The 72,089-nt window shown below is 41.0% G+C and overlaps 1 protein-coding gene across 5 annotated transcripts; it reads right to left on the bottom strand.

Moving 5' to 3' along the window:
* Positions 1-20,468: 20,468 nt before the first annotated feature.
* GRXCR1 (glutaredoxin and cysteine rich domain containing 1) lies at positions 20,469-71,135 on the bottom strand. 5 transcript variants are annotated; one of them, XM_045532465.1, is made up of 4 exons: positions 70,573-71,135; positions 48,855-49,097; positions 27,779-27,844; positions 20,469-20,717 (listed from the first exon to the last, which is right to left on the bottom strand). In XM_045532465.1, the coding sequence occupies exons 1-4, from the start codon at positions 71,119-71,121 to the stop codon at positions 20,538-20,540; spliced, it is 1,038 nt and encodes a 345-aa protein (XP_045388421.1). In that variant the 5' UTR covers positions 71,122-71,135; the 3' UTR covers positions 20,469-20,537. The 5 variants fall into 5 exon arrangements, with proteins under 5 accessions (XP_045388421.1, XP_045388422.1, XP_045388423.1 ...); XM_045532467.1 differs by lacking the exons at positions 20,469-20,717; positions 27,779-27,844 and adding exons at positions 40,219-40,645; positions 46,400-46,504; XM_045532468.1 differs by lacking the exons at positions 20,469-20,717; positions 27,779-27,844 and adding exons at positions 40,562-40,645; positions 46,380-46,504.
* Positions 71,136-72,089: the final 954 nt, after the last annotated feature.

Raw genomic sequence — 72,089 nt, 5'->3', positions numbered from 1 at the left:
GAAATAATGAATGAGGCAAACATAACATGAAAAGTAAAAGGATTTGGAAAATATATACAACATGCTAACAACAATCAAACAAAATCTAGAATTGCTGTATTAGTATCAGAAATAGTAGATTTTAGAGCAAAGAATATTACCAGGAATAAAATATATTATTTCATAATGATTGCATGATCAATTAATCAAATAGACATAACAATCCTACATGTTTATTTGCCTAATAACAGTGTTTCAACATACATGAAAAAAAAATCAATAGAACAGAAAAAAAGAAAAAGAAAAATTCATGATTAGAGTTCAAAATTTTAGCACCCCTTCAATACATGATAAAAATTTTCAAAATTCAGGAATGAAAGAGAAAACATGAACAACACCAGCAAAAAATCTAACCCAAGTTACCTTTGTGGAATACTCCACCAAATAACAGCAGAATGTGTGTTCTTTTCAAATAAACTTGGAAAATTTGCCAAAATAGACCATATTCTTGGCCATAAAACAAAAATCAATAAATTTACAAATAATTCAAGTAACGTAAAATATATTCCCTGATAATATTACCCTCAGCTAATACATTGAATTAAAAAAAAAATCCATGAGTCCATACTGATAGTGGAGTAGGGAGGTGTTTTATTTACAGAAGAATGCCAGAAAATAAAAGTAAAAGGAATAATAAAGTTAGAAAATGACTATTTTGCAATCTCAAATAAGGTACAATGATCATCCATGCTAAAACTACTCAGGGAAAATGTGTTGGAGAACACAATATTCTTATAGTCCCAAAATGTCTTCTCATAGATTACTTATCAAAGGAAAAAGCGTAGCTTCAAAATGAAATAAAAATGTGGGCAGACACGATGTTAGCCAGGGAACAAAATATACTGAGACCCCCAATGTGATGTACACAACAGCTCCTGTGCAGTTTTCTTACTAAGAATGTTTAACCTGAATCTAATCATGAAAACACAATCAGATTCAGAGATATTCTATTAACATATGACAAGCCTGAACTCTTCAAGAATGGCAAGTTCATCAAAGGCAAAACACACGTGGGAAACTGCTTGGAACTAAAGTCTAAAATGATAGCACCATTGCATGCAAGGTGCATGATCCAAAATGCATATTTACAGGATATAGGGTCAACATACAAAAATTAATTGCACTTCCATAGAAGAGGAGCAAACAAAGAGAAATTGAAATTTTAAAAAATCCCATTAACACCACCAGAATATTTCTAGCGCTTAGGGATGACCTAACAGAAGAGGTGAAGGACCTGTACACAAATAACTACAAAGTATCGCTGAGAGAAATTAAAGATCTATTAAATAGAAAGACATACTGTGTTTATGGAATAGAAAACACAATATAGTAAAGATTTCAATTATCCTCACATTTATTTAAAGATGCAATGCAATCCCAACCAAAATCCTATAAGATCTTTTGCAGAATTTGCAAACTGACTCAAATTCACCAAAAAATATAAGGGCCAAAAAATAGCCAAAAATGTCTTTGAATATCTGTGCTGAACACTTTTGTTCCCAGAACCTCATTTTTCTTTTCTGTACAATGGCAATACAATACCTGTCCCTTGGGGGCTGTTGGCTGAGGATTCAGGGAGAGATGTCTGCAGAATCGATTTTTTATCAACAGCCGCGTGCGTCTACAATTATGGCTACAATATTAATAAGCTGCAATCATCTAAAGAGGCTGCTGGTGCCCGTATTGCAGCATAACCTTTCAGTGTCACAGGGGACAGTCCTGAGACGTAGGTGTTCACATCATTTTCATGCTAGCAAAACAATGGAATACTTTAAAAAATAAAAGGTGTAATATGTAAACTTCAGAGTCATTTTCAGTTCAAAGAGTAGAATAGACAAAAGGAGGAAATGAAGTTGCTACACTGTAGGGGAAAAAAATGTTACAGGGCAAAATGTCTGTTGCTGCCGCAGGAATGCGGATCCCACTAATTAGAATGAATTAGTGCTGGGGGAGCTCCCACAGACTGGAGTGACGACTGGCTGACAAGTAATCAACAAAGAGTAATGACAAATGACCGTGTGCCGAGTTGGGAGTGTGATTAATAGAATCTGTAGACGTCCAAGCTGCCTTTGATTAGGCTTAATATTTTCCTGAATAAATTCAAAAAGCAGGTTTTTTTTAAGGCACATCAATTTAAATGAGTAAGAAATGGAGGAGGTGACAGATGATTTAAACCAAGGAAAGTCAAGCAAAAGATAATACTGCTTCCTCACTCCCTTACAGAGCTGTTTACAAAGGGCTCCACAGTCTATCACTTAACCCTCTTGACATACCGAGTTAGACAGAATAGATGTTAACCCCCGTTCTACAGTTGAAGAACTTAAATCCAGAAATATTGGGTCACTAGTCCAAGCTCATATAGCTAGTAAATTTCAGAGCTGGGTCTATAGTGAGAATCTGCAGTATTTTTGTCTGTTTGGGATTTATTATCTATTTGGAAAACAATACCCTGATTTTGTTGGAGGAACCACCAGTAAAAGAGAGGGATCTCTTCTATTACATAAGGTTTAAATGTGATGAATACCATTCATAGTTCCCAGGGTAAGTTTCAGAACTCCTACCAGGTTTATTAGAGAAAAAGAGATCTCTTTTTCTATTGGAGGTGTATAAATTGATTAGATGAAAACGCAGATCAGCATAAGGTCGCAACATGCATATGAAAAATGTTTGCCCAAAAATAAATCCAGATTGAAGGAGAGCAATGCCAGAGAGAGGGGGGGGGAGAGAGAGAGAGAGAGAATATGAATAAATCAATCTGGGTCATTATTTTGCCCCTGAATATAGTACCTAGCTGTGCCCTAAACCAGACCTTCTCTTAAAACTTAAAAGTTATATAAGCCAATAAATTCCTTCTTTATTTCGTTTAATCTAGCCTAACTTTTATTTCTGTCACTTTCATATGATTAATATAGAAAAATTCAGGTCTTTGGACTAGTTTCAAGTGTTGCTCACTGCACCAGAATTCATCCATTGGTAATTACAAATGGCTGCAAAATTGTAACAGCTCATCTTCACTGAGCACTTTGTCTATGCCAGGCAGCCTTCCAAGTGGTCAACATATATTAACACTCTTAATTCTTACAACAGCCCTGCGAATTTGATTCCATTATTTATCCACATTTTCCCGATGAACAAACTGAGGCTCAGAGCAGCTAAATAACTTCACCCAGCACACACATCTAGTAGTGGAGGATATAGGATTTGAACCCACCAAGTCTGGCGACAGAGCCAGGGCCTTTTATTGTGAGGCTATACTTATTATTTTTTACAAACCTCAATTATTTTATGAGATAGATTGGACAAACGGTTGGATAAACATTAGTTTCTATCAGTAATACTTTCCTGAATCTGCAATAGTTTAATGTTACCCATAAACAAAAAAGTATGATTTTACAGTCTCCTTGTTTGTGATTCATAATTCCTCACTAAAACTTTTGATCAGTTAAATTAAATGAGATAATACATATAAGGTACATACAAAAGTATTCAGCATGTATACAGTAAGCATTGATTTTTTTTAATCATTGTCACTTTGCAGCACATTTGCCCTATGTTTCTTTCCAATCTACTTTACTTCCATCCACCTACAAGAACGTTTAGCAGGTTCTGATATGCAAATAACAAGCTTTTAACTGTCAGGCACAAACTAGGATTGACCCTGAAAGACAATGTCCCTGATCAAAAGTTTTAGTGACGGCCGGGCGCGGTGGCTCATGCCTGTAATCCTAGCACTCTGGGAGGCCAAGGCGAGTGGATCGCTCGAGGTCAGGAGTTCGAGACCAGTCTGAGCGAGACCCCGTCTCTACTAAAAATAGAAATAAAAATTATCTGGCCAAGTAAAAATATATATAGAAAAAATTAGCCGGGCATGGTGGCACATGCCTGTAGTCCCAGCTACTGGGGAGGCTGAGGCAGGAGGATCTCTTAAGACCAGGAGTTTGAGGTTGCTTTGAGCTAGGCTGACGCCATGGCACTCACTCTAGCCCAGGCAACAAAGTGAGATTCTGTCTCAAAAAAAAAAAAAAAAAAAAAAATTTTAGCGAGAAGTTATGAATCAGAAACAAGGAGACTATAAAATCATACTTTTTTGTTTATGGGTAACAATAAACTATTGCTACTATACCAACTTTATTGTTTTGTACATATTTACATGGTAAGTTGATAAGTATTTCAATAATACCCCACATCAATGATATTATTATGAAATTTATTGCATTTATCTAGCTCTTAAAACCTGAATCTCATTAGATTTTATTTTCATATTTAGAAATATTAAATAACATGGACAGAAGCTTTTATATGTAATGCTCAAGATCTAAAAGTATAAGACCTATTTTTTTTTTCCTTTTATTCTGGTACAAAGTATTTAAATACAATACCCCTTTCTTTTCTGGTTAATTACTCTCAGTGACATTTTGAGATCAAAATCAGCATATAATTATTCTTTCTCTAAAACCCCTAATATTAAAGTTGAGCTCACAAAAGAATATTTAAAATTAAGAACTTTTGAATAATTACCTCTAAATGAGTCAGCTAGAAATAACTTTATTTTATTAAGATTTTAATATATTTTTTAAATTTTTGATTTTTCAAGGTGAATAAGAGGTCTGGATGTTGGGGGGAAACCGTGGATGGTACTGAGAAAACCTGTTGCTTAAACGATGGAATTTTCTAGAACGTTTGGAACAAAAGGCTACTACAAATCAGCTCCTTTCCAGTTCCTTAAAAGCACAAAAGTTTTTGCCACCCCAGAGGTTTTCCATAAGCCACTCCTCTCTTTGGAATGCTGACTCCGGGCCAGCCCACCCCCAGTTCTTTAACTGCCTGACTTCCACTTAAGCTTCAAGTTTCCGCTCAAGAGACACTTGATCAGCAAACCTTCCAGATCTCTCCCTGGTAGACGCTCTGATATAACTGTACACTTTCACAGTTTACAATTATACCTTTAGTTATATACATTTTCATTTGTCTCCCTTCACAAAATTGTAAGCTCTACTCAATGAAGTTAAGAACTGTGTTTCTCTGTTTCCTTGCTATATTTCCAACAACCAAAATGCCTGAGATATAACATGGGGACCATAAATATTTGATGAAAAAAATGAGGAAGATAACAGGAATCTTGTAAGGAAAAAAACCAATCACAAGGTTATCATTAATAAAGAAGTCATGCACAGCATATTTTTATTTCCCATATTCATTTATTATTTAATGTCAAATTTTCATTCAACAAATACATATTGGACACTTGCTATATGCTAGCCAACGTGTTAATGACGGTGAACAAGACGTGATCTCTGCACTTAAGGTATTTGCAAGTCCGTGGGAGAAACACACAATAAGAAAAGACGACAAGATACTACAACAGGACAGATTACTATGGAAGCGTATAGGAGGGGTACAATTCTAGATATCTATTGCTGTGTTTATAAATTACCCCAAAGCATGATGACTGAAATAAGTTGCTAGTTTTGTATCTCATAATTCTATGGGTCACTGATTTAGGAGGAGCTGGTCACTGTCCCGTGATGCTCAGGGTCTTAGCAAGAATAATTACAATTGCTAAGAACTGGAATAGCTGGGAGCGGATGAAACATACTCATTCTCTCTCTCTCTCTCATCTTTCTGTCTTTCTCTCTTTCTCCACCCTCTCCAGGTTGCTAGCTTGAGCGTCCTCACAGCATGGCAACTATAGCAGCACTTTTTATATAGAAGTCCAGGGTGTCAGGAAGTAGTGTTCCAAGAGACAGGGAGTGGACATCAACTGTCTCTTATGGCCTGGGTGTAGTGACAGTGGCCAAGGGGATTGATAACATATTGGGGGAATGAATTCACTAAGTAATATATTGAAGATTATGGGATCTATGTTTCTTCAGAAAGAAAGAGTTTCAAATTTAGAAAGGGAAAAAATTAGAATACTTTGTTGCTGAACTGAAATTGAAAGTATCAAATGAATTCATGATAATATATGATATTATATATGAAATACATATATTGCATATAAGATATTTTTATTTTGTATGCAATATATTTAAATGTATATGCATCTATATTGATACATACATATACTCCCTAATTCTGTCCACTGAGAAGCGGTCTGAGGTAGTGACACTCCAAGACAAATAAATGCACCTAGTGACCAGATCTTGGTTTCTAAATACCTCTATCCACTAAAATGAATTAAGACTTATTGGTAAAATGGTTGATTTCTGATTTTAGAGCTGGGGCAGAGAAAATTAAAAAGTAACCTGCAAAATCTTTTATCAAAAAGAGGAAAGTACTCAAAGACTGATGTAGACATGTCAAAAGAATAAACAAGTTAGCTTAAAGGGCCTCTAACTGGGTACATTTAGGACAATCTACAGATTAAAAATCATTTAAAAATAACAGTCCATGAGTCCCTACTGTGATAGATAAATGAATAATTAGGCGCAGATAAGAGAAGGTATTTTCTTTTGGCATGATGTCAACTAATACACGTAGAAGGAATTACAGAATTAGAAAATCACATTTCAGCACAGTAATATTAATTTAGCCAAGACATAATAGGGGATGCTAAAATGAGTTGATTAAAATTTGATGAGCAATGGGAATTTACAGAATCTCAGAGTAACTCCCTACAAAATACTTATTAATCACAAAAGGGCACATGAGGAATTTTACAGTGGAAAAGCATAGCAGATGCTACCTTAATCAAGTGATCAAAATTAACATCACCAGCAATGAGACAAATTAAAATTGTATATTCTTAATAGGATACGATGAAAAGAACACAGTATCACTTCTCTGGTCTTCTTGCCAAAAATGCATAACTCGATTCTAATCATGGAAAAACATCAGGTCAATCCCAATTGAGGGACATTTTACAAGGTAAGATTGTGAAAGGCAAGGAATGACTGAGGAACTGTTTCTAACTGAAGAACATTAAAAATATTGCAACATACAGTCATGGTTTGAATCCTTGGGTTATCTGGTGAAATCTAAATGGAGTCTATGGATTTGATGGTGATAATGTATCATTGTTCATTTTGGTGGTTGTTATTCTGGGTTTTAGAGAAATGTCCTTATTTATAGAAGTTATATACCGAGTATTGGGGGCGATTAAATACCACATTGTGAACTAATACTTTAATGATTCAGGGAAAATTAGATTCTTGGTGTTATTCTTCTAACTTTTATCTGAGTTTGACATTATTTCAGAATTAAAATTATCTTTAAATAAAATAAAATATCACAAAAGCCAAAAGCTGGAAACAACTGAAATGTCCATCAGGAGGTTAGTGAACAAACAAATTGTGCTGTATTCCTATAACATAACACTACTTGCTAAATAAATGGAGCAAACTAGTGATGTGTGCAAAGACGTCAGTGAATCTCACAGGCATGATGCTTAATGACATAAGGCAGATACAAAAAATAATTACTGTGCGATTTTGTGTATATGAAATTCTGGAACAAGCAAAACTAGCCTATACTAAAAACCATCAGATCTGTAGTTGCTGTGGAGGGTGGGGGGGGTGTCACAGGGGAACTTTCTGGATGAAGAAATGTGCTGTCGCCATGGAGATTGCAGATGGTCATTAGGCAGGTGTCTACTGTTGTCAAAAGTCACCAATCTATACTTTTGAAACATGTCCATTTTATTGTATGTAAATTACAACTCATTAAAATTCATTTAAAAATAAAATATTGCTTGTAATAAAAAGTAGCAACAAAGAAAGTAAAACATCAATAAACACAATAAATTTTAAAAACCAGTTGCAACTGTTCTCTATGGAAGTATTTTTAATAAACAGTCATGAAATGGTAAATTACCTGTTTAATTACTGAAACTTAATCAGCTAGTAAATGTAATAGGCTTATAAGTATTTAATTTTCTTATCTCTCTTAATTTTACTGTTCTGCATTCAACAAAATCTTATTATAAAAGTAAAATTTCTAAACCAAGCCACTTCATTATGTAAATTTGTTTATTTAATGTGTTCTTTATCCTCAAAGCTTAAATTTATTTTAATTATGCTTTGTTAAAGGAGTGTTGTGTGTTTTAAAGCCAAACAATTCAATTAGCATAAATATGCAAGCAAATGCCTGCATCAGCTTGGTCAAGGAGAGTGTCTAAGTTCGTTTTGTGCTACTATAGCAGAATGCCACCAACTGACTAATTTACAATGAACAGAAATATATTTGGCTCATGATTCTGGAGGCTGGGAAGTTCAAGGTCAAGGGCCATCTTGCTACATCATAACATGGCGGAAGGCATCACAGGGCAACAGAGGCAAAGAGAGGGCTGAACTCACTTTTATAAGCAACCCATCCTTGCAATAGCAAACCGACCCCCACAATAATGACATTCATCCATTCGTCGTGGCAGAGCCCTCATGTACTAATCACCTCTTCTCAACACTGTTACATTGGAGATTAGATTTCTAACAGGTGAACTTGGGGGGACACATTCAGGCCATACATAGCATTCCATCCCTGGCCCCCACAATCCATGTCCTTCTCACATGCAAAATACAGTCATTCCATCTCAGTAGCCCCAAAAGTCTTAACTCATTCTGGCATCAACTCAAAAGTCCAAAGTCGAGTCTCATCTAAATCATTTATGGGTGAGACTCAAGGCACCATTTATCCTGATGCAAATTTTCCTCTAGTTGTGAATCTATGAAGTTAAACAAGTTAGCTGCTTCCAAAATGCAACAGAGGGATAGGTATAGGATAGGCATTTCCATTCCAAAAAAAAAAAAAAAAAAATATGCAAGAAAAAAGGGGTGACTGATCCCACGTAAGCCCAAAACCAAAGAGGAAAAACACTATTAAATCTTAAGACCCCAGAATAGTCTCCGTTGACTCAATGGCCCACCTTCTGGGCACACTGGGGCAGGGCTTGGGCCCCTAAGGCCTCAGGCAGCCCCACCCTGTGGCTTTGCTGGGCTCAGCCCACCCCGCAGCTCTCGTGGGCTGGAGTCTCACGGCTGCGGCTCTCCAGACTGGAGCTGCACGCCGGCAGCCTTGCAGTCCTGGGGTCTGAGGGGCTGCCCCACTCCCCAAAAGGCGGCTCTCTGTGGTGGCTCTGCTCCTGCGGCAGGTCTCTGCCAGGACCCCTCGCTGTTTGTGACATCCCTTGAAACCTGGGTGGAGGCGGCCGTGGCCCCGCAGCCCCCGGGGACTGCGCACCTGCAGAACTAGCACCACATGGGCACCACGCAGGTTTGGGACCTGTACCTGCCGGAGTGGCCGGTCAAGCTGCACCGGAGTCCCCTTGATGCATGGCTGGGACAGCCACGACGTGCCGTGCCGGAAACCTGGGGGCAGAGACCTGGGTCGGCACAGAGCAGATGCTGAGACCCTGCAGCACCTCTCCGGAAACCCTGACCCAAGGTCCCAGCCGGCCTCAAAAATCTCTGAAATACCTTTGGTGTCATTCTCTCCTCGTCTTGATGAAAAGAACCTGGATCCCTTCTCCCCGTTTTAATCTCTTTAGTAAACAGTCTTTTGGCCCCTCCTTAGTTTACTCTCTTAAACAAGTCTCTTTATTCTTGACATGACAGGCTGATGAATTTTAAAGTTTTGCTTTCCTTTTAACTATGCGTTCCATCTTTAAGTCATTTACTTTTCTTATTTTACTGTAAGAGGACAAAACAAGCCAGGTGGCACTTTTAGCACTTTGCCGCATGGTTATTGCGTCTTCCAGATCTCCCAGTTTATGGTTCCTAAATTCTGCCTTCCCCGAAGTCCTAGGAGACAAAACAATCTCACCAAGCCCTTTGCAACCGTAGGAGAACGACAACCTTCACTCTAGTCTCCAACTCCTGGTATCTCAGTTCCGTCTGAGACCTCATCTTAATACCCTTTGCTGTCCATATTCTACCAGCATTCTGACCACACCAACTTAAGTAATCTCTAAGAAGTGTCAGAATTTTCCTACAGTTATTTTCTTCTTCTGAGCCTGTAACTGGCCCCATGAACAAATTTCAATGACCCCTATTATGTCTTTAATAATCCTCTCCCTTAACCAACTACTTGGCCTTTTGAGTTGTTTCCCAGAAATGGTGTATTTTCTGCAAGAAAAGGAGCTGAGAGTCTGAAGGCTCCTGGGCAGACTTCCTGACCCCAAGACTCATCGTCCCCCACAACCTGCCCCCAGGGCAGCCCCTCATTAGCTACACTGTGACCTGCCTCAAGGCACGTACCCCTCCCTTAAAAGCCCATGACCTCTGTTAGTCTGGCAGATGAGTTCGAAGCAGCTTGCCCCATTCTCCCAACAAGATGTCTGTCATATTAAAAAATTCCTTTCTTCCTTGGCAGTCCTCCTTGCCTCAATAATTGGATCTTTGTGCAATAATTGGACCTAGGCTGAAATCCCTTTGCGGTTTTGACAACAAGCTCTCACCAGAATTGTCCTTAATGCTCCATTTATGGTGATGTGGCCCCATCATAAATTTAAAATGTCATAAATCAAAAATACATTTAAGCCAGGCATGGTGTCTCATGCCTATAATTCAGTGACTCAGGAGGCTGAGGCAGGAGGATAGCATGAGGCCAGGAGTTGGAGATCAGCCTGGGCAACAGAGCAAGACCCTGTCTCTAAAAAAAAATTTTTTTTTAATTATCCGGGTATGGTGGTACACTCCTGTAGACCCAGCTACGGGGGAGGCTGAGTGGGAGGATCACTTGAGCCCAGGATTTCGAGACTGCAGTGCACTATGATCATGCCACTGCACCCCAGCCTGGGCAATAGAGCAAGACCCTATATCTAAACTGTAAGTAAAAACGATGTAAAAATTGCATTTAATACACCTAACTTACTGATCATCATGGCTTAGCCTAGCCTGCCTTAAGTGTGCTCAGAACACTTACATTAGCCTAGAGCTGGGCAAAATCATCTATCACAAAGTCTATTTTATGATAAAAGTTGACTATCCCATATAATTTATTGAACACTATACTGAAAGTGAAAAACAGAATGGTTTTATTGGTACTCAACGCACAGTTTCTACTGAATGCATATCATTTTTCATCATCATAAAGCTGAAAAATTATAAATGTAACCATCATGAGTCGAGGGCCATCTATATTTGTTATAGTGACAGCCCCATGTCTCAAGCACCAATTTTCTGTCTTAGTCATCTCTGGGCTGCTATAACAGAATACCACAGACTGGGTAGTTTATAAGGAACAGAAATGTATTTGGCTCATGGTTCTTGAGGCTGGGAAGTCCAAGGCCGAGGGCCCGTGTCTGGTGAGGGCTTTCTTGCTACATCGTAACATGGAGGAAGGCATCACATGGCAAGAGAGAGGAAGAGAGGGCTGAATTAATTCCCTTTTCTTAAAAAAACTACTTTATCGCTAATGAAACCATTCCCCAGATAGTGACATAATCCATTCACGAGGGCTCTGCCTTCATGACCGAAGCACTTCTTCAAGGTCCCACCTCTCAACATTGTTGCATTTGGAATTAAGTTTCTAACACATCAACTTTGGGGAACACATTCCAGCTACAGCAGAGATAAACCATATGAATTCGTTATCCACATATCTGATAAGGTGTTTGAAATATTTAACACCAAAAGCTTTATCATGACTCTAGTTTACCTGTAGACAACTTAATCTAGTCTCCTAAAACTGAAAACACTTTTAATTGCCAAAGGACTAATTTCTTTTAATAGCCGTATACCAAACATGCAAGAGCACAGTGATGATTCTTTACAAACTAAATATACAGTGCCTAAAAAAAGAAAATGATTTATGTGATCTCAGCCTTGCGGGAAAAGTAAAATAAGGCTTCACTCCAGCTGGGCCTTATATTGGGCTATAATCTTTTAGCTCCTTGCAGAGCACTTATTCTAAGCAGCACTGATAAGCTGCTAGGAGCTGATTATTTTAAGAGTCTATGCATAACCCATTGCTTTTAAAACAATTCTTTTTCAGATTCCTTATTCTGGAATGAAACAGAAAAGATCTCTAAGACTTAAATATCAAAAATTATGCACCATAATTTTGTTCCTCAATTTATGGGTGGATTATTCAGTGCCCCGAAGTGCCGCTCCTAAATTATTTAAAGGAAACTAAGCAATCTAAATTCTTCTGCTGCTTGAATTATTTAGGTCATAAATGTTTCCTGTGGAATACTTCTGTGGTCACATTTTGTATGTAGCTAAGTGAGTAAAATTAGCTTTAATGCAATAATACAGAACCAATAGCTAGAAATAATATATAAAGTGACAGTCATTGTCTCTGATCTTATGAAATTAATGAGGCAAATATCAGCAATAATATGCATCCTAATTTTTTTAGTAAATCCTTGCACCAACAGGAAATTGTTCCAGTATGTGTATGTGTGCATGTGTGTGTGTGCCTATCTTTTTCCTTATATGAAAGCCTATTGCAATAAATGTTCCCCTGCCAAATTTTTAACTTACTTGCTAAATCCATCTGCTGTTGCTAGCTCAGGTTTCCGTACCTATTACAATATTTTATGTTGGCAGTAATACACTTACCAGTGCGGCCAATTACCTTGCTGAAGAAAAGTTGGCAATCTGTCGTTTTATGTGAAATCCAGTGCATACTCTCTGGAGTATGGCTTTGATTATATTGCTAAAAGATAATATTGTGCTTCATTTGCCCCAAAGGTTCAGGAGCAGGCTACCTTGAAGTCTTCCTGGAACCTCATTTTTGTCATTAAATTTAATTGCCTCTCATTTACTGGCATTTTTAGCAAGTCCAAAGCACATGATTTGAATTTCAGATTTCATTTCTCTTCTCATCTTCTTGTCAGTTAGGGAGGTGGAAATTAGGAGAAGGAAGTTCAGTTAAAAGTTCCAAAAATCACAGGGTAGTAAGAAAAATAAAGTTATGGAAATGGCTAAATGAATCAGAAAGAGAATAAGCAATACAATTATTTAGTTCAAGAGATATTCTCTTAAATTAAATTGAGATATTCTCTGAATTGAATAATATTTTAATTGCAATGACAATCTTTTGTTAGAGGTTTGTGGTTGTAAGTAGCGGATGCCAACTCTAGATATTTTAACGAAAAAGAAAAAATTCATTAGATGGGGCAGAACGATAGAATTTACTATATGAACAAAGGGATATTTCATAGACTCCAAAGGCAACCACTCCAGGTCTCCAAAATTGCAACTGCAAACTGCAACTGCAATGGGGAGTTGGAAAGTTGCCGAGCTCTCCTTGCACCTGCGGAGTCTGATTCCTCTGGACTTTCTCTTTCTTCTCTTGTCGGTAGCTCGCCTTTCCAGTTCACACGGCACGTAGAACTTGGCTAGCCCGGAGTGTCCGAGGTTAGATCTGGAAGGCTCAAGAGAACCTCAGTCTCACCTAAAATTTCCTGGAGAAAGAGTTTTATCAACCTAGCTGCAGCCAAATGCTTTCCCATGGTCAAATCAACTATGAGCAAGGATTTCATAAACAGCGTGTGGCTTGGGGGACCGGGGTTGTCATAAGGTTGCAGAGGAAAGGAGAGCTTATTGGATTTACGAGCTTGGCATATACTCAAAACATGCCCACTGCAGAAACCTGCAGCTAAGCCTTTTTAAAGTAAATTGTGTCCTTTGAGGTCAGTTCCTTTCATAACTTGCATCCTTAAAGTCATTTGCCAAATATCAAGAAGTTAATCTTCCAGAATTCTGCATTTTGCCTATGTAAGTGTAAACTAAACTTTCATTTTATAAAACGTCACATACTTTGTAAATGGAGTGTTTAATTGTCTCCCTCCAGGGTCTGCTTCGCCAGTAGCTTTCAGGATTTTATCTCTGAAACACCATTTGCTCTGCTTCCCTGAAGCTGCCTTCGGAAACCGAGCCGGAGAATTTGCTGTCAATTATCACGACCTGTACTCCCCACTAGGGTCGAATCCAGGAGCACAAGCAAGGCCTGCGAAGGTGAGGGCATCTCCCACAATCTTCTTTCTTGTATGGTTCTGGGTTAGAGTTTACCGGCGAGACAGATGCACGTGAGATTTGGAAGATAAAAGAGGAGGAGCCATTCTTTTACGTGGGCAGTTGCAGTTAATAGTAGTTAATAGACAAACATGAGACCCAGAGACATTTTAGGAGCCCAAGAACCACCAACTCACCACGGCAGACTGAGCACATTGATGGAAGCTTCCAGGACATGTGTAAGAACCTCATCAGCCTCCCGGTGAGGTCTTGGGCACCATCGAGCGTTGGGTATTTCAGGTTGCGATTGCCCCTCTCAGCTCCCTTGACCCCGGCAACTGTGCACCTGCCTTGACTCACGTATCAGACCCCTCATACCTAGAATATACGAACAGCCTCTGTGCTCTTGGTGGGACCATGTCTGATAAGAAGATTATTGGAATCTGTTCTCAGATGGGACTGTTGTTCATATGCCATAAAATGTGCCTGACCTCCAGAATCTACACTCTTCGTTATTCTAAACTTTAATTCAAGACACTCTATTATTAATATTTTATTTTCAGCTCAAAGAGTACTTCCGCTTGTAGGATGTGGAGTCCGATCACTTCACCTGGGGTGACTGAACATTTCAAAAGTATCCAGACTCAGAATTCTCACAATTAATTGTTTGTATTCTTTATAGAAGGGTATAACATCATTACTTTTTGTATATGTTATTTTCATTAAAATATCCAGAATCCTTGGGTAATGAAACTTGGCAGTTGTTGTAAGTTAAAGAGTGATAGTCTAGTTTTCGTCAGACAACCGCCTCCAAAACTACTGCCTTTCTCTCTCAGTCCCACTTCGGATGTGATGGCCGACCCAGTTGTGTTCTGCAGAAGTTTCAGAGGCAGAAGTATTTTCACTTTTGGAATTCCTTTGGAACCCTCATTGGCCCCTCCTGGTAGGAGGTGGAGAGTCCAAAATATGACTCATCCTTCTATCCTTTCCTTGTAAGCATTTGCTTTCATTAAGACCAGTTTTGGCTGCTGTATTTGCCTGGGGTATTGAATATGCACTGTGTTCACATCAGAACACTGGGAGAAATAAGCACAGTATAAATAAATCACATCAGATGAATAAAGCATTAGGTGGGCCGTCCAGGGGGATCAGAAGTCTCTGTCTGTTTGCAGGAAATTCAGCGAGAGACGAATGGCTTTGGAGAGCACAGCCCGGAAAGGGCTCCAGACCAGCACGCCAGAGGCAGTGAGTCTCTCATTCCCATTTCAGGGCCCCTCCAGCTTGAATTTACACGGTCTTGGAAACCCAGCTGTTGAAACTCTCTTTTTCACTTTGAAACCCAAGGCAGTGGATTCTATTACGAATTTCACACATTGCAAGACACATATCCATCGATAGTTTATTTTATTCCCTTGGCTAGCATTTGTGAAAGTGATGAGATCAAATTCATTGTTAACTTGAAGAGACTGATGAAGGTAGATGCATCATTATCAAAGTCTTCCTCTATGAGAATTGTTCAGCAGAATGTCACACACAGCAGTTTGTTGTGTTATTGTGTCACAGCCCGATGGTGGTTTCGAGTGAAAATTTGTTTTCCGAGTGGCAATAATTTTCTTAACTTGGGTTCTTATTATAGAACAATGTCTACATTAACATAAAACAGACTTCCAGGATGTTGTATGTCAAGCAGTAAAATGGAATAGCACTTATTTCACCAACATTCACACCCTCTTTTAGACCATGAAAAATGTCACTACATTTCACCCAGATCTGTGATGTTGGCAGGGGTTTGAAAAGTGTCAGTGAGACTGAAAAACAAAAACTGACTCTGCTATTTCAGTTAAATTTAATTCTCAATGTGTTGTTTAACCTCACTAGTCACAAATTTGGAAAAACTTATGAACTTAATTACATTTTGATTTTAATCACTTTTTTTCAGTAACTCCATGTAGACATTATATTACAAATTCTAAGGTATTCTTATTTGTCAAAAATTCAGATTTTGACTTTTTAGAAACATTTATTCTTCAAACCATTAGGGACACATCCGGTGCATTTTCTAAATATTATGAAACAGCATATTTTTAGCGGCCACTCTAGTTCATCACCTGGCTTTCTTTAAGACAACACACCTTGAGGAGGGAGAAAACAAGAAGGAAAATGTAAAGTTTCTGTTCCCACGTTCTGAACTCATCTTCAAAGGAGAGGAAAGAACAAACGCACAAGACCAATGCAGGGTAATTGCAGGAGGCTGTTACCTGCTCAGGAAAAGTTAAATAAAACTGAGAGTCCTTTTCTTTTCTTTTTTTTTTTTTTTTGAGACGGAGTCTCACTCTGATGCCTGGGCTAGAGTGCCATGGCGTCAGCCTAGCTCACAGCAACCTCAAACTCCTGGGCTCAATCGATCCTCCTGCCTCAGCCTCTAGACTAGCTGGGACTACAGGCATGTGCCACCATGCCCGGCTAACTGTTTCTGTATATTTTTAGTTGTTCAGCTAATTTATTTCTATTTTGTTAGTAGAGACGGGGTCTCACTCTTGCTCAGGCTGGTCTCGAACTCCTGAGCTCAAACGATCCTCCCGCCTTGGCCTCCCAGAGTGCTGGGATTACAGGCGTGAGCCACTGCGCCTGACCAAAACTGAGAGTCCTTTAAAGAAGAGTTAGCACGTCGTCCCCGTCAAGCTGCAGAGAAGCAGCAACAAGAATTTGGAAAGAAAGCTTGTGTCTGCATTAGGTATCAGGGAAAGACATCTTCCTAAAAGCCTATGGTCAACTTCCCTGGCAAAATCACATAGTCCTGTGAGTTTTGTTTGGTCCGTGTTTCAGCTCATAATCTATTCTGAAGCCCTCCCCACACAAAAAATCTATAAATACTAGCAACTTTTGTGTGAAGACTTCCTATACAAGCGAGAATTGGGATAATTATTAGCAGCAATTTTATACCAATGCAATCAGGGAAATTATATGGCGGGGAATGAAATTTACACATGTGGATTTCTCCTTCCTATTTCTTCATTAGATCATTATCCCTGCAATAATTTAGCCCATAAAAATTACTGAATAATTTAAAACCTCTTTTTAAGTTATCTAGTTTCACCAGGTCAGACATCAACGCTAATATAACCTTCCAAGTAACAGCTAACGCCTATGTCACTGTTCTTTAATAAGCATAAGTAGATATCAGAAGTACAAAGTAATGGCATTCTATTTCCATATTTTCAAGATTTTTCTATTTTATTTAAACAAAAATGACCACCAACATGATGCCACAAGTGGAGAATTCCATACCTGACCTCAGATGACAGGCCACAGTTAAAATGCAGTCAAAGCTTTTGCTTCATGCACAAAATTATTAAAAATATTGTATAAAATTAGCTTCAGCCTATGAGTATAAGGTATATGTGAAGCATAAATTAATTTAGTGGTTAGCCTTGGGTTCCATCCCCAAGATATCTATTATGTATGTGCAAACATTCCAAAATTAAAAAAAAAATCTGAGATTCAAAACACTGCTAGTCCCAAACAGTTCAGATAAGGGATACTCAATCTGTATTGATAACAGCAAGAAGGTTGTAGTCTATTCAGAAGATTCTATGAGCTTATCAAGCAATCAACGTTTTCAACATCCAATTCCATAAATGTGTATCCAGAAAATTCAATGTACTTTTAGATATTAAATATCTATTTTAGAATAATATTTTTAGCACTAGTAATATGAGTTGCAAAAAATGGTCAAATACAAATTTTACAAATCAGCTTTTCAAAAAGCTAACTACCTACAAATAATTGGAAAACATAATCATTCACCACCTATATGGCAAGTACCGAAAAAAATACATTATATAAAGTAACTTAATCATTCAAACAACCCTATTCATTAGGTTATTTCCATTTAACAAATAAGAGAATTGAAAGTATTGGCCGGGCGCAGTGGCTCACGCCTGCAATCCTAGCACTCTGGGAGGCCGAGGCGGGAGGATTGCTTGAGGTCAGGAGTTCGAGACCAGCCTGAGCAAGAGCGAGACCCCGTCTTTACTAAAAAACTAGAAAGAAATTATATGGACAGCTAAAAATATATAGAAAAACTTAGCTGGGCATGGTGGTGCATGCCTGTAGTCCCAGCTACTCGGGAGGCTGAGGCAGGAGGATCACTTGAGCCCAGGAGTTTGAGGTTGCTGTGAGCCAGGCTGATGCCACGGCACTCTAGCTCGGGCAACTGAGTGAGACTCTGTCTCAAAAAAAAAAAAAAAAAAAAAGGAAAGAAAAGAAAATTGAAAGTATAAATAATTTGCCTAAAGTCACACAGCTAGAAAATGGCAAAACTGGGATTCAAAACCAGATGGTCAGAATCCATAGCCTGACCATAGTGATACATGACCTGTCACCGTCATTTTGGGGATAATTGGAAGCCTGCAACGAATGCCTGCCATCTGCCAGTCTAAGCACTTTGCTTTCCATCTGCGAGACCCCACAGCTGGGCTATGACTTCCCACCTGTATCTTTGCTATAGAAATTCTAGCTATTGTCAAAGACACTGCTTCAAGATAAGTCCACCAAGAAGAGAAAGTTTCTTATGTTCCTATATTCTGCTTCTTTGAGCATCCTGTATTCAGTGTCCCCAGCTGACATCTGATCATCAATCATTGTGTTCTAGCTACCCAGCCCATGTCTTATCTCCCCAAATATGATAGGGGCAAAACCATGTCATATCTTTGTACCCCTTGTAATGCCTGATACGCTTCCTGACTGGGTGTCACATGGCTAGTCTTGCTTTCAGATACTCAGGGAGTTCTCTTTATCATTTGTCACCATGACATTACTGATAAATTCAAATATTTGATTCAGAGATGAAAGTATTTCTAATTCATAACTAGACTCCAAAATCATCCCCAGCATCTATTTCTGCAAACATGGAAGAAGAAAATGAGAAGAGGACATGTGAGCAAAGGGAATACAGCTACCGGTAGCTGTTCCCACATTCCTAACAGCACAAGGGATTGTAGCAACTGCTGGAAAAACACAAAGGGCCCAGATACTTTTACCTTAGGGAAGAGTGTTCTGAAAAACAGTTATATTTCTCTTTCCTAAGAGTAAAGCATGCGATGATATTTCCTAGTTGGAATACAAAAGCATGAAAGAGAACATATTGACAGGCCTGTCTCCAGGAAAAAACCTACAGCAGACAGTCACTCAAACAGACCTTTAAAGGTCAAGGTATACATGTAAACTTCAGGGCAACAAAGTGGCATCCTGTCTTCTGGGAAACAACACCTTAGATTTTGTACTAATGCTCCTTTTCCAGGGTCTTTAAGCTTCACAATGGATTCATTCCTCAAATGCAGAGGAACGTACAAAATAGAGATCAAAGGAACCCACAATTCATAAGAAAAAAAGGTAAATGATGACAATCATCCACTAGTATTAATTTTATTTATTTCAATAAATCGGCACTGCACCATAGCACCATACTCTAGATTACACAAACATTTTGCTTTCTAACCATCCTGTGTACCTCTATTTGGGATACTCAGATAACATTTATGTTGATATTTACCTAACAAGGTTGTGGAGAGAAAAGGATTAAGACCATAAAAAACATAAAGAAAAAAGATAACATCAGGGCACAGAATGCTAAGTGAGGCATGTGCACTGCAAAGGATCAATATGGATTTTCTAGATATTGATTAATATTAAGATTAAGCTCCAGTTTTATGACATATAAGCGAGGCTTTTAGGACATCTTGCATTCTTCTACAAAAGCTATATTCCAGTTCAAAGTCACCTTGCCACCAAATCACACATTTTAAATTTTCCAATCTGTCCTGTGTTAGGTTTCATGAAAGAGTTTAAAAAGTTCAGAATAGGACCAGGACAAAAGTCTATACCAGAACGAATGCTCGTTCTTTTCCTACAGGAGTTGTGCTTGGAAACATAGATACTCCCCCACAGCTGAAAAGAGATTTTCTCGTGATTGACTGGAATGACCATAGCCTGTCAAAGAATTCCCGCAGAGGCCAGCGATCTTCTGAAAGAGGGCACTTCTTCATCGGAATCCACGGCAATAACCCCCAGGAAAGCAAAAGTCTACTGTAACCTCGTGCTCAGTGAGACTGTCTCTTTCTGAGTGAGGCAGCTGCACACGGGCACCATGTCTTCCCTGGTAATTGAGTCTCTGGTCCAGCACGCTGTGCATTAGAAATGTGGGTGTTACGCTTCTAGGGAGTTGTGTTAACTCATCTTAGACAACAGGGTGACGTTGCGGTGGGTACCACTGGATAGATTTGATTCTTTTCTTTAGAAAAATCAAACACATTTAGGGAATCAGACTTTGGATATCTTGAAATGGTCTTGGGTAACTCCATCAATTCCAATTAGAAACCAGGGTCCGGCACGGGGCTTGGCACGTAGTACTTGTTAAATAAACAGTTATTTAATAAGTCAATGAAAATGATCACAGAAAAAATTCAAAACCAAGGCAATTATAATAAACAAAGTTTATTGATTAATCCATAAACATGACCATTTTTTTTTAAAAAAAAAAAGTATAAACCAAATTATTACCATTTGTTAATAAAATAAGGCTTTTCCTGGTAGAAGCTCCGACTAACCGGTACAGTTCTTACAACGCTGGAGACCGTTCTCATTGCAAACTGTGCACTTCAGGGCCTTGAAGGAGTCCGTGAAGCAGTTTCGAAACACGGACATCTTGCTGCCATGGCACACGGAGCAGGGGAGAAAGCCAAAGCCTCCGCAGGACGGGCACTCGTGTGGATGCTGCACTCTCTGCGTGGGGCGGCAGGGGACAAGAGAGGACGGAAGATGTGTTAGCATGAGCCACTCGATCCACCTTCTCATCTTTCTGTACCGTGAGTGGTCATAGAACAATGTTGGCATCACACGGCCAGGCACTTAAAATCCCCTGCCATTAATTCACATTGGACCCAAGGAGAAAATTCCCTGAAGTTCTCCTTCCTTGCCCCATGGATGGCATCTACAGCACAGACTTGGTTTGCAAAGGCTGGTAAATTTTGGGTTACAGGGGACACACCTTCAAGAAATGCGTCATGGGAAAGCTTCTATTCACAAACCAGATAATTCAGGAGATGGTTATCTGTCTCAAAGGACGATATCTTTCCTTTCCTTTTAGTATCTCTTAATAGTTTTGTGTCTTTGTTATAGAATAGTCCTACGAATAGCGGGTCTGGAAAATGAGAAAACAAAAAGCTGAGGTGGAGAGGAGGCACCGTGAACTGCAGACCCATCGTCACACTGCACCTTTGAATATTGGTTTTGTTTTTTTTTTCAAAGCACTTTCCAATGTATTATCATGAAGAATCTTCCCCCACCTTAACCTCTACACATACACACAACTTCTTGAATAAGACATAATTCAAACATCGTTATGCTCATTTTATATTTAAAGAAACAGCGTAGACATCTTAAGACATTTATGCAAGTTCATGAAACTTCCCACCATAGCTATCAGCCTTTCTACCTCAAGCGAAGATAAAGCATCTCTCATGGTAGAATAAGAATGACTAGGGTGTTGTGTTGAACATAATATTTTGAAAATCATTCCAAGGCATGTCTGTTTTGCTTTTCTGAGCGTGTAACCTTTGCCGGAGTGCACAGACGGCATCTGTCAGGCCAAGGGAGACCGGGAGCCATTACGGAACGAATATAAAGAGCAAAGGAGGGAATTGATGCTGAGCTTCTGACTCGCAAAAGAAGAATTGGCAGCAATGTGTGAAAGCCTGACTCTGTGAAGAAAAGAATTGCTAAAATAAGTTTAGAAAATGTGTATCTCCATACATACACATGCTGAAACACACGCCTAACATATTTCACATACATACAAAATCTTCAGAGATTTTTCTCTGAAGATTCATAATTGCACATATTAAAGTCTCTAAAAACTCCAACTGAAAAGAAACCTGATTAACTGGGCTTAACCCACCCTTTTCCCAACACATACAACTAAGAGAACCTTTTCTTCAGCAAATAAATATAATTCTGCCATAATTAGTAGCCCATGGAATATACTTTGGGGAACAAACATTAAGGACATGATTGTCTTAAAATTTGAATATTTATATTTATGTTCCCAGAACATTTTTCAAATAGGCACTTTTGCATATGGCAAGACGGACTTACAGTTACAGTTTGGCTTAGCTGTTACATCAAGACGGATAAACTCATGCCATATCTTAATTTCAATAGCACAGAATTACTTCAGTGGAAAGTCATGGTCTCCAATCTGAATGACACAAACAAGGAACTTCAACAAGACTACAGAGCTTTAAAGATCTCTCAGAAAAGATATATTGAATGTGTGTAGCAATTGGGTTACTTTGTAGGTAGATTTTTGTCATTTCTTTTAGGTAAATTCTTAATAAAAAATTTACCTAAAAGAAAGGGTGCACTGGACTTAAAGTTTGCATGATATTAAAATGCCTTTAGGAAGAAAATACAAAAATTACTTTCAAAAGGCCCACATACCAAACGTTAAATCCACTAACACCAAGAGTTTACTGTCTCTTCATAATTTATCCCCTAGTCAGAACAAATGAACTTCCTAAAATAAAATTAATATGCAAATACTAAAAGCTACAATTTCATTTTTAAAGGAAATCACAAATAGACCAAGACCATTCTAGAATAGTGTCCTCAGAATCCGTGCAATTCTAGGATGAGATCTGTCTCTTATTCAAAGGATTGTTGAGAAGATTCAATGAATTTATTCATGTAAAATGAAGAGAACCCTGCCTGGCACAAGTAGGCACTCAATAACGTTAGTCTTTATTAGCCATTATTTTATATAAATCTCTATTTGAAATAAATCTCTATTTGTTAACTGCCATCTCAAGTTAAATTGATTGTTGTCACGGGAGACAACAATTTGCTATAATCCTCAGAGTCATTTTATTCAAACACATTTTCTACACTTAGCTTTCAGGTTTAAGGTCTTGCCACTGCGGGACAGGGAGCGTAAATGGGTTTCGATTCATGTGCTCATCTGATGTCTTGGAGGACAGTGTCAGAAAGATTCTGGGGCCATGTGCATTCTCAAGAAAAATTAGCTATTTCAGCCATAAACATAAAAAAGGAAAGGGACGGCTTACATGGCATGTAGAGTCTATGCCCATTCTCATGCTAACATAATATGATAGAGATTACCCTTTTAGAAATGAAGAAATGCCTCTTAATGGGGAAAAAAAATTCAGGTCAGAATGAGAAACATGGGAATTAGAGAGCTTACTTCATGAGCAAAATCCACGGTCTCGCCTCTGTAATCACAGTTTTTAACTTTTATTTGCATCAATGTTTCCCAAATAATGGACCCTTGGGCTCACCAGATGCAGAATAGTGAAAGGGTCAGCGCTGTGACTGACGCGGGGGGAGGGCTGGGTCTGAAGCCACCCTTCCAAGGTCCCCAGTGTTCCCTCAGCTCCCAGGAACCCCTTTCCTGCCACATCACCCAGCACGAGGTATGCCATTTATTCCACTAGTAAAAATAAATAACATTGTCTTTTCTAACCACCTCTTTCGAAGAGCACTTCTGTTCTGCTGGAACTCTGGTCCCAAATTACAGGTTCCCCAGGAAGAGACAGAGCTGGCATATGTCAGACGTCTTTGAGCCCCAAGAAGTCCAACACTCAAGTAGACAGCTTTATCCTCAGGGGGACATAGAAAAAGAACTGGGAAATTCCCCAAAGAACTTCAATTATGTTCCAAGATGGAGGCAGAAGGAATAACTGGAGTTGACGATCGTCATTACTCTTAGTAACAAAACAGACTTCCACCTTCAGTGAAGAGGTTGACTACAGGAACTTCGACCCTCAAGCAAGTAAGAAACCACCAGACCTGGTTACAGATAGCACACAGAGTACTGATTTAACAGGAGCTGCCTCCTCTGAAGAGTGGCTTGGGGTGAGGCCGGTCACTTTGGGGTGAAATTCAAGAAAAAAGGAATGAGAAATCATCCTCCCCTTTACCTCTTGCTGTTCAGATATTCTTGGTGAGAAATTTCCAAAAGCTAGACACTCAGTAGATGAGACCTTTTCACTTATTCATTCATTCCACAGATGTTAATCTATTTTGAGCGTCCACTAGTTTTCACTGTGCAAAGTGTTGGGGATATAGTATTGAACCAAACACTTGCTCGTTCTCCTTAGGTCTTGACTAGGTCCACTCCATGCTTCAGGCTTCTCAACTGAAGCACGTAAGAAGTCCCATGTCCCTAACCAAGGACCAGACGGACAAGAATATAAGGTAGAGTTGATGACTGATTGTCAAACAGACTTCCTTCATAGCACAAAATCAAATTTCAGGAATATGAAGAGTTCATCCCCCAGTTATTGAATGTAGACAAACAGGATGCTAAGATCAAGAGTCTGCATGTCTTCTTTAAGATCAGGAAAGGAAGATATTATTATTTTTAACCTCAGACTATCTAATCCTATTCCAGTAGAGCTTGACAGTCCCTTAGGTGTGCTACCAAAGAGGAAGCAACCCATGTGACTTCTCTAGGCGAGAAGCCCTGCGCAGGTGGAGCTCATACTCTGCTGGGAGCACGACCTGCAGATTGTCCTTTCAGGAACTGAGTCCCCGCGGTGCAGCCAGCCCTGCCGGGCCCAGGTCTGCATACCGACTGTCACACGTATCACCGGCTTCTGCCGTCCTTGGCCAGTTTCGCAAGTTTCAGGCCACTGATGATCTCCATCAACAAGTCAGATCCATTCGGCTGCCCAGAACAATTTTCACTTGGACATAATATACGCTAATTAATATTCTTGGGCCAGAAAACTTGAAATTATTTGCTGGCTCCAATTCTGAGGTCCCACCCGCAACTGCAAAGCCTCCTTCCTCGCCACCACTCGGGATGACGGCTGGAAACTGGGACCTGAATGACGAGGATGATGGGCTGTCGCAGACTACCCTGAAGCAACCCAAGCAAATGCAAAGTGCAACTTGGCAGGACCTGTTAGCTTCTCTCCAAAGTTATCACCAGTGACCCACATTCCAGGACACACCACTGGCGTCAGAGCCCTGAGTCTAAACCCGGTCTGTTCCCTGGACTTACTACTCTGCTTGTTTCTCAGTAAACTCTCACCCAGACCTAGTGTCCTGCCACAACAGTCAGATGTCCCAGACCCCTACCTGCCACTGAAGCTGAGAGTCACGGCAGCATAAGTTCACGATTCAGATTATCAGCTTGGAGTCACACTGATTAGAACCAGGATCAAACATTGACTGTTGTAAGGTCTCAAGCAAGTGATTTAACCTCTCCATGCCTCCATTCCTTGCCAGTGAAGTGGGAATTATACTAATAATAGAGCCCACCTAATGCAGTTGTTGTGAGCCTTCAATTGCTTAATACATACAAAATGCCAAGAATATCACTTGCTACATAGGAAGGGCTCAATTGTTTCCTGCCTTGTGGATGTTTAACTCTTGCTCCATTGCCCAAAGCCAACCAGCTGGATGGGACTTGTTTGGCCCTGGATCTTGTATCCATTAATCCTCTTTGCTTGGCTCTCCCGGTACTTCTCTGGGACCAGTCTCTTTACCTGGATCGGTTTCCCTTACACCCTAACCCTCTCTCGGGCAGGGCTCCGGGCTTTCCTGGGTGGCTACAAATTCTCTATCAGTTTATCGCATGGGCAAAGCAGCCCCACAGCATCCTAGCACTTTACAGTTCCTGCAATGGTAGAAGCCGACACCACACCATTCCTTTGAGTGTCAGGAACAGTCTGAAACACTTGTGCCTTATTTACATCATCTGTAGAATGGAGACAAGCTTAATTAAGGGGAAAAATCTCCTTTCCAAAATTCTTTGAGCTGAAGGAGAAAGAGAGATTACTTTATCTATCATGGTGGTATCAATTAAGTTGCAGAACTGAGGAATTACAGACTCAATGGAATAAAAGTCCCCAATAGCTAAGTCAATTATTATTCTGTTTTGAAAAAAAGGCGTAATGAGGGACATTCACCCTATGAGATCCTAAAAGAGGATATTAAACTACAGAAGTAAAAAATTATGATATTGGTACAAGAAATAAATAGCTAAACCATATTACATAACACTATTTACATAAATTTAAAATATGCACAGAAAATAATAAACATTAACCTAGTTAAATTGTTTAAAATAAGGAGATACACATTAACCTAAATTAGTGGCTTCATGGGATTGGAAGAGTGTATGGAAACAAAAAGAAAGAAAGAAATTCACTGATGTATATTTTTTAGCTAAGAGGAGTTTTAGACCATCGAATACACCTCCTCATTTACTAGATGAGGAAATGAAGATCCTGAGAGGGGGAAGAATGTGCCCAGAGTTACGTAGCCACCAACAGAGCTGAGGATGGGGCTAAAATCTGCTGATTTCCAAGTTATGATACTTCAAAAATTATAAACCATGGAAATTGAAACCACTTTTATAAAAACGAGCTGAGTCTCTGAATACATCTTGTTACTTTTGAATTTAGAAAACGAACCATGGCAAGCTCTTATCCTAAAGCCCAGGCATCCTCCTTCGTCATAAGCACTTTCTCCATGGCTGCCATCCTCACTGGCAACAGTGTCAAAGTGTAATGTCACTGTTCTCATTATGACATAAGCTGATACAAAATGTTTCTGAGTTCTTGCTCTGAGCACACAGTATGTTGAGAGGGCTTCATTGTCTTTTTCACAAAGTGTCTGTAAATAGTAGAGACTAAATAACTATTTGCTGAATGAATGAATACATTGTGTTTTCCTTCTGGACAAGGTCACAATACAAAGAAGACATGATTTCTATAATGAAGGATCATAGAATTCATTTGGGGCATGAGTCAAATACCCAGAGAAAGGTAATACAAGGAAGACTTGGATAAACACCCAACAAAAAGAGGGTTGTGGGAACTGAAAAGTGTGGAGATCAGAAATGATTGCTGGAAGAAGTGATATTGCAGATGAGCCTTGAAGAAGGTGGAGGAAATGAGGAGTCGGAATAACAACATTCCAGGCAGACAGAACAGCTTGCACAAGAAACCACATAGTTCTTTCTTTTTACCGAAGTGGAAGGAATGAGAGAGAATCAGAAATAAGGTTGGCAAAGAGGACTGGAGCAAGAAGAGCTGATATTGGCGTATAAATATTGGATGACCACACGGCCTCGTTCACCTGGGACAGTCTCGGTTCCCGTTTGCTGCCACCGAATAATCACTAGCGCAGACTCCGCACTCTTGGAGTGTTCCTGTCCAGACAGCGAACCATGTGATCTTCCTACTTACAGGAGAAACAGGCTGATCTAACAATTTAGCAAAGACGTAGTGAGGGCTCCCTGCTTGCATATTAATTTAATACACTACATATTTGAATAAATATTTCTCTGATGCTGTAATTATAAATATAGGGAACAAAATTAAATAAAATGTGCTTTTTTGGAGAAATAACTTGTTCTTTAATCTTTAGAAATGATGTAGGAAGATCTTCCCTTATGTAAGAAATACATGGGAAAAATAGTCATTTAAATGAAAAATTTTAAATGTGCTTCAAGACAATTGTCTGACTTGGAACACCCCATCGATGGCTGAATTATAGACAATTAGGTCCAAATAAAGCTGATCATAACATTCGGCTACTAGTAAGAGGTTGTGACAAGTTAACATTAAAGTCAATTCTAACTGGAGCAAACCTAACAGCAAATGATATCAAATTAAAACTGCCACATGTCTCCTGTTACACAATGTGTAAGAACATTCAGGGATGAGATTCAATTAGGAAAACCCAATTATTATACAATCAGACTGTGTTTAACATTTTGATTACTATAAATAAGTTGCTAAAAGCACAATTACCTCAATTTTGGTTAAGAGGTCTTGCAGTTCTCCTGATTCATTCATTGACAAAATTTTCTCAGCACCCTATTAACAAGAGAGGGTAGGGGGAAAATCCACTCTGTTAGTATTTGAGAAAACAAAGTTCTAGCCAGGAAAGCTTAACCCACAAAATCCTGCACATGATTCTTCCCTTCAGAGCTGAGTAAACGCACAACCAGGAGCCAACGAGGAGACGACATTTCTCCGGACTGCCGGCACTCGCCCATCTGGTGAGGCCGCCTGCAGTCCTGGGAAGGCTGCTCTCAGCAGCTGAGCCCCGGGAGCCCACGGATGCCAGGTTTACGTCCAGATGTGGGAGCAGCCGGCACAGCCTTCAGGGTCGTTCAGGGAACCTGGAGCCAGTCTGCCATCCGGGAGGGGGACCCTCAGAGCAAATTCCCAGCCTGGATCGTCTCTGCCCCGCTTCTAGCAGTCTTGGACATGGCCCTCCTTAGAGTCATACGTGCAAAGAAATCATAACAGCCGCCAACAATAATAACAACCAACACTAATTAAGGACATGTGTGTTAGGCACCAAATACGGTCTCATTTGATGTAGTAGACTCTGTTAGTAGCAGAAATTGAGCCTCAGTGAGATGAAGTAACGATTCCAAGGCCACCCAGAGAGGAAGCAGGAGGGAATTTGAACACAGGCAAGGGATTCGTGCCAGAGTTGATGTTTCTAACTTCTCACACGTTCCCATGGAAGTGGAGGAAGAGGGCAATGTGCACACCCTCCTACAAACTTATCCTGTCTCTTTGAACTACCGCATTTTCCCCTCCTTTAGCCTCTTCTAACATCCTCCCACTCTGCTTCCCAACGTACAGCCCCCGTAAGAGGGAAGAAGGAAAAATTAGAGTAATCATTTCTAATCACAGGTAGAGACCATGTCTGCCTTGTTCCCAGCGCTTAGCTCAGTTGCTGGCCCAGAGTAGGCATTGAATCGATTTTTGATTAATGAACAAGACAGGGAGAAACATCATCGCACAATAAACATTTTTTGGATTTCTATTTATGTTGAGCAGAGTGCCAAGCAGGACTCATTTAAGAAATAAAAAGGGCCTAGTTCTTACGGAAGTTACAATATATTTTTATGTAAAAAAAAAAACCAACTTTTTTTGTAAACTCACAAAAAAGTAAGCCCCAAATGTAGAATGGAAAATAAGTGTCAAACAAATGATGCAGAAGAAAAGATGGGCTGGGACATCACAACGGCGGGGAGGGGAGGAAGATCAGCTGGAGGACAGAGGAGGCTTTCTGAGATTGGTGGCATTTGATTAGGACCTGGAAGATTATGTAGGATTTCTAACATAGGTTGGACGGCATGTAGGAATGTATAGGCGTCTTTAGTTCTTGGTTTCATTTTATTTCAGTCTATCTTCTATAACTCATGTCATCTCAGTCGCCATCGGAAACATCAAGTTGACACGTTAAAAAGCACCGTGAATGAATACACAGGGCTACAGAGAACACGTACAGCTCTATGGGGCATGTGACATTCCTTTATTTGTTGGTGGTTTTGCTGAGACTGCAGATGGGGTTCACCTGAAGTAAGAACAAAGGTAATCAAAGCACCATGACCAAACATTAAAGTCTAAAACTTCGTAATAACTGGTAATATTTTAGTTTTGCTACCTTCTATTTCTTTTAAGAGTTAGCTAAGCTAAAATGGGAAAAGCCTCTGGGGACTTTGGTACAAGAACTAAAGCAGTAAGGAGAATATGGGCCTCATTTTTCCTGAACGAAAAAAAAATTCACTGCGGTGACTCCAAGGAAAATGAATGTGCCAGAAAGGCTATCACGTCTCCCCGGCTCTTTTCTTTCCGTGACACTGTGCCTTCGTCCGTTGTTTAGAAGCAACGTGTATGCCAAGAAAGGACCTGTCTCGTTGCCCTTAAATCCGTGAAATTTGCTCTTCCTCAGCCAGATAATTCCAGCAGCTTTCCTGCTGTGTCGGCACATTCCACATCACAGTGGAAACACAAGCTTTGCTCACAGCAAGCAAAGCACCCAACGGCCACAGGTATTCATGACACCTGGGTGTCTGGTGGTGTAACAGGCACTTACGTTTGGGCAAAGGCAGCTTAGCAACAGAACAGGCATCTGAGTATCTGCTTCCCACGCTCAGTTGCTGTTATCCACCGTGGCCTCTATGATCCCGTCTGGCCTGTCCTCAGATCTCTTCCCTGGAACCAGCCCCCTGGCCCCCGCCCTCCATGCTGAGTGGTAACAGGAGCCAAAACCTCCTGTTCCCCACTGGGTCCCCTGTCCCTGCCCTCCACTGACCCTGTCATTGCCAAGCCTAAGTGCAAGATCCTACAGGGGACAAGGAAATCAAACGGTGCCCCTCTCTGACCCTGACTGCAGCAGCAGCAGCCGCAGGATGGGGATCTCAGCCCAGTTGGCAAATTTCAGGGAAAAATTACAGATTTCTCCTATCCTGAGGTTTGGAGCATTTATCAGGGTAGATCTCAATGTGCCTGGCTCTTCACTGCATGTGCCTAACCCGGAGATTTCTCTCTTCCCTTTTCTCCATCATGGGCATTCCAATTACCACTTGACCTATAAAGAAATCTCTGTGTCCACAACAGAGAGTGTATTTCCTTAAGCATTGACATTCTTGGGAAATCATCTTCACCTGATTGGTATTTGACTAAGAATATCACACACGAGAGTTTGCTACTTTTTGTGTATAACTCCACCATTCAACTCCACGTTAGTAGAAATTAATTAATCATTCTATTATCTGGCATAGTTTACCAAGACTTCTATAGGACACCTATGGAAATAGTTCTGGTATATTTTATAATTGATTCAGAATCAATTTTTTTCTTAAAATTAATATAATCCTTAAAATAAGGATAATAGGAATGTGTTATGTGGTTCACTATTATCTCAACTTTTAAAACAAAGGAACTAAAATTTGAATAGAATAAGGAGCATACCCAGGGCCTTTCTGTTAATCAATACAAAGCTTGGCTGGATCTTGAGTTCAGGTTAAGATGACCCTAAAACCTACACTGTCTCCATTGCGCCATGCATGCTCCCTGTTTCTTGATATGGAATAATCGTATTAGTGAAAACCAGCACAGATAACCCCTAGTTTGGGGAGTAGGAAGGTCCATGGTTAGAACTCACTGTCAACCAGGCGCCCAAGAAGTTCAGGTGGGTGAAAGCTCCCACTGCAATGATGCCACATCCAGAAGGAATGTGCCAGAGAAGCTACAAAATGCCCCAATTCTCTTTTTATCTCAGCATCATGCCCTACGCCGTTATTTAGAGCAGATGGCATACACCGGGAAAGGACCTGACCCAGTGCCTTTAATACATGAAAAGACTCCACCCTCGATCAAATACCACACACCTTAAAATTCAGACCAGTGAACTCTAACGTGAACAAGGCAAGCTTCCCAGACAAAGATAAGATAGTCTATATAATTTTTCCTTACGTATGGATCACCAAGAAAGAGAATCACACCTTTAAGGACTAAAAATAAGATAAAAAATAAATCCCCTGCCAACTGAGACCACCAGAACACTGACCCCTTGATCCACAGATGCGCAAAAATATGCCACCGTACCATCCATCCATTCATCCACTTCCACATTCAACACTATTCTGAGCCCCTCTTGTGGATTAGGCACCGTGCTGAGTGCTAGAGATACAACAATGAGACAAAAAAAAAAAAGGTTTCCTGTTACTTCGGGAATGTAAAGTCTTTTAGGGGGAGAGAGATGTTAAACAAAAGATCACACACATAACTATACATCTATTTAGCATTATCGTAAACACTACAAAAGAGACCTTGCTATAAAATGCTAGAAAGCACAGAATATGGTAAATTTAAGCTAATCGAGAAGGTTAGGGAAGGCTCTCCTCGCGAAGGCATGATTAGGTTTTTATCTTTAGCAAGAACAGCAGTTCACTGAGCACACAGGTAGAGCGAAGGCAGACAGTTCGTGTGGATAATGAGGCTACTTGTATGTGTGTACAAGTCCTTTTGTCGTCACCATTTCCTTTCCTGTGAGATATAAAAAGCAAAGCTGTGTTCAGTGAAACATCCTCGCAGAATCTGCATAGCATTTGGATGGATGGCCTGAAGGGAAGGTAGGGGAGGACCAAGACTCAGCCGACGCTGCTGTCCACTCCATACGATAAACTGCGGAAAACAGCAAAATGACACAAAACAACTTGCATTTCACACACTCCTCTAGGTCTCTGGGAAGACGTGTTACGTCAAGCGTTTCTAAACACCATTGCCAAAATGCAAAACAGACAAATGCAAACACTTAAGTACTTTTTTCTCAAAAATATTTAAAATCACTCAAATTTTAGCTACCTCTGTGCCGATATCCAGGGTTTTGATCTTGGAACACCAATGTTTGAAATTATTACACTAGACATTTCTGAAGGACTCAGAGGACTAAAAGTTCACATTAACAAAAACAAACACAAATTTTAATGTGTATATACATGTATATTATATATATAGTTTTATTCTAGTTTAATTTATATTTATTCATACAACACCTCATCTTACTAAGCAGCTTGCAATAAAAGATCCACACCACGGGACAATGAAAAATTTAGGCCAGGCACAGGGGCTCACACCTGTATTCCTCAGCACTTTGGGAGGCCAATATGGGAGGATCGTTTGAGGCCAGAAGTTTGAGACCAGCCTGGACAATATGTGAGACCCCAACTCCACCAAAAACACAAAAATTTAATTAGCTGGATGTGGTGCCACACACCTGTAGTCCTAGGTCTCCAGGAGGCTAAGCCAGGAGGATCGCTTGAGCCCGGGAATTTGAAGTTGCAGTGAGCTGTGATTACGCCACTGCACTCCAGTCTGGGTGACAGAGAGAGACCGTGTCTCAAAAAAAAAAAAAAAAATCAAATAAATAAATAATAATAAATGAGTAGGAATTCAGAACATGGGAAATATTCTACACCAATCTCAAAATTATAGCTTGATTCTGAGCCAGCTCCTCAGATGAAACCAAATTTCTCTCAGCACAGTAGCCTACACGATGCCTTACTTAAGCTTTTGAATGGACTGGTTGATACGATATGTAGTAGCCTTGATTAACCATAGAAACACTGTTTCCAAATAAATGCTATTACACACAAATGGCTCTTGAATCTAAACAGTGCAAGTGTTTACCCTTCCTGCTGACTCAGACCAGCCTCCTCTCCCTCTCATTTACCCGTCCCCTGCCGTTTATTTATCTCTATTTTATTGTAGACCCCACCCTGCTTGTTGGAGCATCTTCAAGCGACTAGGGCAAAACCCGAACTCTTCATCTTGCCTTGGCTATCTGGTTGTGTCCGTTCTTCCCACCCTGTCGTCTGATGCCATAATCTCCTGACTCCCTGAATTTCTCTCCTTCTCCTGGACATCCCAGGCCCTTCCATGAGATTTTCTGCCCTTACACATGCTCCATCCTGTGCCCCAAATTTCTTCTATCCTCCTCCCCACCGTCTCTCAGAAAACTCCTATACATCCCTCCAAATCCAACTGAAATGGTACATTCTTAATAAAGCTCCCCTGATTTTTCCCAAACAGAATTAGTTATTCCCTCCTTTGTGATCTTAGCCCACATTTTGCTCCACTACACAGCAAGTCCAGCGGTGGTCACAGGGCCTGTGACTTCTTCAAGTTCACAGCATCTTGTGTGGTGCGCCACAATCAATAACTATTCGCTATATTAATTCCTTCAGAATTTTTGTAGTAAATACAGCATTAAATTGCAAACAGGTGTTGCTTATAATGGCTGATGATTTAAAAAAGAAAAACAAGCCAGGGCGTACATCCAAATGCACCTTCGTGAGGTGCCAGAGAGCAAGCTGATGTGATTCGGTGGTAAAATGCCAGATTGCTGGAGGAGCGAGAGAGATGGGATCCGACATGCACGATTTCCTCCCCCACTGCCCTCCGTGGGACACTCTGCGGGAACCGAAGAGCGAACCCTGGAGGCTGCAGTCCCCAGTGAGGACCAGGAGGCCGGGACCCTTTAGGACCGGCTGACAAAGGATCCTTCTGCCATGTCACCAGGAGAGCAGATGGCAGGGTTGGTGCTGGGAGCTCGGCCCACACCTAGCATGACACCTGCCAAAGGATGTTCTCGATAAACATGTGTTGCTGTGACGACCATGCCCACTGAAAGTGGCAGGTGACATCACCCCTGCCTGGGGCTGGGCCACCCGGGCCCTGCTGACAAAGTCAGAACTCACTTCGGAAATCAGCTCTGGATCTTTGCCAGGGCAGAACAGACTCCGCCGAGTCCCCGGAGCTCTACAACAAACACATAGGCCTGGAAAATGTTCAAAGCAGGTGGAACGACATCCCACCAGCATCTTAGAAAACGCGGTAAAGTCTCCCGTGGATAATCTCATCCTAAAGAGCACGGTTTTCCTGTGTCCCGGGCAGGAAGAATGAAATGCAAAACTAACTAAACTAGTTGACTTGTTCTTCACAATTATGTGATACAGACCTTTGGGTGTCAGGAAATGCCCGTGAAAGACAGTGATTTGGGTTTCCTATAATTAGTGCTGAGCTGCTCTGTTCAGCGTTGCTGTAAAGAACAGTTTCCCGTAGGGGCCAATCCTGGCTTTTATAATAAACCCATATCCTCAAAGTCGATATCAGGAGGATGTATTATTTGCTTCTCTATGGCAGAAGGCCACCTCTCTCCCTGTCCTTTAAAATTAAAACAGCCTTTAAAATGATAGGAAGCATATTTGAGTTTGGTGGCTAAGAGCACAGACTCGAGATTGGAAAGCCCTGTCCTAAACTCTGCCCCACCGTCTCCTGGCTGTGACCTTCGGGGTCAGTTTCCTGACCTCGCACAGCCTCCCCCTCGATTTATTTGCAAAATTTGGGTGATAGTAGGATTTACCCCACGAAGCGAGGAGGACTTGGCGAGATCCTACAGTAAAGCATCTACCCCCGTGCCTGCCACAAAGAAGTCAATAAATGTAAGCTTTTAAAAAAGCGTGATTCTAGTCTACTTCTCATCTAGGTTTTATTATGATTGGGGTGTGGTGAGGCCGGCAGATCAGGAGACTTGATCGCTATGGAAAGGGGAGTTTGTGCTCATAGCTCCCAAGAGGAGAGGGCAGGTCACTCCACGCAGGGGCCACACAGGGGAGTTCTAGGGCCACACAGGGGAGTTCTAGGGCCACACAGGGGAGTTCTAGGGTCACAGGGGAGGCAGAGGGAGAAAGGGGACAAGGTGGGCAAGAGCCTTTATCGTGGTCTTCATGGGAAAAGTGAGGCCAGGCAGCACAAGCGGGTTTAAGACGGGCTAGTTTAAATCATTTCTGTGGTCTCTGGGAGGTAACGGCTGCCCTGGGTTGCCTGGTCCCAGGCCCTGGGGTGACTAGGGGAGGGGAACAGTGACCAGAGCAGGACAGTCCCCTGTGGGGCTCTGATGACTTTGTTTGCATTTCAAAGGCTCGTTCCAGAGCAAGGGGTTCCCTCTCTCTGGGAATCAAATGACACTAGGAAGGGCAGTCCCTCCAGGGTCCACAATTGTGTTCCCAGATGTCAAAGCATCAGAAAATAAAAAACAAAATTAATACATTTTCAGCTACCCACTTTTATTATTCTCTTCTGCCATTGATTTTAGATAGAGCTGGAACACTAGCCAGGACATTGCCTAATGTAAATAAAGACACAATATTGCTGCTCATTAAAATCACAATTTGCCAATCTACTCTGTGATCAATAATATTTGAAGCTCCCCACGGACAGAAAAAAAAAAAAAGCAGGACAAAATAGCATATAGGTAAACCAAATTTCAACTTTCAGTGATCTATTTTAAGACATCATTTATCTAAAATGTACCTTACCTACAGGTAATAATCTTCTATTAATGTAGAATATTTGTACATATATATCAATTAAAATATCTATAACTGATATACAAAGAATTAAATTCATTTGTTCAACAAATTGTCAAAATGGCTACTGACTCAACACAATAGAAGACTGAACTGATGTAGTGGGAATTAAGAAAAAGGAACAGAAATAAACAATATTCTATAAAGTAGAATGTAGAGTATTTGGTGGCCAAGAGATTGTTACCAAGGAATGAGAAAGAGAGGACCACGCACACATATTGTGAAACATTCATATTTTACTAATAGGTCTTTTATTAATATAAAATATTAAATCATAAAATGTATGGCATCTATTGGAGTTTATATTTTTATGAAGTATATTATTTTACCATATTTTATAGTTATAATATTGAGGGGTACATTACAAAGTCATCTTCAAAATAAGATAATTAAGGATGACAGCTGTCTACAATAAATCTAAATTTGTAGGAGTTATGGTTTTAGTGTTGTAAATTCACAACATAATGAATACTGGACAATTTGAAAGAAAAAATAAAATGTGATCACAGGCAAATCTGTTGTTTTCCTAGAATTACATAATACATCTTCAAAGTGCATAGACTGTTTTTCAGGATTTCTTTATTGTGTAAAAGGAAAGGCCCACATATCAAAAAGCACAAGTTAGAAAAACCAGAAAGATTTATTCTCCAAGTAACTTTAGGTCAAAGTTAAAGATGACTTATTAGGGTCATAAAATAGCACAGGATGTAGTAAATTTACGCCTTTGCTTTGTTCCCTGTCATTTTTGTAACCAAAGCTATTTCTACCCTGCCATAATGTGTATTTTTAATCAGACAGTATTAGCCACAGCAGAGCAAACTGCAAGTCACAAGGACAGATGATTGTAATTTTATTTATGGCAGAGATAGATTTCCGTGGCACTACACATAAAGCAGGATTTACAGATAAAATTAAATTTCCACTTCACTTCCTTAATAATTTTGTTTTCATAATAATAAAATCATTGTGACCCCTAAATTCCATCTTTAAAAACATACTTGAACAAATGGATAATTTTTTTCTTCCTGCTTGTAAAGTAACAACGGTCTGAAAAAATAATATTCATTCTTTATTGATTAAATGCTACCTGTGATGAAGTAGCCTAATGAAGAAATCTGAAAGCTCAAGGATGTTTGTATTTGAGGGATTCTCTGGTAAGACTCATGGTAGCAGATTAAAGCCTTTTGCATGACATCAGTCCTGGGCAAGTACACCAGTGTGTTGAATTAAACATCTTCTAAGACTCAGACTCAAGGAGACCTTGTCTGGAACTGGCTGGGCCCCTTAATTCTTCAAAGATAGTGCTCTGTTTAATCCCTCACAGGCAAACTAATCCATACTTTGTGACATGCTGTTCCTTGCTCTAGAAGGGAAAAGCCATTAAAAATTTAAATGTCATTGCCTAATTTAAAAATTCATTTAGGGGGCAAGGGCAATATACATAACCCAAACATTTGCACCCCCATAATATGCTGAAATTAAAAAAAAATTCATTCAATGACCAAAAGAGTGTCGTATACATCATATTCCTTTCGAGGGCAGCTAATGCATTGGCATTTTAATAAGACGTGTGGCTCTCCTCAAAGCCACCAGTGCAGCCACGAACGTGGAATTGTAGGTACGAGCTCCTTGTGCTGAGGATGTGGTAAAGCAGTGACTCCTAGTGGATGTTATCACATAATTGTGCAAATATCTATTTCCAGGAAAGTCTAAAAGAATGGGGAAAATAATATACACTGCCGTTTTCCCTTTGAACAGAAAAGTAATTTCCACCAAATATGGTTTCAAATGGATCATTTGCACACATGCATGGAAAATACGTACATGGGTAGAAGGCGCAAGATGGCAGGCGAGAGAAACCACCAGCCAGAGCGTCTCTGCAAGAAAGACAGATTTTAGAAGAAAGTGGAAAAAGATAAACAGGCAGACAAACATAGATCTGATGAGGGTCGGAAGCAAGGGTTCCTGGAACCACAGGAGACTCCATGGGAAGAGGTTGTGGAGGAGAACTGGAAGGAGAAAGGCCCGGAGAGGCATGGAGACCAGGGACAAGGGCAGGTGGAGTGGTTTCATTTCCCTCCCTTGCATCTCGGACTGCGGGTGGGCTCCTGAGCAGTTGGAGAGACCTGGAACACCAGCCCAGAGACGGCTGCCACCGGTGAGCAGGGAGCCTCTCTCGGACAGGACACCTCCCGGCCACAGACCCGAGCCCAGCAGCAGGTGCCATGTTGCTTCTCGCTCCCCTGCCCCACCTGCAGCTGCCAAGAGAGACAATGTAGCCACCACCCGGAGGCATCTGCAGGGAACGGGACCTCTCTTTTGGGGACCTACAGCAGACTGAGGGGTACTCAGACCATGAGCTCCCTACCCACCGGCCCTCCCAGGTGCTGCTGGCCTGGTGACTCCAGGAAAACAGGGCAAATCCCGAGGCGGAGGCACCGACCCAGCCTGGGCCCCCGTGGGGGACTTGACACCAGCTCTCCTCTCCCTGGCAGGGTCAGGGCCCAGGGGTCAGGGCCCAGGGGACAGGCCTGCAGACCAGACCCGTAAGCCCAGGTTGTGATCGCATTGCCCGGGGCACAGAAGGGCTATTTGTGAGGACCCTGCTGAGTGTGTGCCGTTGAGGGCAGACCAGCGAGCCTGCGGGGCAGCCCTCCTCCCACGGGAAGGCCCTGAGCCCAGCCCGGTCTGCGATCCTGGGCAGGGACCCTCCTGGCCTGCAGGACAGCTGGGGGATCCACTGGCTTGGGGTCCTGCCTGCGGGCAGAGGCCCTGGAGAAACCGGGTAACAGGGAGGGTGGAGGGAGCGAGGCTGCTCCAGACTGCGGGTCCCAGACAGCCCCACCCCCCACAGACTGTCCTGCTGAGCGGGGACACTCCAGCCCCTCCAGGGCAGCTCTGCCCAGAGGCCAAGAACAGACCTTTGACCCCAGCTAATGACATTTGTGGAGCTTGAGGGCAGCTCCATCCTATTTTTTATTCTAATTTTCTAATATATGAATAGGATGAATTTTGGTATATTTTGAAATATGTGTTTTTGAACCTAGAAAAGGTGACCTTAAAAGATTATTTATTGTGAATAATTTCTCTTTAACCTGACTTCTTCCCTACCTGAAGAGAAAGAGTAAGCTGGACTTGGCAGTCTTCAGAACAGATTACATGTTCATTTTTATTGTACCTCTGCCTAAGAAATAACTGGGATTTGGTGTCATTCTGCATGAATGCTCTCAGTTAGTAACAGAAGGGAATTGATTTATTTCTCATTTTGACTTGTAAAAACCTGAAAATGTAGGTCTTGTCCTATTTTCCCCAGAGACAAAACACAATAGTCAGCTTGGAGCCAGGATTTTCAGCAAGCACCCCTGCTGCCAGGATAACACTCTGCACCATCCCGGCCCCTCCGATCACCTCCTCTCTCTTGAGTCACTCAAGAGAATACGAAAAGAATGAAGTTCAGGATCAGGTTGTTAAGCTCCAAAGCACAGCACACTCCAGAAAAATGTGTGACATCTCTGGACCTCAGTGAGGGACTCTCCTACCCTTGGTGGATTTTAATAGTATGTTTTGGTCTTTGATTTGGTGGGCGCAGTAGAAGGTAGATAGCAAGGAAACTGGTCACAGTCAGCTTTGAGCTAAGCTGCTTTATGGTATAGAAGCTTAATAAAAACTTTTCCCCCAGTCTCTGACATTTTGTAAAGATCTAAATGGATCTTGAATTCCTTTAGGAAAATTCATGGAGGCCTTAGAAGTGTTTTACCCTGCATTTCATCACCTAGATCTTTCCCAGAACTGAATTGAACCACACCTCGTTAGAGAAAATCAAACACCTTCACAAGTCGCAGTACAGCAAGGACTTGTTCTCTCTAGAAATGACTCATGCCAGGAACACCAGTGGCATGGAGTTAGGGGCACATTCCTGTCACTTCCTATTGAAATCTTACTCAATTTCAAGGCACAGGTCGAATGCTACCTCCTCCTGTTTAGAACCTTCCTTCATTGCCCCAGCTGAAGCATATCTCTCTTTCCCCTCTTTCTTCTAAATAAACCTTCTTTTTCCACCATTAACTTGGCACTTAGAACATCTAGCATAGTGTCCAGTGAGGTGGTTTGTGTCCACGCTCATTGCCGCGCGCGCGCGCGCGCGCACACACACACACACACACACACACACACACACACGTCTCAAATTTTGTGCCTCAATGACAGAGACTGTGTTTAAAATCTCTGAGTCTCTAGAACATTGCCCCATACTGTCTATGCAGAGGGTGCTCAGTGTTCATCAACGACTGCTTAGCTTGTTCTTTCTAGGCTTTTCCGGGTAAGGAAATTTAAGATAGCCTGGAGGCTGTACAAAGAGACTTATCTAGACCTGCTGCGGCAGATTGTAGATTATCACCACCCCCCATCCCGTTTTAGCAACATGGCCCAAGTTCCAGAGAAACCCAGATAACGTAACATTGCTCAAAATAACATTAGACATTTGCTTTAGAGTTTCCCGAAGTTATTCAAGCGAACTTTTTTTGTTTATTTTAAATCTTTCAAGGGAAACCATACGTGGAATACAATGAAGTGGAGAGGATAGTTTGGCATTCAGAGGAGAGAGAGCTTGAAATCCCTCCCACTCATAGTACCCAGCAGGTACCCCCCGAGGAAAAGTCGAAGGAACCTCCAGGGCACCGCTCAGATCAATCTGAAAGCCACGAATTCTAATCCAGCCTCCTCGGTGCCTCCGGTGGGCAGCGTGAGTCAGAGGAAGGTGCTGAAAGTCAGAACGGACGGAGGAACGTCGGCCCCCGGAGACCACGAAACGCTGCTGATTTTCTGCCCTAGACGACACCCGAAGAGGAAGCCCACGATGAGCCCCTCACTTCAGCGTTTCGAGGCTTGTTGAGAGACAGATGGTTTGCTTCGTTCTATTCATTCTATTCATTCTTCGAATCTAACCCAGAAAATAAACATCATCAGGACCAAACATATGGTCAGGTCTTCAGCTTAAGTTTTGTTTTTGGAGAGAAAGGCATCTTGGGCTAAGCTCAGCCAAACCGGGGGTCCAAGAAGTGATTAAAAAACAAAACCAAACCCCAGCACAATGGATCATAAACCTACCTGAGCGTAACGAAAGCTGCCACTGGGCTCAGGAGCTATTTGCTTTCTCCAGTCCCCGTGTGCGAGGTTTGCTCGGTTGTAATCACAGATACCATCATGGGGACAAACTAGATGTTTGCAGAAAATAGGTCCTACGGGCCAGAAACTCTCAGAGAAAAGATATGCACTCTCCTTTTATTTTTTTCAAACCGAAATATAAATGAATGGCATAAATACGTGCTTCAAAATTAGACCGCAAATAGTAAAATAGTTACTATATTTGTTTTAAGTTTTTGAATAGTCAATTTAAACTTGCTTCTCCCGATTCTTTTGTTTTCCTAAAAGGAAATGCAGATTTGAAACTTTGTTTATGATCCATATATTTAAATATTTAAACTTAATCGCACTCTAGAGAAAGACGTTTCATAAATGATTTATTTTATTGTACATTTAATATATTTTCTTATGTTGCGAGAGCCCTCTGGTGGCGGAAAGGACACTAAATCTCTATGCTTCTAAGAACAGAAATAGAGTTTATTACCCAAAACCACTAAAATACTTCACAAGATTGGAGCTGTGAACATGAGGAAACGGGGAATAGCAATGGAACTACTTCTTGGGGAAATGAGGAAAGATTCGCAGCAATCTGCTAAGCGGATCACAACAGAAAACCAACGAGCTGCTAACAGCAGTATTAGATAATGGACTGAGATGATGCTGACAAACCAGCTTTGTTGTAGACCCTTTGCTATGGTTTGGGGATTTTCTCTAATAACGCCCTTGGTGTACCGGAGAAAGAAAGGAAAAACAGATGGAGGGGTTTGCACAGGACTAGGAACCAGAAAACTTGGAAGGTCTATAGCTGGGGTCCCCAATCCCCTGGCTGTGGGCAGTCACTGGCCCGCAGCCTGTTAGGGACCGGGCCACATAGCAGGAGGTGAGTGGCGGGTGAGCAAGGGAAGCTCATCTGCATTTACAGCTGCTCCTCAAGGCTGGCATCACTGCCCGAGCTCCGCCTCCTGCCAGATCAGCAGCAGCGTTAGATCCTGCAGTATGGTGAGCTGTATAATTATTTCATTATATAACATAATAATAGAAATAAAGTGCACAATAAATATAATGTCATGCGCTTGAATCATCCCAAAACCACCCCCACCCCCTGTCCATGGAAAAATTGTCTTCCATGAAACCAGTCCCTATTGCCAGAAAGGTTGGGGACCACTGTTCTACTGAATGTTTCCAGAGACTGTTTATTCCCAGAATCCTGAATATAGTAAGATACGGGAGACAAGTGAAAACAAAATTGTGACTATAAGCAAAGAGAAACGGAAAGGGGGGAAGAATGAACAATCCCAGTGATGACAGAGCAAGTTCAACAGGGGGACGAGTGGGAGAGACTGAAGGAGAAGATTGCGGCCAGCGCAGGACACTCCTGAACACACAGCCTCGAGTGTGGAGTGATTGCAGGTGATGAAGTCATTCAGGATGTGAACATGCGGCGAAAGAGAAGAATTGAGGCCATTGTCAATTTATTGGAACTTTGAGTCATCAATTTTAAAGAGTTTAAGCTCTAGCCACATGCACCTGAATTTCATTCTTGGCCATACCAATTGTGATCTGAAGATGCTTAAATAGTTTCTTAGCATCTCTAAGCTTTAATTTTCTTCAGGTACAAAATTTGGGTTTTGAGAGATGGCAATAGTGCCATTCACAGTACTATTTTAAAGAGTAAAAGGGATAATACATGTAAAATGCTTTGCAGAGTGTAACATTAAAATTAGCTTTTATTATCATTGTCATTGCTGTTTGTTGCTGTTAAAAACTATCCTCAGTTATTTAGGAAAAAAAGGACAAAGAAGCAATCACACAAAAAGTATTGCTTAATTTAAATTCTAAAAGCCTTACTTTAGGCTTAAATTTCAAACTTCTCTATCCCTGTGCTATCTGCAGAGCTAACAGGGCTTTAAACAGCAAGGCCTGAAGACTAAATACTTGGCTTGACTATTACCAAAAAGTGTCCAAGACAATAAGTGGTAGATTTGAATGTTCAGGAGACTCTCCTCCTACTAGACTGGTAATGAATTTGCTAATGATCAAAGAAATGACCAAAATGGGACAAAGATAACTTCCAAATAAAAAGAATAAGAAAAATGTAAAATTCATCAGTTTCATAATTAAATGCTGAAAAATCAATATTAGCTATGATAGTACTTGCAATGAAGTGGGTCACGTTACTAGATAAAATGCTCAAAGACAACTAAAAGTAGGATACACTCCGCTAGGAACCATCTCTAAAGTGCTCCTTTTAATGAGAAGTTAGTTTTCCATGGATAGACTTTCAGAAAACTCTGATACTATAAAGAAAATTATATACGCATACTGTGAAACAGTCTATAGCTTTTATCAGTTTTTCAAAGAATATGATTGTAAAATCTAAAAATTACTTCTCACATGCATATGGTAAATATTCCAGGAAGTTTAGAACAGAACAGTTTCAAAAGCTAACAAAAATACTTAACTTTTCATTGATGGTTTATGACACTAGCTATTATTTTATGTAATAGCACATCCTGATATAGAAACACCAAATTGGCCAGGTGAGGTGGCTCACACCTGTACTCCTAACACTCTGGGAGGCAGAGGCAGGAGGATCACTTGAGGTCAGGAGTTGGAGACCAGCCTGAGCAGGAGCAAGACCCTATCTCTACTAAAAATAGAAAAAATTAGCTGGGCAACTAAAAATAGAAAAAATTACTTGGGCGTGGTGGCACGTGCCTGTAGTCCCAGCTACTCGGGAGGCTGAGGCAGGAGGATTACTTGAACCCAGGAGTCTGAGGTTGCTGCGAGCTAGGCTGATACCACGGCACTCCAGCTGGAGTGACAGAGCAAGACTCTGTCTCAAAACAAAAGAAACACCAGATTCACCAAAGACTCTCTGCCACCTGTCCTCCCACCATCTCTGCAGCCCTTCCTAACAAATACTAGGAAGTTGTTGGCTACAAGGAAAGAATTAGCAAGAAACACATACGGCTTGGAAGAGGTTGTTCCAGTCAACCACTACAAAAGGGCTTTACTCACCGAGGCAGCACTAACTGCCTACCCGATATCCACAGTCTCCCTCTTCTAGGCAATACTAAGAAAAGCCTGATTCTTTTTTTAGTATATCAATGTGCCCATCTAGATCACAATTCCCGTTCTACATTGCAACTAAAAATCAACAATAAAATGCAAGTGGAAGTTGAGTTAAATTTCTGAAAAAACTGCCTTAAAAGGAGCTCGCTTAGTTGGGATGCACTCTTCTTTTTTCTCTTCCTATTCCTTTTCTGCCTGGAATACAGACACGATGGCAAGAGTTTCAGCAGCTATCTTGAACCAGTAGGAGACCTTGAGGATGGAAGTAGGAAGACACAGTAGCAACTCTGAAGTATTGAAAGAAAGGAAAAAAAAACTTTTCAACATCGAATTCTATACCCAGCAAAAATATCTTTCAAAAATAAAAGTGAAATAAAGAGTTTTCTAGAAATAAAACAGCTGACTTTATTTGTAGCAAACCAGCACTGTAACAGTAGTGTATGAGAAGTTCTTCAGATAAAAGGAAAATGATGTCAGATGGGTATAAAGATCTGACTTTATTTATGTTTATTTCTGACACCAAGAAGAAAAAGAGCACAAGAAATTAAAATTTCAGAGGCTGTAATACTTCCAAACTCATTCCAAAAGGTCATCATTAACCTTCATACCCAAACCAGACAAAGATATTACTAGAACAGTAAACATATTGACAGAAAGATCAATGGTTGCCTGGAAGCTGAGACTGCAGGAAAGGACTGACTTCTGAATGGCATAAGGAATCTTTTGGAAGTTATGGAATGTGTTGGTACATTTATGAGTGTACACATCTTTCAAAACTCATTGAATTATATCCTTCAAATGAGTACCATTATACCTCAATAAAGTTGATTAAAGGAACAAAAACATGAAGACAGCATATCTGATAGATACTGTGCTTTGGCTTACTCAGTACCCAGTCCAGTCTCCTAGACTGTCTTATATAAAGAGACCAGAAAACTAAAAAGTATATTTCCCAGATTCCCTCACAGTTAAGTTTGTGGCTTCTTTAGGAAGCACACATCAAGTACACTCACTGTGGACTTTACTTAGGAACAGAATTAAGTAGAAAGAAAGGCAGAAAACAAATGATCTTTTTTGCTGATGTGAATCATGGCAAAGGCAGGGAGTTTCTAGAGCTGCTTCTTGATTATAGCAGAACCTTCCTTGGGGGCCCATTTCTGATGGTAAGTTTTATGAGAAGTCCTTAGAAATGTGTTTAGAGTCTATATTTCTAGTCTGTAAACTAGCCATGCTCAGTGATAATTACCTTTATTCTTATGTGGAATAATACAGTACTTTAAATAGATGTAGAATTATCAAACACTTCAGTATCAGCGAGTTTGAGAGATCTGTCTTGGCCAACAGCCCTTCTATTCTGTTACCCGAGACCTCACTTAGGTTCATTCTATCTTTACAGCTCCAATCCAATGTGGGTTTAGTGGATGTCCACTGTAGGGGGTTCTTTTTTTTTTTTTTTTTTTTTGAGACAGAGTCTCGCTCTGTTGCCCGGGCTAGAGTGAGTGCCGTGGCATCAGCCTGGCTCACAGCAACCTCAGACTCCTGGGCTTAAGCGATCCTCCTGCCTCAGCCTCCTGAGTAGCTGGGACTACAGGCATGAGCCACCATGCCCGGCTAATTTTTTGTATATATATTTTTAGTTGGCCAGATAATTTCTTTCTATCTTTAGTAGAGACGGGGTCTCACTCTTGCTCAGGCTGGTCTCGAACTCCTGACCTTGAGCAATCCACCCGCTTCGGCCTCCCAGAGCTAGGATTACAGGCGTGAGCCACCGCGCCTGGCTGTAGGGGGTTCTGATTGGTCCAGACGAGTCACTACTTCTAACTTATTTTCTACTGGAATTTCTAACATAATCTATGTCCCAACTATTTGAACACAAAATTTTTTGTAAACAAAACAAAAAAAAGATTTCTGATGCCAAAATAGTGGGAGAGTCCTAAGTCAGTTCCAAGCTGAATTCGCTCTCCAGCCCCACCAATGGAGCAGCCAAGGGCATAAAGTCGCGATTTGTCGTCTAAAGTAATTCCTTTTCCTTGACGGCTTCATCGCCTCCATCTTTAGTTTTTAGTTTGGCTGGGGAAGAGAGTCATCAGGGAAAAATGCTTAGTGTCCTTGTAATTCTTCCATTCTCAGCCACTAAACTCTATTATCTTCACTTCCATGAGGATAACTGAGTTCCTCCAGCACCACCCACCCTGGCTTGGTGATGTAGCACAGTGAAGGGGCTACCAAATGTTCTCCAGTTCCCTATCCCATGTCATCGTCTTTCCCGGTCTGCCTCCATACGCCTCTTTCTGTCTCTGTCTGCCTCCCTCTGGCTGTTTCTATCTGCTTCTCCCTTCTCTCTCCCTTCTTCCTTAAAAAAAATTATATCATGCAGATGATTCACACATCTTGATGTTTATCGCTCATCTACATTTAAACTCAATCAAATGGTTTCATGCCACTGTTTCAAATACCCGGATGTGAAGGAGATTACCAACATCAGCTTCTCTTCCTCCCTGAAAGTACGTTTCACCACGTGGGAAACCCAGCAGAGGGCATCCTTCCATCTCAGATGCGTGGACAGCGCAGGCGGAAGTTTCTACAATTCAAGCAGGGAGTTCTGTTTACAGTCGTGCATTAGAATTTAAGTGAAAGGGCTTTTGTAGCAGGAGGGGATGTTGTTCTGGAGTGATTGCCATTTTGAATTACAGGTTTAGAAGTAATTTTCCTTTTATAAGAGCAAAAGAGGGGGAAAAGTCTGTTTCTGGACTCTCTCCAGGTTTGGAGCCTTAGCTTCAAATGACAGAAGCAGCAAGGTGGCACCTGTGTCACGCGTCCTCCCCTCGGCTACCTGGTGTGTAAACAAAGTGATCCCGGAAAGAAAGCAGTTTAGAAAGAAATACGCTCCTACCTCGTGTGTCTGTCTCACTCTCCCTCTGAGACCCCTCAAACTGGGAGACAAATAGCAGGACCCGTACTGTGGCCGGTTAGATTATCTCAGGAGTAGCAAGATAAGCAGTTTGGCTCACGGATAGGAACATAAGAGGTCAAGAGCAGAGTATCAGGTGGAGCCAGCTGGTCCCTGTATAAGCAGGCAGTCACCCACGAATTTTAGTTGTGCACTTTCACAGAAATTGAAGTTCCACAATGAGAAATGTCTTACAACATCAGAATTTTTCCCGAGTTAAAAATGGCAAATGTCCACAACCCTGACAAGGTATGTGCTCCCTGGTGTGGTTGAGTTTTCCAGATCCTGTCTTTACGGAAGTACGTCTTAGGGAGAGAGGGTGAGAACGCCAGGAGGCAACATAGCACAATTCATACATCTGTTCAGCATGTTTTGTTGAGCATCTAATTTGTGCCAAGTCCCGTTCCAGGTGCTCAGCCTACACCAGCAAACAGTCAAAGATCCCTTTCCTTGAGGCAGTGTGCCAAGGAGCAAGGGTCTGGAGAGCTGGACAGACCCAACTTTAAGCTCTGGCCCTGCCACTTAGCTCTAACACTAGGTGTAAAGGAATTAACGTCCTCTTTGGCAAAACAGCGGTAACCATTAGTATTTATTGAAAACTTGCTTTGTTCCAGGTATAGGAACTAAGCACTTATATATATATATTGTCTCATGACATCCTCCCAATGGATAAGTTCTATCATCATTCCCATTTTACTAATGGGAAAACCGAGGCCCGTTGGGAGTATCAGAGCAGGGATTTGAAACGAGGCTGTCTGACTCCAGCGCTTAACCCGTGTCCCGTGCCAGAGCCGATTTCTAAGGCCACCCTAAGGATTGGTGAGACGGCAGAGGTGAAGCTGAGAGTGCAGTACTGTTGTTATCATTACTATTATTATTTTGTCACTGTTATCACTGCCATTGTTGAGACTTTCCTGGGACCTAAGCATATATGTTGAAATATAACGAAGAGAAGATCAATACTTCAAATCTAAACCCTCCAGCTTCACAACGCGGCCTGTGCCCAGCTCTGCCTCACGGTAAGATCACAGAACGTCACCGCTACTGAATCGCGGCTTCTCCGCATTTACCTTTCCGTGAGATGACAGGCTGTGAAAACACGGATTGATTCTCGGAAACCAAACGAAAGCATCTCGTGCCCTGGATGTTTCTAACTTTTTCTGAAAGCTGAAGGTTAAGACCAGATGCTAAGCAAAACCAAGATCCAAGTGCCCGTCTGCGGCTTGACAGTGTCTTTGTTCTGTGACAAGTGATCAGGCAGCTGCTGCCCCGGGCTCTCCTCTCTGCCCTGTCCAAAGCCCTCCAGGGCCCCCTGCTCGGGCTCCTCCCCGCGCGTGTCCGCAGACCCCGGGCTCAGCCGCACTAACAGCATCATTCAAAGAGAAGTGAAGGAGGCGCGTTCTGCCGCCGCGCCGGGAGTTCTCTGCTCACCGTCAGCCTCAGTTTACCTCTCACGCTGCCCCATCCCCCACACCAGAAATCGCTTTAAACAACAAGCAGATAAAATCCTGGCTCCAGGCCCCATTTCTCATCAATTTCATTTCAAAACTGTCACCTTAGGTTCATTAGGTAGGAGGCGGAGCGTTTGATGATGGGGTGTAAGACAATGCACAAACGTCTATCTTGTAAATATTCCATGTTTCTCGCTTGCACTAAAAAAAGTAAGTTTTTATCACACGTGTGAACCTTCACAATGCAAAACTCAACGGAATATCTTAAAACTCTATTCCTGTTCACGAAGGCAGTTTCACGCTGATTTTATCTCACCGTCCTTCTGTGGGGGTGGACATTGAGCCCCGCGGGTGCAGCACTTGGGCGGAGATAGAAATCGGGGCTTGGATCCCTCTGGTTTGGGCTCCGAACAACAGCAGATGTCCCGGTAAGTAGATTGCAGGTTGCCTTGTCGCACGGGCCCGTGGGTCTCCCCCCCACCCCCCAGTGGCTGGGGCTCCCGAGCGGGGTCCCCCCGCAGGGCACTTACCCCGAGGTAGTGGCCATCGATGAACACGACGGGGAGGGAAGGGGCCTCGCGCGCCCGGCGACAGCGCTCGTCCAGCTCCTTGCCGTACTCGCCGTTCAGGGCTATGTTTTTCTCTTCGAATTTTACCCGGTGGTTCTGGAAGATCTTCCTGACCAGTTCGCACCTTTCAAAGGTCGTGCGGACCACACGGAGGCAGGTGGTGTAAATCACCACGCGGTCAAATTCCAGGTCTGCGCACGGCGGCTGAAGGGAAAACACTGCAGCTGTGAGTGCGTTCGCTTTTGCGTTCCTACTTTCTATCACCTTGAGACAAGGAACAAGTCTCAGCCAGCGGCTCATGCATTAAAGGCACACGGTGAAAGTCGAATGAGCACGTTATTTGTCAATTTGGAGACGTGTCTTTTTAAGTTAGAACATCTGTAATTGGGACAGGGATAAAAACTGATATAATTTGAGTGACGTTATTTAATTTTTTTCCCTTTCTCAGTAGCACTTCGGGCAATGGCATATCTTAAAATTGGTGATGTCTCACAGGGGGAGGCCACGGGGTAAAATAATGAACCTGGATTATTTTTCTTACGTTTTACAGACATTGTTCAACTGCTACATCTGTCTCTTAAAGTAAAACAGGCCACAGAATAGTCAAGGTTAGCGTTTAACTACCTGAAAATTCTTCTACCTATCAATGCACCACATTGTATAGGCTTTAGAGCAAGAAGTTTCTGGGAATGACAAGACCTGTATTTGGGATTGTTCTGAGGTTTAAGCATCACAACGTCTGTGCAAGTGCCCTGCTGACTGGCCGGGCTCCCGCATGCAGACAGAAGGCCACTGGGAATGAAAAATCGAATGGCCCAGGACCGGTGCACAGAAGCCCAGGCCAACGTGGGCAGCGAGTCAAAGCCGCCACAGAAAGAAAACAAGAATCAGAGACACCGGAGCAAATGCAAGCGACACTCACAAACAAGACGAAGACTGCCCCACGGGAGAATCTTTTTCTGCATTTTCTGCTAAATCAGGAATCAGTGACTGTTCTCCTGGGAAACCCTGCTGAGTACTGGTAAAGGGCACTGAAGAGCCAGGCCAGGCGTGTCCTGACCTCAGCAGGTAAGCTCCTCTTCTTTCTGATGGGCCAATATCTATGCGGGTCCATTGCTCATGTTTTAATTGGCTCAACTGTTTCTTTTTCCTATTACGTGAACTCTATATATTTTAGATATCAACCCATTACTTGATATATGGTTCACAAATACTTTCTTCCATCCTTTGAACTGCCTTTCATTTTGTTGATTTTTTTTTTTTTTTGCTGTGCAGAAGCATTTTAGTTTCATGTGGTTCTACTTATTTATTTTTGCTTTTGTTGCCTGTGTTTTTAAGGAAATATCTAAAACATCATTGCCAAGGGCACTATCAAGATGCTTTTCCCCTGTGTTTTCTTCTAAGCGTTTTATCATATTGTGTCTTCTGTTTAGGTATTTAATCCATTTACGAAGCTGGTTTGGGTACATGGTGTACGATAAGAGTCCATTTTGTTTCATTTGCATATAGATACCCAGTTTTTCTAATGCCGTTTATTAAAGATACTACCCTTTCCCCACTGTGTCTTCTTAGTGCCCTTGTTTAAATTTACTTTATCATATATGCTTGGGTTTATTTCTGGGCTCTCTTCTGTTTCATTGGTCTATGTGTCTGTTTTTATGCTAGTACCGTACTGTTTTGATTACTATTGCTTTGTAATGTCATTTGAAATCAGGAAGTGTGATGCCTCCAAATTTGTTTATCGTTTTCAAGATTGTTTTGGCTACTCAGAGTCTTTCATGGTTTCATATGAATTTTAGAATTGTTTTTTCTATTTCTGTGAAAAAAAAATTGGAATTTTGATAGAGATTGCATTGAATCTGTACATCACCTTGGGTAGTATGGGCATTTTAACAATAATATTTCTTCTTATCTATATAAAAACAGGATAACTTTCCATTTATTTGTGTCTTCTTCAATGTATTTGATGTTTTATAGTTTTCAGTATATAGATCTTTCTCCTCCTTGGTAAATTTATTCCTAAATATTTTATTCTTTTTGATGCTTTTATTAATGGATTATTTTCTTGATTTCTTTTTCCGATAGATTATTGGTGTAAAAAACACAAATGATTTTTGCATTTTTATATGCTGCCACTTTACTGAATTCATTTATTAGCTTTAACAGTTTTTAGTGGAATGTTTAGGGTTTTCTGCATATAGGATCATATCTTCTTCAAACAGAGATAATTTAACTTTTCCCTTTCCAATTTGGGTGTCTTTTATTTCTTATTCTTATCTGATTACTCTGGCTAGGACTTCCAGTACTGTGTTAAATGAAACGGTGAGAGTAGACAACCTTGCCCTGTACCAGAAATTAAAGGAAAAGCTTTCAGTTTTCCCCATTGATTATGATATTAGCTGTGGGCTTTTTATGAATGGCCTTTAATTCATTGAGGAAATTTCTGTCTATACCCTATTTTGTTGAGAGTTTTTACCATGAAAGGATGTTGAACTGGATGCACATCCTATTTTGAGTAACCCTGTTGTAATCACATAGTCGGCTCGGCAGAGACACTTAGTTTATGTCCCTTTAAAATAACTGCTATTCAGTCAGTTGGTCATTAAAATAATTTATTTCCCAGACACAGTGATAGGATATGCACTGGGTATGCAATCGTAAGCAAATAGTATAATTTCCTATCAACAGGGAGCTCACAGTTTAAAGTAACAGAAAACCAAAAAATTACATAAGTACATATAGAATTAAAAGGTATTAGCTCTAAGAAGGAAATGTATAAGTAATTAAGAAAGCATAATGCAGTGGTCCCTTCTCTTCTTGTCTTAGAGATTATGAAAGTATTTTCTGATATTTGAGCTTACATTGGGAGGACAAGGAGTTGACAGAGAAATTAACTAGGTGGAGGACATGGGGAAAAGTGTTACATGCAGGTAGGAAGATCCTGAGATGGGGGAAAACGTCATGTTTGAGACTTTTCAAAGGTTGTTTCTTGAAACACAAAGAGGGAAACATAGAATGGTAGTAAATGATTCTAGACAGCTTTGCAAGGTTGATATCATGTTGTTTTTTTATAGCCACTTTAAAGATTTTGGGCTTTTAACATTAGCACAGTGGGAAGTCTCTGAAGGCTTTTAAGAAGGATGGAACCGGTTGCAGTGAATCAGGTTTATGTTTCAAAAAGATGAATGAAGAACGGCCAGTCCACATAGTTGTTCAAGATGTGCACTGCACAAACCTAGGCAGAGCCCTTAGTAGCATAGTCAAAATGAATGTTTCCCCCAAGTTGTGTAGTCCATACTGAGCAATCATACTCAGTCTCATTATCAATTCCCTTGGGCTACAGACTGAGATTGAATATGGGCCTAATTTAGGGTAGGAGGTATATTTATGTATTAGAATACACTATTCAGTAAAATGCTCTTTAAAACAATCTTATGGCCAGGCAAGGTAGTTCACACCTGTAGTCCTGGCATTCTCAGAGTCCAAGGCAGAAAGACTGCTTGAGCCCAGGAGTCTGAGACCAGCCTGGGCAACATGACGAGATGCTGACTGTAAAAAAAAAAAAAAAAATTTAAAGTCTTATTGTATAATTTTTGGTATGATTTAGAAGTAGGGCTTCCTAGAGGTAGTGATAGCTGATAGGTTGATTTCTCAAGGTCTTTTCCAGTTTTATAATATGAATTTTAAATGATATTGTCTTTGGCAAAAAAAAGAAAATCCTCTTCTATGATTTGCTTCATTTTCTTTCCCTCAATAGATCTGTCAAAGCATCTGGCCAAAAATCTAAAAATAGCTTCTCAGTGGTTTGCTGTCCCTCTTCCCCCTGCCTGAGGGTTACCATGGGAATAGGGGACGAGGAGGGAAGCGCTCAAGACCGCGCTGGAAGCTGCTGGGGTCTGCAGCCCGCCGGTCCCGAGAGCTGACCTGGATGGTAACAAGGGCAGGGCGTGTCCTCCTCCCTGGTGGTTAAAAGGATGAATCTTAGGGGTTCCGGAAGCTTCCGACAACCTGCAGCACACACACATGTGCCAGAAATGCATGGAAATTGCCACAGTGAGAGTAAGGGGTTGACAAACAGCCACCCTAGGTCCTCGCCCTGCCCCTTGTCCTGCAGGCACCACTGTGAGGCAGTAAGTGCTTAGTCACCTGCTCATCTGGGGACAGGTGTGAAGCCCCACCCCCACTGGCACTGCCCCTGGAATCCCACCGTCCCCCCCAGAGGACCCTTGTGGATGGAGCAGGCTCAGCTCAGGCGGGACAAAGTCCAGCAGGTTATTTCCAACTGAGCCTTTGCAGACCGAGCCTGGCGCTGGGTCTAAAGCCCTCGCGGGCGAGTCTCCGTGGAGCTGCACATACACGGCGTTTTCACTGGCAGCTTTTCCAGCCCTTCGTTTGGGATTAATTACTCTGCAGGAGCTGTCTGCCCAGCGCGACAGAAGCAATTTTCATTCATCACCTCTGAGTGTGAGATTAATGACAGCCACAATCTCACTGGAATGAAACACTAAGATCTTGTTTGTGCTATTGATACTGGAGGAAATGGGATAACATTTTTCTCTTCCATGTATTTCTACTTTCAGCAATAAAATCAGATTAGATGTTCATAAATGCCAAGGATTCCATATATATATATGTTAATACATATGTAAATATATATATATATATATATATATATATATATATATATATATATATATATATATAGCATTGGCCAATGTGTCGAGAAGCCATCTGTAACCTCTGAAGGCAATAAATAAAAGCAAATTATAGAAGCCATCCTCATCCTCATACCAGTCTTCTTTTTAAGGGGCAATTCTTACTTCTTTTTTCCTCTCAAATTGCCTTCTGTGACCCTAAAGCAACTATTGGGGTAAAATATTGTAGAAAGGGGGAACATACATTTCTGTTATCAAACTTTTCATCAGCATGTACATTAATTCACTGAAGATCTCTACTTAAATTTTAATTATCCTAGAAACAGAGAAAGGCCTGGATAAGGAAAACACAGAAAGACTTGGGGTCTCATAGGTCTGATCAGCTCTAGGACCCTGGCTTTCTGAGTCTGAATCACTCTATTCATCCCCTCAAATAAACATAAGATCAACAAGGAGAAAAAAATAAAACCACATATGTCCCATGCCTTCCGCATCACTAGGAAAGAGAAGAGTTTCAAATTAACTAAACTGGAGAAATGAATGCCAAATTATGATCAAGATCCCTCCACCACTATCATTGGCTTTGTCCACTGTGAGGGCCTACAGAAAGCACCAGCTGCAATGGGGGAACCTATCCCCCAGGTTTTGATTTCCTAACACCATTCTTCACCAAAAGGCGCCAAGGAGAAATAGCTGATTCCTGGGCTGAGCAAGAAAGGTACCAGGTGATCCTGTGACACCTTGTGCTCAAAGGTAAGGAAGTGGTATGTCAAAAAGACACCAGAGTCAGTTTTAAGAGGCCCCTACTGGCCAAAACTGGAGTATTTGGACCATTGAAATTAATGGGGACAGTGATAGATTATGACCCAGCAATTAAGAATACACAAGTCTACATATTAAGAATCAATACACAGACAAACTCATAAACAAAGTGGAACTGAAGCATCCTCTTTATAGAAAATTGCTGACAAATAGCTTTAGGAAAAAATTATTACTTTGAGAACATTATTCTAAAAATTGATTTAGGCAAAAATAATAGATACTTAAACTTGCGTTCAGAAGGTTGATGAGAAACAGGAGTATTTACACAGCCTCAAAGCATCTCCCAACAAGTTATTTATTCATTACAATGGGGAAAAACGCACCATAGAGAAATTAGACAGCACCATAATAAAGTAATCAAAACTAATGTGACTAATGGACATCGTGTGCCTTCTCAGACATGACAGCCCCAGAAAAATGTACCCTCACTTACATAATATCCCAGCCAGAAATGTATAACCTGTATCTATTCATGAGGAAACATCAGAGAAATCCAAATTAAAAGGTATTCTATAAAATAATTGGCCGGTAATCTTCACAGTGGCAATGGTATGAAAGATGATAAAAGAAACCATTTTCTTAAAAAAAAAATGACAGATATTCATTTGCTTTATATTTGAATCATGACCTTATTTTTTAGCCTGTGCAGTTTTACCTGGTGTTTATATTAATAATTTACTTTCTCTTCATTAATGTGCCTGAATATCTCTGGTGGTCCGCTTTGTACCCAAAGACTTCCTCTGTGCTACCATTTAGCCTGTTAATTCCATCTGGACCAGTTGTTCTCTGGGTCTGAGCAATCGGTCCGGGTTGGATTAACAGACTAAATGGTAGTAAAAAGGGAATCTTTCATCATGATATCTTCCTTTGCTGCTCCCCTGGGTTGGATCTAGTGTTTCTTGAATTCCAAATCTTAACTCCTGGTTTATAACTTTCTGTTTCGCAAATGGATATGTTTGAGTAATTTTTTTTTCTTAAATGATGTGAGAAAGGAAAACTCTCTTGAATCTTCTCACAAATGGAATTTTTGTTGTTGTTTTTCTATACTTGATTAGTAGTTTGTCTGAGAGTAGAAGTATCTGTTCAAAGCCATTTTTCCAGAGAGTCTAGTAACTTTAAGTTTAAATGCTCCCTAACCCCATATTCCAAGTACCTAGTAATGACCGATAAAATGAAAAAGAGTAAATTCTTTAAAAATCAAAACACGATATTTATGTTGAGGACCAGAAATGGAACAGAAACCAAGTAGTAGGCAGGAAAGAAGCCACATAGCAAGGGACTGAAGCCAGACTCTCTGCTTGAAATGGAACTAGGCTAAGACTCATAATCTCATGACAAGTACAAGAAAACAAACTCATTAGCTGCCTAGAAATACAGCGTATGTGAGATGCATCAAGATGCAAGCAGGATCTTGCAAATAGGACCTCAGTCAAGCTACTCCCTTATTTTGTAACTAGATCTAAGAAATATCTAGTGTCACCACAGAACAAATATCTAGTATCACCGCTACTTAAGATGTGGTTCCAAACTGCACGGGGACACCAGAAACTGCTGAACACGGAGGTGAGAAAGGAAAAAAAGAGAAAAACATTCCTCCATTCAAGACAACCCTGCACACCCACATTCCAAATGTGCGAAGAAAATGAACTATAGCAAAAACAGCTGGCACAGGTGAAATGAAAACGCTAGCACCGTCTGAAGAAGACTTCGCACCAGACACCTCTCACATCCCACTTCAGGTTTCCATGGCCACACACCTCTTGCCTCCCGTTCTCTGCGGGTGACCAGCTCTGCCTGGGCTCTAACCAGCTTTAAGCAGGTGCAAGTTACCAAGGATTACCACAAGCCAACACCCCATGTCAATGCCTAGGAAGTGGACTTAGTTCCACTAGATTGAGACCACAGGTTTGTTTTTCTGAGCACGACTAACGATTTCCAATTTTGCCTCAATAAAGTGATGAGATCCCTATTTCACATCCCTAGTATCAGCAGTTTCCCGTTCCAATAATGTTTAGAAGATAATAAGGGCAAAGCGTAGAAAATGTTTCAATCACTGCACAAACACTGCTATATAACGGTGTTGTCAACTGTTCAAACTAAACTATTGACTTAATGAATAGAACTCCAAACCTGGCATATGAAAATAGTTCAGGGCTGTCATTTGAATATGAAGTAAAAGATTTCCTGCACACATGAGCTGTATCTATTTGTTTGCAATGAGCTTTGACTTCCTCCTGTGTTTGTTTTATTTCCACAAAGGATTCAGGTTCACACACTGCCTTGAACATTTCAAAATACATCAAAAGCGAATTACGATGTGCCAATATGTAAAATGAGGCAAGGATTCTACCAGCTTATTTCTAGATCCTTGTCAGCACTAAGTCTTTATGAGTCTATGGAAACAAACATGATTTTGAATAAACACGCAGGGTTTTCTTCCAACCTACAAACTGTTCTTCAATGCGTTTTACACATTTATGCCAGAGAATCCCCAATGACTCTTGTTTGAATACCCTTTTGTAAAAGGTATTTTTATCCAGATAAGACACTTTTGAGCATGAAAGGAGCTCTAATAATTATCTAGACAATCAGTAAACCACGATTATCCAGGGAAAACCGAGACATACATCCACCCTATTTGTTTGCTCTTGTTACTGGCTGACTTTTTGGATCACTAAGAATCTAAAATAAAAAGAATCTAAAATAAAAAGAATCTAAAATAGCTTTCCAATTTTACCTCCCATCATTTCCACACATAAACCCTCTGCTAATGCCTTCACTGGTTTCCAAACATATTTTATATTTCTTCTAAAAGACTAACTTTCCCGTATTTTTAATATAAGTTATATCATACGTAATAGAGTGTTAAATGCCAGGCACAGTTCTAACCTATATACATGTATTAATTTAATCTTCAAAATAACCACATGAATTAGATATAATTACTAATACCAATTTACAGATGAAATAACTAAAATTTGCCCAAGATGTCCCAGCTAATATGTGGTATGTGACCTAGGAATTTGAAACTAGGAGTTTTTTTCCCTCAGTCCCTGCTGTAAATAACTATTCACACCGTCTAATTCAAATCCTTTCAGCTGCTTAGAAGCCTCCTTGCCCCTCTATATCCAGAAAATCTCAGAATCCCCTGATAGCATAGAAAATATATTTTCTGACAGTTATTTCCCATTTACCCATGCTACCTGTAATATTTCATATCTCAGTGTATTCTTCCTCTTTCATGATTCAACATTTTTGGGTTTGTGTCTTATCTTTCAAATTCTTGAGAACAAGAGTCATACGTTCATTCATATTGATTTATTGCTTGAGTTTCTTACAGTTTTATTGTTATCATTGCTTTGTTGATTATACACATCAGAGACATGTTTGGATACCTAGCAGATTTCTTTCAAAATATATCCATGCTTCAATTACTTTGGAATGGCCTTAAATTAGACTGGATTTTCTTTAGTTTTGGTAATATACCAGCTTAACCATACACTGCAGCATCAGGATGTGCTCATTCATTTCGGCCACAAGCCTTTATGGAACATTTATGATGTAGCCAAGTACTATGCTCGGCATTCAGGATACGGAAATAAAAGAATAGAGTCCCTCGTAGACATGGGGGAAGGCCGGGTAGCAAACAGATTTCTGTGTTCGAGCTGCACTGTGTTGTTGTAATAGGGGCTTTGGTGGAGCTATAGCACAGGTGTTGGAAGAGCTATAGAGGCGCTTAACACTACCTGGGGGGGACCTTGGAAGCTTCCAACCAAGAGCTTAGTCTAAAAGAGAAAATAAACTAAGAGGAGAAAGTGGTGACATTATGAGCGCAGAGCTGAGCATGTACCAGGGAAACACGAGGCCGTGTGAGACGGAAAGCAGGTTAGGAGACCTGCCCTGGGGGGCACAGGCTGGGTGGGGCAGCGTGTCCGGGGAGGAGCGAGGCGTCAGAACGGAAAGTCAGAGAGAGCCTGATTTGCCCCGAGCATCAAGCTGCCTCTGTTTCTCCACCCCACCCCTCCGGGCCTCACGCTGGACTCTAGCCTCGGCTTCAAGGCACAGTTCCCTGTCGGTTCAGATCGCTTTGCCCGAGGGGAACTTGCAGAGAGCGGGTGTCTCTGTGCTGTTTCCGCTCTGCCCTGGGCCTTGTCTCGCTCCTGGGGGTCCTGGCCGAAGCCCACTCCGCTTACGGGCGTGGGGAGCCCAGGAGTGTGGGAGGAGACAGATCCCTGGGGTCATCTTATGAAAAATGGGGTGAAAAGTCCATAAGTACATTCCCCCGTTACTGCTGGCTGTTGTGGATTCTGACTGTCCTTCTAGGCATTCCCCACAAGGCCCGGCAGCGTCCAGGATCAAACCCTATGGTCAGTGATCGATACCCCTTTGTATTGGCTTTTCCTCCTTCCCGCTCCCAATTCTGTCATCCCGCCCTCCTGCCCTGTGCACAAGTCCTCGTCTCACACTTGGCTTTTGACAGGGGCTCAGGCTAATACATCCAGCTAGGAAGTGATTTTCCATGGAAACGCCTCCGGGAACCATGGGTTTGTTTTCAGCAGGGGAGTAGCATGCTCAGAGTTACGATCAGATGAGGCATGGATTAGCCCAGAGCCAGACCGAAGGCAGGAACAGGGAGCAGGAAGAGTTTCTCCATCTCTACTGCAACACACACATAAAATTACCAACCAAACCCAGGAGGTAAATGGATTTTTAAATGAGAAAATAACAATAATGACCCTAAAAACTGCCTAACCAGATGGCAGTTTCTAATTGCATTTTAGAAAAAGGAAACTGTGCAGGGAGTAGCTCTGGCTCCGGGATAAATTAAATTTGGCTTTTGTTTGTATTTTGTTTTGTTTTGTTGTGTTGCCGGTCTTTTGTTTGTTTTGCTCCTCACCTTTTCCTGTTTTGGCATTCTCTTCAGAAAGTTTTTAGCAGCTGGTAAACTAACTTCGGGGGGAGGGAGTCCTAATTTGTGGCGTTTGCTGACTTCTGTGGCATAAAACTGCCACCATGGCCAATTTCAAACCACCAGGGGTTTAACAACCAACTTGCGGAATTTCTACCTATTGAACAATCCTCTGTGCAGCGCAGCACCGCCACGGCCCCCAGGGATGGTCCCCGGCTGTTCAGAGCTCCTGGCAACCAACGTTCTCCTCAAGGCACTGTGCCAGTGAGATGCGCTGGTACCCTAAATTGTAGTCCCTTCTCTGCTCAACAGCATCCCTGCTTGTCCCCAGATCATGTGAGTTCGTGACAAGAGCATGCAGTGGACGCTGTGCTGGGCGTCCCTGGCCTCCCTTCCCCAGGCTGCTGTGCCTTGCCCCCTGGCATGAGCATGGCTCCCGGCTGTTCTCAGCTGCCCCTTCCCCCAGGCAGAGAATCGCTCCCTCAGAGGAATGGGAGCCACTTCATCCCGCAGATTGGAGGGCAAAGGACAGCCAATAACTGACACTCCCCAGGACCCTCACACTGGGCCTGTAGGATCAATAACGTCATGTTAATAAGACCAGATGAGCAAGAAATACCCAGGTCTGGATGCTTTGATAAGACAGACGCATGTTCTCCAGAGCATGGAAGATAAATGCCAAATGAACTCAACAAAGATGCAAGAACTTGCAAATCCTGGTGAATTATTTAGGAGTTTGGGGGTCTGGGCTATGCTGGAACCACCCTTCAAAAGGAAAGGACAAATTATTGTATTTTGCACCTTCTACTTCTAAGGAAGAAGGACAGGGCTTAGCTTCCCTCTTCAGGTATTAGAATCTGTGTATCAACAGGCACAGAAGGTTGCCGGTTTCGAGCTGGGCCCACCAAAAGAAGGGCTTTGCAGCCCTGAAGCTTGATTCATAAAGCCCGGCCGATCCCATGGTACTAGAGTTACCTGTGGTGGAGGAGGTACCAGGTGGAGTCTTGGGCCAACTTCAGTAGGAAAGTCTCATTGCCAATCCCTGCCACGTGTAGGAGACAGCTGCACAGCGTGGGAATAGCAGCTGTGCCAGGTAGTGGGCCCTGGGGTAGACTGAGCATCCACCCCACCAGGCCATCAGAACTACCCATCAGCACCCACAGTACGTACACTGTCACATTCACAAGGTCACAAGGCCAGGCAGGTGTAGCAGCCATTCAGTGTAAAGTAAAAGTGGTTTGTCTAAGATCAGGCTCGAGCAGGTTCGGGGTCTCACGTAAGCTACACAAACAGAAAAGAACATGGCCCTGCCAGGTATCGCTATCCAGACCTGCCACGTGGCAGAGCTGTAGAGAAGCATCCGGAAGGTGTACCCGATGCATCAGCTTGGAGATGATGACACCCCGGGGCAAGGAGGCATCATTCTTCAGGATGCTGCTTATACCCGAAACCAGTGGTCATTACCCGGGGCCATATTGCCAATAGCTAGAATTCACAGATCCAGGAACCAACGGGAAGATACAGGAACGGTCCCATTCGCCATCACGGCCGGCCACCCACCTGCAGAGTTGTGCTCTACACAATCTCTCCGCCATGCTGGGCGTTATCAGTTGAAGTCCTTGATCCCAGAAGGGAGCTCTTCCTCCAAGTAACACAGTAAGAATTCTATTAAAGTTAAAGCTATCATTGACATCTGGTCACTCTGGGCTCATCGTGACAGTAACCTAGATGGCCTACAGATGAGTCACTGTGCTGGCAAAGGTAACTGACCCTGCCCGCCATGAGGAAGTAGAACTGCCGCTATGTGTATGGGGCCGGGAGAAGTACGTTTTGTACTCACAGGGGTTTAAACGTCAACAGTCAGGGACTGCAACCGCTGCCTGATAAGGGCAGAGTGGCCACAGCTCAGACTGTGCAGGGACGCAGAATGTGAGTCACACGACCACGTAAGCCACCTCCTAGAGCAGAACTGCTAGCTAAGAGGGGTGTCTAGAATGGACAGTGTGGGAGGGTGAAAATAACTATCGACTGTCACTTTGAGGCGAACCACAGAGTGGGAGCTGCAATCTACCCCACTGACTCTCCTGCTGGCTGTGGCCGGGCTGGGCCTGGATGCATGAACTTAACAACTCAGATACATCCGAGCAGTGCGAGGGGTGGGCTGTAGCGGAAGCTCCCAGACCCCAACCCATGAGCTCTCCCCGCAGTCTCTAGACCCACCAACTTCAGGTCACAGCCCATCCGGCTCCTCCCTCCTCCCTGAGATGACCTCCCTAGTGCCCACCGGTTTGCAGTTCTCACTCTTCCCCTATTCCCTGTCCACGGACCTGTGACAGCACCGTGCCCGGAGCCTCCTCTGCTAACGACAACTATCTCGTGCAAATCAACACCTTGGCTTCCACTTCTCTACCCTCTCCGTGGACTATTCAAGCTTATACAGAGTTTTCAGTGAAGGTCTTCAATTCCATACCATTAATTACACAAAAAGTACAAAAGAAGAGCAGCTTAATTCTTTCACAATCAACTTTGTTATTTAGGGATTAATAAAATAAGGAATACTATTATTTACTCTATTAACTGTGGGAGTGGGCTGCACAAAATATACACCTATTTCTTCTCTCCTGATAAAATGTTCTAAGGCGTAAGGTGTCAGCAATTAGATGAGAATGCATTATTAGAAAAATAAAATAGAGCGAAGAGATCTCAAATCTTAGTTCAGTATACTCATGCAATAAAGAAAATGCCCTTAATCGAAAATTTCTGCATGACATTTTATTTTGTTTATGACTTTGCAGATCCTTTCCAGGAAATAGTGATTGGGGGATTGATATATTTATAGAGTGTGTCCATTTATAGACCATTAAATGTTTAGATTGTTTTCATGCAAAATTTAAAATATTGGCTTTCAGAAAAAATATCAGAAACTCTGCCAGCATGAGCAAGCCACCAAAAGAGTGTTTGTCTTGCCCTGCTGTTATATTGCTTTTTTAAAGTTTGGAAACATCAGGTGCTAATTCCCTAATTATATGGTCACCATGGGCCACCCATAGGAGTTCATTAAGCAGTTTCAAGTCATCTTGTGGAATCTGTGGGTTTGCTCAGCATGTTATTCTAAAGTTAGAGTCCAGATAGATTCATAGGCTTAAGCTCAGGCAATTAAAACCTAGTTTCCAAAAATTAAGATGTCATGATGATAGGAGGGTTCTGATAAATAGGGAAGAATGAGAGAAATTCCAATTTAGTTATTCATTGAAATGAAGAGAGAACGTTTTAATAAGATTAAAAGAACTTGGATAAGTCAGTGCTCATGATCAGAGTCACCATTATTGACTCCTGAAGACTTGTTGGAGCAAGGTAAGAGTCATTAATTATCCAGATTAGCCTTCAGTTCTTGGTCCTTGAGAGAGAACTGAATTAGAGAGAAGCAAGAGAAAACTAAAGAGAAAGATCCAATAAAATGATGGTCTAATAGGAGAAAGACTAAGAGGATAAAAATACAAGCTTTGAAGCAATGAAGAATGGGTAGCAGAGGCTGTTGGGCCAACAAGAAAAGAGACAGAGAATCCTCTGGAGATGGGAAACGAGGTCAAATTTGTAGCTGCATTCTTCCAGAAATTGCTTTACACAACCATTCACAACACACTACTGACTATACCATGAAGGCAGGAATTGGATTTTATTCTTCATATTGTCTAACATAGTTTTCACTCCATGGTAGATGTATAATAAATGGTTATTAATGAATGATTGAAGAAATATTGAGGATTACCCACAAGAGAAAGAGGAATAGAGAAAGCTAACAACACTTGCCATGCAAATTCTAGTCCCATCCAATACGGGAAATCTACAAACCCAAAAGAGATGGAAAAGAGGAAAACAACCACTATTTCAGAGAATATCACTTAACTCATCATTAACTCAAAGAAAGAACATTTTTTTTGCATGAATGTTCATCACAGCTTTATTTGTAATTGTCAAAATCAGGAAACAACCCATATATCCCAAAAAGGGTTAACAGAGAAACAAATTGCATATATTCATACAATGATATACTACTCAGCAATAAAAAGAAATGAACTATCAGTATATGCAACTTGAATGCATCTCAAAATAAGTATGCTGAGATTTTAAAAAGCCAGATTAAAAAATATATATATACACTGTATATCAACGGAGATAAAATTCTAGAAATGTAAACTAGTCTACAAGCGACAGCAAGTACATCAGTGGTCACCTGGGGATGAGGAGGAGGATGGAGAGGGACGGGTGGAAGGAATTAGAAAGGGAAAACATAACCTTTAGAAGGATGGATTTGTCCATTTATCTCGATCATAACAATGGTTTTATAGGTACATACATATGCCATAACTTGCCAAATTGCCCACTTTCACTATATTCAGCTTATCATATGTCAGTTCTATCTCCGTAAAGTTGTGCTTTGCACGTAGAAGGCATATTTGGGGCCCTGTAGTTAGTGTGCCCTGTAGTGTGAGCAGCTACTCATGATTTTTTTAATTTTTTTATTTTTAATTATCATGGGTACATAATAGTTGTATATATTTATGGGGTAAATGTGATGTTTTGATATAGGCATACAATGTGTAATAATCAAATCAAGGTATTTGGGGTATCCATCACCTCAAGCATTTATCATTCCTTTGTGTCAGGAATATTCCACTCTTTTAGTTGTTTTAAAGTATATCGTAACATAGAGTTGATTATAGTTACTTTGGTGTGCTATCAAATATTCTTCATTCTATCTAATGATCTAACCATATTTTGGAACCCATTAATCTTCCCCGTATTATCCCCCCACTCCCTGCTACCCCTGCCAGCCTCTGCAACCGTCATTCTACTCTCTGTCTAGATAAGATCAATTGTTTTGATTTTTAGTTCCCACATACGCATGAGTACATATGAGATTTGTCTTCCTGTGCTTGGCTTATTTCACTTAACATAATGTTCTCCAGTTCCACCCATGTTGTAGCAAATGCCAGGATTTCATTCTTTTTTGTGGCTATATAATATTCCATTGTGTATATATACAATTTCTTTACCCATTCATCCACTGAGGGACACTTAGGTTGATTCCAAATTTTGGCTACTGTGAATAGTGTTGCAATAAATGCAGGAGTGCAAATATCTTTTGCATATCCTGATTTCCTTTCTTTTGGAAAAATATCTAACAGTAGGATGACTGGGTCATATGGTAGTTCTATTTTTAGTGTTTTCAGGAACCTCCATACTGTACTCCATTAGTGGTTTTGCTAATTTACATTCCCACAGCAGTGTATGAGGGTTTCCTTTCCTCCACATCCTTGCCAGCATGTTTGAAGAATATTTTTGTAGGATATAATATTCTATGGTTAAGTTGTTTTTTTTCCGTTAGCTCTTCGAATATGCCATGCCACCCTCTCCTGGTCTCCACTGAGCAGTCTGCTGCTGGACACAGTGGAGCTCCTTTATATGTTGTTTTCCTTTCTCTTGCTGCTCTAAGGATCCTTTCTTTATCCGTGACCTTTGGGAGTTTGATTATTAAATGCCTTGAATTAATCTTATTTAAGTTAAATGCACTTGATACTCTATGACCTTCTTGTACCTGAATATCGATATCTTTCTCTAGGTTTGGAAAGTTCTTTGTCATTATTTCTTTGAATTAACTTCCTTCCCCAATTTCTCTCTCTACCTACTCTTTAAGGAGAATAACTCTTAGACTTGCCCTTTTGAGGCTGTTTTCCAGCTCTTGTAGGCGTGCTTCATTTTTTTTAATTCTTTTTTCTTTTTTCTCTTCGGACTGTGTATTTTCATACAGCCTATCTTCAAGCTCACTTATTCTGTATTCTGCTTGATCGATTCTGCAGTTGAGATTCTCTGTTGCATCTTTCAGCTTGTCGATTGAATTTTTCAGCTCCAGAATATCTACTTGATTGTTTTTTATTATTGCTATCTCTTTGTTAAATTTCTCTGATAGGCTTCTGAATTCTTTCACTGTGTTGCATTGAAGTTCACTGAGCTTCTTCAGAACAGCTATTTTGAATTTTCTGTCTGAAAGTTCACATATCTTCATCACTCCCGGGCTGGTCGCTGGTGTCTTACTTAGTTCATTTGGTGAGGTCATTTTTTCCTGGATGTTGAAAGAACATTTATTGAGATCCTACTCAGTATGTCTGCCTAATGCTGTGCCTACAATGTCAAAGGGATGGTATGTGGGAGGTGGTCACAGGACTCTACATTCTACCAGTCTACAATTTTTAATCAGACATAAATAGGGTGTCAGTAGTACCAACTTATCTTTGGTGCTTTTTCTTTCCTGCCTGTTTGATAACAAAGTCACCTACTTTCTTAGTGCAGTTTCTTGCATCATTTGGAATTGTATCAGAAATCTTAGAGCTTCTTTACCTACTTTTTGAAAGCTAAAAAGGCAATTATTTCCATTAACAGATGCTTGTTTTAATAGAACACTACATAAGAATCTCTCTGGATAAATGACATTTTAAATCCTACAACTTAATGTTTCTTATGCAGAGAAGGAGTTCAAATTACAATCAATTGATCAATAATGATACTAACTCATGGGGTTGCTGAGGAATAAAGATGTCAATGCACATAAATAATGTGAGCAGTGCCTGGCATTCAGTAAGTTCTTAATGTTAACTATTATTGTTGCTGCTTTCCAAAGTGGTCCAAATAAACCACTGTGAGCCACCAAGAGTATTGCCTTGTTTTTGTTGAAATATTATTCTATTATCAGAGTTAGATTCAGTGAACTAGAGATGGGTAATAAATGCTGCCAGAGATTTATGCTAGTGCCGTCCACCTTGAGTTAGTGAACAGTGCTCAGTCTTACTTCAGGTGACCAAGTTCTCCTCTTCTAGTGCCAACCCTTGCAATCTCATCGCAATTTAATCAAATGGGTTATAGAAATGACATAAATCTTTTAAAATACAATTTAAAGCTACATAAAGGTGACTTAACCCTGAAGAAAAACCTTACCTAGATGAAGATCAGTCAATAAATGATACTTTTTAAAACTTGCTAACCAAATGTTGAAATTTCAAAAGACCAGACTATATCGTAACATGATATATTTGGCTTTATCAATAGTCCTATTTGTCGTGTGACATTCAAAAGGTAAATTTGATAATTTTTGCATATAGTATAATACTTTTAAAAACTAAAAAAGCCAAAATCGCAAAAGGCAGAGTTCTTTTATTACTCACTTGGGGCCAGACACTTGATCTCTCTAACACTTAGTTATCTAAAAGCAAGCATTATAATAATTTTCTGGCTTATTTTAGAAAATTTTAGTCATGATTAAAATACTGTATGTGAAAGCCTTATGTAAAATGCAAATTGTTCCACATATTATTATGTTTGTCTTGCTATATTAGAATCTTTATAAATACAACCACAGTAATCAGAAATATACATGCACATTCATAGAAAAAGGTTATATGTTTGAGTTCTTAGGAGCCACCAAATTATACTATATGTTGTAATCATTTTTCTTCTTTGTGCCTATATTTCTCTAATACAGTAACTTTAAATTTGCAGAATAGAGGGAATTAAAATAGTGGAAATTACAGTAGGATATTTTAACAAAGTCTACTCATACAGTTTGAGGATAAGGTTAAGAAATGATTACTGTCTGAAATTTAGTCCCATAAGAATAAATTAGCAAAAATGAATGGCCTTAATTATTCCATATCGTTGATACACCCTGAGAGACTCTGGCAACATATTGCTGCTAAGAGCAAGTATATCTCAAATCCAATCAGGCTAAGTGGGGAATGAGAGGTATGAGCTATACAGCAGTTTTGTAATTTGTCTAGCATGCCGCAACAGCTACTAATTTTAAAAAGAAAAACGAATAAAATTTTTTCAGTAATAAGGAGTCAAATCATTTATCTAGATAAAGACATCCTGAGAGCAGGATTTCTTAAAGAGTGTTAAAACAGAACACCTGCATCAGAGTGTACTGGTAAGATTTCTGCGCCTGTTCCCAAATCAAGTGACATATTAGGATATCAATACAAAACACGGTTGTCAGGATAACCTTCATTCATCTTTGGCTTAGCAAAGATCTTCCAGGCGATCTAACCCGATCGAAAGAACAAATCACAGATCAATGCATACCTTCTTCATATTCCTCATTAAATATTGAAGAGATAAGAAACACTAAGGAATATTTTTATTTACTCTAGGGAACTGGTGAATTTCCCTCTTACACTCCAGGTCAATGATTCTCAGACTGTAGTGTATGTAAGAGTAGCCTAAAGAACTTCTAATAAATTGCAAGCCACAGCCACAGCTAGATTCTGGGTTTTCATATTTCCAAATTGACCTCTTGGGCACTGTATTCTTGTTATCTCTGGGAGAGATACAAAATTCAGCCACCTGGAGCTGGGGAACCATAATCTAGACCAGCGGGAGATCTTTGAGTGCTTCATCAGGGAATCACCCTTTACAAGCCCCATTTGAGCAGCAAGTAACCTATTTCTCTTTGCTTCGTGGTTCTTCATTACCTTTAACAACCCTTGGTTAATATTGCCCATCCTCAGTTACCCTAGATTCTATCGGGCAAATTAATTGACAAATGAAATGGAAATTCATTCTGATATCCCTTTCATAGACAACTTTCTAAGTAGGTGCCGCTAAGAAGGAAACCTGTTTTAAAGCCAATCATTTAAATGACTATTCTTCGTGCAGCTGCAATTCTTTCAAGGCATCTGCCAATGTTTTATGAGACAGGAATAATGGAATGGGGAACTAATAGAGAGGAAGCAAGTGATTTACAGGGTCTTTCAAAGATTTTATTTATATTTAGGGTTTTCTCTCAAATTTCAGGTTCAGTGTTTTCAAATTTTAAAACCTAAAACAAGAAGAAAAACCTCACAGTTTCTTCAATCACAGTTCCTTGCTTCAGTAAGATTGGCTGTGCACTGGGACCTTAATCAAATATCCAAGATACGACTGCTCACTTTTTCCTCCCTGAGGGAAACTGCTAAATTACAGTTACCTCCAGTCAAGTTTGCTGCTTTCTTTTCAGGGGATATGGAAAGTATGTAGAGATCCAAGGAAAAGTTGTGTCTGGTAGTGGGTGTAGGAGTAATTGAACGGTAACTTCTGCTTTTAGCAACTGGGGGCTCCTCTGCTACTGCTCTGTAGGATGACTCTGGGAACCTACTGGGTCATCCTAACACATCTGCTAAGACGTCCATTACCCCATATGACATAAACACCCCTTAAAAAGCACTGAGCATCCAAATCATACTGTTTGGTAGGTTTTACTGCACAATTCCAGGGAGTGCCATTCACACAATGACATGAATGTAGCTCCTTGGAAGGATACGGTGGCAGCCCTGATCCAAGTGGAGTAACTCCTTTAACTTAGGTTTTGTCCTGGAGAGATCAGAGAATATTCACATCACGATGATGAGGATGATGATGAAGCTAAACTAGAGACGAAGGCCAAAATTTGTGAATACCTACAATATGCTGAGTACTCTATCCACATTATAATTTATAATTTCCTTGCCAGATTGGAAAAAAAAACAATAAATAGCAAAGACTTTGAGGGACCTCTGCCAATAACCATTATTGGGGGCAAATGGAATGGGGTTAAATTATTAGAGACAGTTTCATTGGATTTTTTTCCTCAAAAAAGGGACTATGGTATTATGGATAGAAAAAATATGCAAGTAAAAATTGTAACCTAATCTAGTGTTAACATTTGATTTTGGAATTTCCTCCATTTCTCATTTGTGGATTTATAACACTACCAGGGTAAACACATAGGGAGAAGAATAGTTTTTCTCTTGTAAGTTTTGAAGAGTTAAGATATTTACCCATAAACAATAGTTTGGGGGGGACATTTGAATAAACAAATGCAAATCAAAGTACTAAAACTGGTACAGCAATTTTGTAAACAACCCTCCAAATCACATAGCAATTCAAGTGATGACAAGCTAAGTTAATCATAATGAATGCAAGTATTTTTAAACTCAATGGTTACAAAGAATCCTTGACAATAATTTGTGCATTTGGTGAAACTCAGTGGCCACTAAGATTATCTTCACCTAATAATCATATCTCTAGAAATTTATGTAAGATTGTCTGCAACCTAATGGAACATAGGCATCAGTTTTTTATTTTTGGTCCCCATCTCCACGCTTAATCTGTAAAATTCTTCACGGGTAAGTTCTATACATGAAAAGAGCCTTTGCTTTCCACTGCTTTTATCCTTTAACTAAAACTAACTTGTTAATTTGTTTTTTTAAAAAGAAAATCCTCATAATGTGATATTTTAAAATACTTCCTTTTAAATAAAAAATATTCAAATATCTTTGTTGAAATCCTGTCTCTTTTTCACACTCACATTCTTATATAATGTAGAGACATTAAATAATTCATCACAAGAGATCATTTTATTTAAATATTGAGAATAACATAAAATGGAATTATCTAATACAATGAAAAATATTGGTTGGCTACCTTAATGATAGTGATTATGAATTCTATTCCTGCAATAATGGTGTCTATTTTTAACCACAAAGAAAAAACATTTTGCAAATGCTTCCAGGCAAAAACCTGTGCTAACATTAGATCCTTATCAAAGGTCCCAGGACTCGAATAACATATTCCTATGTTACTCTGCAGAACCAATCACATTTTAAGGGATAATTATTTACTATAAGATCTGGGTCTCAGTCTGTACATTTACAGAGGAGTAACGTTTTCTAGTGTCACTCTGAGTTCTAACGGGCAAATTAACAGAGACACGGGGTTCAGATGAAACCTGCCGTCTCCCCAGGAACGGGGGGAGTCAGAATCAGCTTTTATATCTTTGTAACATTCCAGTTCAATCCAACCGTGCGGAATGCAAGCACTCAACCTTCCCTGGCATAAATATATATATACAAGTGATGATAGAGAGGCTACACTGCTGTTTTGAGAATGATAACCCGGAAAATTAACTTCTAAGTTTCACTCAAATGCTCTGAACACGAGAGCCTGCCTTTTTCTTGGCAAAGAAGTAGATACATTGTTTTGCTCATCACACACTGGGAGAAAAGAGCACTTGCAGGTTAGAACTTTTGCTTTGAGAAGTCAGTCTGGTTTCTAGGCATAGTGACCCTATTTTAGATCCATGGCTCCCCGTCTCACTTGGACGGGGAGAGTCTCATGAAGTATGCAGGAGCCGTGCACGGGAGAGGCCTCCTTGAACCGGAGAACCGAAAAGCCCTGCCCCGGGGGTCAGCAGCAAAGCTGGAGGAGGGATGCAAAGACTCACCTGCAACACTGTGCTCAGGTTGTTAAACAGAGCCTGCCCAGCGCTCACTTTGTACTTCACGCCTCTGACGGTGCCATTTTTGCTTAAAATGTTGACTCTCCTTGTCCCAAAAACTTTCTCACTGGCAGCCCTGGCTAACACTAGCAGCTTGTCCTGGTCATGCTCGGGTCCGTCGCCTTCCCAGCCCAGGTGGCCGTTCTGCGGGCCGTCGGAATCACTGAGTCCATCCACCCCGCAGGTACTGGCACATTCGGAATCCAGGGAGCCGGGCGGCTGCCCGTCCTCGTACACTTCCTTCAGCACCCGCCCGCTGTGCGACGAGGCCACCCGAAACCGCACCCTCCGTGGCCTGTCACTGTCTGGCTTCATCTCTCTCTTTAGCATGGTCACCTCCACCCAGGTGAGCGGGTCACAGCATCCTGGATCTGCTGCGACTGCCCCTGTCCACGCAGCAGGGTCCGAGCCGACGCTGAGCGCAGCAGCCCTGCTGTGAAACCAGCATCCAGAGGAAAGAAGATTCCCAAGGACCGAGCAGCGCCTCTCTGCCATCAATAATGGATGTGTGTGCGCGCTATGGTTACCTTTAAACTAAAACCTGCAAAACGATCTTGGCCTTTAAATATTAAAGGGCCATGGAGGGCTCTTCAACAGCACAAGTGCAAGACAGTGGCGAGCAACGGCACAGGAAGCGAGCGTGGCGCAAGAAAATAAAATAAAGCAAGCGTTTGAAGCCAACGGTGAGTGTTGAAAAGGATCCAGGCAGCGGACACATCTGTGTGGTCCGAGATAAAATGTGGAATCAGGTGTGTCACAGAGGAGAAGTCAAAGTCTCAATGCTGATTTGTCCTTTCACTCTCACCTGACGATCTTTCAAAGGCAGGGAACTTGCCACATGCCTGCATACAGCTGTCAACAATAGTTGTCATCACATCATTGATTAGACTTCGTCTACATTGTGTAAGATGCATTTAAACTTTCACCTTCATGTTTAAGTAGCTTTGCTAAAGAATAGCTTTTTAACAGACTCTGAAAAGAGAGAGCTTTCACTTTGTTGCTTTCCCTTTCTGCTTGTGAAACATTGTTCCCTTTGACAACGTGAAGGTTTTGGAAGGAAAACATATGGCACAGAGAGCGAAGAATGGAAAATCCTCCAGGCCACTCAGATCTCCAAAGTCATCCAGCTGATCAGCATTGATAAATGTCATATCCAAATCACCCACGCGCAGAGAAGGGTCCTCCTGGTGCTGTGCTCGGTGTATTTTCTGTCACTTTGCATGTATAATATTTTACAAAATATTTTTAAATGATACTAGTTAAGAGTCATCTCTCTTTCAAGGACAAACTGAAAGTCCAATAAACTGAAAACCAGCCTGCCCCATCTGCTGGCGAGAAACTATATGTCCTAATGTATAATATGTCCTTGATAATTATAATTCACACAGTTATCTTAGGCTAAAATAAAATTAAGCTATTCTTTTTGTTGGACAAACCCTTTGCCATTCTTCCTTCATGCAATG

The sequence above is a fragment of the Lemur catta genome, chromosome 19 (assembly GCF_020740605.2).
Source record: "Lemur catta isolate mLemCat1 chromosome 19, mLemCat1.pri, whole genome shotgun sequence".
NCBI lineage: Eukaryota > Metazoa > Chordata > Mammalia > Primates > Lemuridae > Lemur > Lemur catta.
This window is presented reverse-complemented; position numbering and strand designations above follow the sequence as displayed.

Bases quoted from the DNA above. Each gene is read 5' to 3' on its own strand.
- GRXCR1 (XM_045532465.1), bottom strand. From the start codon at position 71,121: ATGGCAGAGAGGCGCTGCTCGGTCCTTGGGAATCTTCTTTCCTCTGGA. The intron at 27,845-48,854 runs GTAAGTGCCCTG...TCTTGTTAATAG, and splicing joins TCGATGGCCACTACCTCGGG to GGTGCTGAGAAAATTTTGTC. The intron at 20,718-27,778 runs GTAATTGTGCTT...CGCCCCACGCAG, and splicing joins ACCTCTTAACCAAAATTGAG to AGAGTGCAGCATCCACACGA.